Source organism: Lucilia sericata, unplaced genomic scaffold, assembly GCF_015586225.1.
Source record: "Lucilia sericata isolate MDLA Ls3-8-SP2 unplaced genomic scaffold, ASM1558622v1 Contig000176F_arrow, whole genome shotgun sequence".
NCBI lineage: Eukaryota > Metazoa > Arthropoda > Insecta > Diptera > Calliphoridae > Lucilia > Lucilia sericata.
Genome location: NW_023994204.1, coordinates 1 through 62,500, shown reverse-complemented (window position 1 = coordinate 62,500; position 62,500 = coordinate 1). Strand labels below are relative to the sequence as shown.

The 62,500-nt window shown below is 30.2% G+C and overlaps 3 protein-coding genes across 5 annotated transcripts in view; 2 read left to right on the top strand and 1 right to left on the bottom strand.

Annotated features, from left to right (window-relative positions):
• Positions 1–2,121, bottom strand: part of LOC119601600 (succinate--CoA ligase [ADP-forming] subunit beta, mitochondrial) — a 12,145-nt gene extending 10,024 nt beyond the window's left edge. For both annotated transcript variants that reach the window (XM_037952625.1, XM_037952626.1), the window contains exons 1-3: positions 1,998–2,121; positions 1,794–1,878; positions 624–730 (exon numbers count right to left, since the gene is read on the bottom strand). In XM_037952625.1, the coding sequence (XP_037808553.1) occupies positions 624–730; positions 1,794–1,859 (173 nt within the window). In that variant the 5' untranslated portion in view covers positions 1,860–1,878; positions 1,998–2,121. The remainder of the gene's footprint in view (positions 1–623; positions 731–1,793; positions 1,879–1,997) is intronic.
• Positions 2,122–2,603: 482 nt separating this feature from the next.
• Positions 2,604–6,770, top strand: LOC119601598 (maternal effect protein oskar). The gene is made up of 5 exons (XM_037952623.1): positions 2,604–3,483; positions 3,659–4,097; positions 4,159–4,634; positions 4,713–5,097; positions 6,564–6,770. Exons 1-5 carry the CDS (start codon positions 2,751–2,753, stop codon positions 6,664–6,666), a joined length of 2,136 nt encoding a protein of 711 aa, XP_037808551.1. The 5' UTR covers positions 2,604–2,750; the 3' UTR covers positions 6,667–6,770.
• Positions 6,771–19,118: 12,348 nt separating this feature from the next.
• Positions 19,119–61,496, top strand: LOC119601597. Of its 2 annotated transcripts, none has more exons than XM_037952620.1 (2): positions 19,119–19,923; positions 61,443–61,496. In XM_037952620.1, exons 1-2 carry the CDS (start codon positions 19,266–19,268, stop codon positions 61,463–61,465), a joined length of 681 nt encoding a protein of 226 aa, XP_037808548.1. In that variant the 5' UTR covers positions 19,119–19,265; the 3' UTR covers positions 61,466–61,496. The 2 variants fall into 2 exon arrangements, with proteins under 2 accessions (XP_037808548.1, XP_037808550.1); XM_037952622.1 differs by lacking the exon at positions 61,443–61,496 and adding an exon at positions 38,655–38,689.
• The last annotated feature ends 1,004 nt before the right edge of the window (positions 61,497–62,500 follow it).

Below are 62,500 nucleotides of genomic sequence, written 5' to 3'. Positions count from 1 at the left end.
TCTATCTATCTATCTATCTATCTATCTATCTATCTATCTATATATCTATCTATCTGTCTATCTATATATCTATCTATCTATCTATCTATCTATCTATCTATCTATCTATCTATCTATCTATCTATCTATCTATCTATCTATCTATCTATCTATCTACCTATCTATCTATCTATCTATCTACCTATCTATCTATCTATCTATCTATCTATCTATCTATCTATCTATCTATCTATCTATCTATCTATCTATCTATCTATCTATCTATCTATCTATCTATCTATCTATCTATCTATCTATCTATCTATCTATCTATCTATCTATCTATCCATCTATCTATCTATCTATCTATCTATCTATCTATCTATCTATCTATCTATCTATCTATCTATCTATCTATCTATCTATCTATCTATCTATCTATCTATCTATCTATCTATCTATCTATATCTACATATTGCGCACAGTAGTTTTATTAATATGTTTTTCATGGACGGACACAGCTTAAGTGGATTAGAAAATGATTCCAAACCGATACTTTAAGCTAACTGGAGGACCGACATCAAAACAAACAAATAATAAGTTATTATTTGTTATTATTAATAACAAATCGATGCGATACTCACTTTGGTGTTGCAATGCCGGCACCATTTAGAAGTGTGTAGGAGACATGTTCTTGAACGTTTAAGTTACGTTTCTGTTGACATTGAGCAGCAACAACTGAACCCAAAATCTGTGAAAAAGAAAACAAAAAGAAATTAAAGAAACTAATCTTAAAAATTCAAACAATTCAAAATTAAATTATAGCAATAAAAGAGAATTTATTAAAATTTCTAAAACCCCCCAAGAATTCTTCAACTAATCACGAAAAACAAAAAAAATATATACCTATATTGTTACTATAGCAAGAAGTTTCAAGGTTATTTTTGTTCTAAAAAATTTTGCGGCATAAATATGATAATCAAAAAATAAACAAAAACTAAAAAAAATGTCTGATTTCAAACGAAAAAAAAAAAAAATAACAAATACCACGATGGCAGAAACTAAATAACAAAACAAGTCACGCGATTAGAAGCATAAAATGAGTCATATGGTTAAAACTACCGATCGAAGCAAACGATCTTCAAAAATCCAGTAAAATTATTATACAGTGACGTCAAATATGGAGCAAGAAATTGCCGGTAAGAAAACAGATAAGAATATTTAAATGGTTTTGTTGTGTTAAATACAAATTAGAAATAAATGACGAAACTAGTTTAGAAATTTTGCAAATTAATCAGAAACTAGATTTATTTACATATGTTTGTTGTTGTCTTGAAGTACAAGGTTTTTTAATTGATTATTGACCATCACCTTGATCAATAAAAAAATCTGTAGAACGAACTTTTTTTGTAAATGTATACAAAAAAGTACCTTCACTTTTTTGGCTACACACAAAAAATCAACAACAAAAAGCTTACTGCACTTTTCCTCTCCCACCCCCTTCGAACAATTGCACGAAGAGAAAATAGAACGGAATGGCAACACATTTCTCTAAATAAATTCCATGAGAAAAAAATTTTCTTCTTTATGTTACGTCACAAATTAATTTGTTGAAATTAATTTTCATTTTTCCATTTTATTGCTTTATTTTTTTGTTTTTTATATCTTTTAACACTTTTTTCAACAACTTCCCCTTTTACTCTCTTCACCTGTTGTCTAAATTCAAGGCTTTTTTCAATGAAATTTCGCCAATTATGTAAAAGTGTTTAAAATTTATTTTTGCAATTTTATAATTTTTTTATCTATTTTTATACCTTTTGGCCAACTTTTTGATTAATAATTTCGGCTACAACACCGGTGCGTGCTATCAATGATGCCATTTCTCTTTTTGTTTGGATTCTATTTAAAAATATTATTAAAAATATATAAATTAATTATTATTATTTTATAACGCGTATTTATAATACAAAATAAATTTATTAACTAATGAAATGAAAAATTTGTCAAAGCTTTCGTACCGTAAAAAAAAACTAAACGTCAAGAAGAATGATTTTCGAATGAGACAAATTAATTTTTTATTTGTATAGGCAGTACTGTTTGTAAATTTGGCATCACTAAAATAAAGTAAAGAGCTTTTGACACAAATAACATTTAGCTATCTGGCAACGACAGCTTTGCTTAGGGTGGCTAAAATGGCAGCTCCCTATAATTTTGTGGTGTATTACTAAGAGGTGAAAAAATGCGCAAAGTTAGTTGAATTTGAAAGAAATTTAAATGAAGAATATAAAAAAAATAGATAGGTATATAGATTTTTAGCGAAGTTCAATGTACCCCAGCAAATAAAGTTCTTGCGACCAACTGTAAGTTAGTTATCCAGAAATATTAAGAAACATATACAAATTCTTGCTGGTCTTTTTGATTTTCGATTCTCCATTTTGAACGCTTTCATCGAAGACTATAAAGAAAAAATAATGATAATAAAGTATTTTATAAAATTAAATATGAAAAAGTCTTTTGCATTTCCCGCCAGATTACCCACAAAACTTCTCATATTCAAACGAAATCATCTGGCAACTTCATTTTGAAGTTGTCATTGAAAAATAAAAAACAACAAACACCAAATGAACCGTTATAATTATTTACTACAGAAGAGTAATTTGCCAAAAAAAAAGCAAGATAGAAAAAAATAAAAATTCCATTCAGTTGAGTGAGCATCAATTACATCGTTTATTACAATTACGAGTGATCAGCGATCGTAGTAAAAGAATGCAATGTCAACAACAACAACAACAACTGCGACAACGTTTAAAACGAAAATTAACAGCGTTTCGAACGGTTGCAGCCTAGCAGCACTCAAAGAACACATAACCACGTGTCTTCAGCGTTGGCGGCAAAAACACTCCACAAACACCAACGAAAGGCACAAACCAGCAGAAGGTGAATACCAGCAACACACCCACTCCCAGCACAAACAGCGGCCTCCCGAAGAAAAGTGTTATTGCCACTTTCAGCACAACTCGAGTCGATGTTGCTTTGGTAAGCACAAGGAATTTACCTTTATACAACGTACCACCTTCTACATCAATAGAAAATTCCAAAAACTAATCTCAACACATCAACGACACATAATCAACAGTCGCAACAGTGCGACCGTTAACGATTGTAAGGGCCCTCGTAAATACGGTCGTAAAGTTGAAATTGTTGCCAAGTTGTTGTCGACCACATTGATAGCAAAAGCTAAGACCACCTCTTCGCCCACGGCCACCGAAGATTTTGGCCAACAAACTGATGATCATCACATTTATAGGTGTTTTAAGGAGCAAATACAGGTAATACAAAGTTCCACAACTTCCTCGACATCGGATTACTACGGAGACAACGCCATGACTATAACGGATTTAACGTTTCTGGAGATACGTGAAGAATATCCAGATTTAAATTCGGAAATTCGTAGTATTTTAACGGCACGTGCTCAAGATGGTGCCAGCATATCAGAAATTCGGGGTAAGTTAAAGTTTTTGCAAGTTTTTTTTTCTTTATTGAAAGATAATGGCAACACGTGTCGTTAATTTAAATGATCACTTCATTCATAATGAAAGGGGACATGCTCGCCTGTCCATCTGTTCCTCTGATTAATTATCAGAAGGGTTTTTGTATTGAACATTTTTCTCTTTTCCAGATGACTATCGAAAATTAACTGGCTTACCCTTTCCCATTTACGAAGATGTCACCGAATTTCTCCTAACCATTCCCTACGTTATGGCCTATTGTAGTGAAAAAGGTACAAGAATATTTAATATCATGCCAATGGAGAAAACAAAACATATACACGATATGGTAATGCATCAGAAACCACAGCCAGAACCTCAACAAAGACCTTCAACGGGAAATCATTGCTATTATCGAGAACGTCAACGTAACAGCAATTATCAGCCTCAGAATTGGCGTCACAATACCAGTCGTAGATTACAACAAAATATGGTTAATCTTTATGCTGAACCCGTTAATGTAGAGCAGCAGGAACAATTAATACCTTCTACCGATAGTAATATGTCGCGAGATGGTTCGGAGGGATTCTTTGAGAACAATTGTTATTATCAAGATAATTGTAATTATTTGTAAGTCCTCAAAATCGAATGAATCCAAACGTTATCATTAAACATTATTTCTTTTTTAAAGATTTAATCGCATTTGTAATCAACAACAGCCCCCTCTAACCACTCAGCTTATAGAAAATCCTCCTATGGAGCAGGCTCCTCCAGTAGCATTAAAACCTGCACCTCTACCGCCCACTGCTAACCCGGGCACCTCCACAGCTTTAAATAATTTCAATACTGATATACCATGCTATAAAAATAATGTTAATCATTTGAATAATTTATTTCAAATCCAGCAGCAACAAGAACAGTATCAATATCATCAGAATGTTAACAATGTGGCCACCATAGATAATAGACGTTCTTCTCAAAATCCTTTTAAGACAGGCATGCCACGTTCAAGTAGATCATCATCTCCCACAACCAAAAGTTGGTATACAAATGATTCTGCATATACCGATAGTGATTATGAAGCACACCTTTTGGATTTTTTACTATTGGGAGATGATTTCTTCCTGTATATGGCCCGTATGGAATTGAGATGTAAATTCAAGAAAAGTAAATACCAAAAAAAAAAAACTAAATATTTAAATTAATAAAACAAAATTTCACAAATTTCTTTTTTTTATTTACCAGATCAACGAGTTTTACAATCCGGCCTTTGTGTATCGGGTCAAACGATTGGCGCTGCCATTAAACGTATACGAGCCTTAAGCGATAGTCGTCGTTCAGTTATTATAAATATTGGCTCAGTGGATTTAATGCAGGGAAGACAATTAATACAAATAGAACATGATTTTCGTGAACTATTATTGACAATGCTGAAAAAAGGCATTAAACCAATATTAACAACATTGGCTCCCTTGGCTAATTATAGTCATAATTGTGATTTGAAACGTTTGCTGGAACGATTTAATGAATTCATTAAAAGAGAAGGTCAACATAGAAATTTGGTGGTGATAGATATTTGGAAGTGTTTGGTGAATGAAAAAGGACATGTATTTTTCGATTGCTATCAGAAGTGAGTAGAAAATATAAATATTTTATAATTAGTTTTTTAAACTTAAATATAAAAGTTCAAGAGATTAAACGTTTTAAGATTAAGGTAGGAGGAAAGCAAAATTTTTTGTCCAAAATTCGTTAAGTTTCCAATACTAATTAGTAATTAACTCACATGATAGAAAATAAAGTTTTCCATAAAAGGAAAGTATGTAATAGATAATAAAGTTTTCTATAGAAAATTGATCGAATGATCGATGATAAAGTTTCCTATAGTGTTCGTTGATAAAATTGTCTATAGATAAATGATCGATGCTGAAGTTTTCTTTGGAAAAGTGATTGATGTTGAAGTTTTGTATAGAAAACAGGTCGATATTGAAGTTTTGTATAAAAAACTCATCGATGTTGAAGTTTTGTATAGAAAACTGATCGATGTTGAAGTTTTCTATAGAAACCTGATCGATGTTGAAGTTTTCTATAGAAAACTGATCGATGTTGAAGTTTTCTATAGAAACCTGATCGATGTTGAAGTTTTCTATAGAAAACTGATCGATGTTGAAGTTTTCTATAGAAAACTGATCGATGTTAAAGTTTTCTATAGAAAACTGATCGATGTTGAAGTTTTCTATAGAAAACTGATCGATGTTGAAGTTTTCTATAGAAAACTGATCGATGTTGAAGTTTTCTATAGAAAACTGATCGATGTTGAAGTTTTCTATAGAAATGTGATCGATGTTGAAGTTTTCTATAGAAAACTGATCGATTTTGAAGTTTTCTATAGAAAAGTGATCGATGTTGAAGTTTTCTATAGAACAGTGATCGATGCTGATATTTTCTATAGTAAACTGATCGATGTTGAAGTTTTCTATAGAAAAGTGATCGATGTTGAAGTTTACTATAGAAAAGTGATCGATGCTGATATTTTCTATAGTAAACTGATCGATGTTGAAGTTTTCTATAGAAAACTGAATGTTGTTGAAGTTCTCTATAGAAAAGTGATCGATGTTGAACTTTTCTATAGAAATGTGTTCGTTGTGTAAGTTTTCTATAGAAAAGTGATCACGATCACTATAAAAAACTGTCCGATGTTAAAGTTTTCTATAGAAGAGTGATCAATGTATCTCTTTTCTAGAGAAAAGAGATAGATGTTGAAGTTTTCTATAGAAAAGTGAACGATGTTGAAGTTTTCTATTGAAAAGTTATCTTCTGAAAGTGTTCGATGATAAAGTTTTCTATAAAAAAACTAATTGATAATGAAGTTTTCTTTAGAAAATTAATCAACTCAGATGTTTTCCATAGCAATTGTTCAGTAGAAAACTGTTCGCTAAAGAAGTTTTCAATTGAAAACTGATCTATGATGAGGTTTTCTGTAGGAATCTTAGCGTTGACAATATTTTCTATTCGACAATGATATTTACTATAAAAAAACACACACATATATAAATTAGATTTTAAAAATTTATCTTAATCTCTTCGTTGTAAATTTAGCGAACCTCGAAACGTCACCGGCGCTACCGAATCCTATCTATTTTGGAATAAAATTGGCCGTCAGCGAGTGCTACAATTAATCGAATCTAAGCTGGAATATTAAGGCCAACACACACTGCCTTTCATAATAAAACCCAAATGTGATAAAAAAAAAACAAATGAAATGGATCCAGATTTTAAGCTGCTTTTACAAATTTTTAAAAAAAACTAATTCAAAACGCTGTTTTTATTTTAAACACAAAGTAACTTGTATAATCAAATTTTTATGTTTTTTGTTGTTATTTTTCAATATGTGTGTGTGTTTTGTCCCTTTATGTTTTTTTCGTTAAAAAAATTATTTTCATATAAATGTAAGGAAAGTTTTTAGTTTTAAGGTTTTGAAAAAGTTGGATGTTATTTAAACTAATGTTTGATTTTATTAAGCAAAAGTTTAAATAATATTTTGTTTTTTCATAATAGTTGTAGTTTTGAAAAAATATTAGTATTAGAATAGTAGAGTAAGTTAGATAAACTAAAAAGCTGGCTTTTTTTTAGTTATGGTAAAGAGAATTTCTTAAAATTTCCATAAGATTTTTTGCCCCTGTGTCTGCTCCATAAAAAATCTAGCAAATTTTAGGAAATTTTTGTATATTTTTCTTGTTGTTCTTGACCCCATCCATACCTGTTGTTTCTACTCTGTTGTTGTTTAGGCCCTTGGTTCTTGTCCTGTTGCTTGTCCCCTTCCTTTGACCCTTGACAAAGTGAACTATATAGTCTTGTATATTGGTGCACAAATATACAATTTTCTATAAATTTGCTTTGAAATCTGTTTAGATTTAGGTTTTAGGTGATTAAATGTAGTTTATGCTTTTGGAAAATTTGGTTTCATTTTCAATTAAATCAATAAACCGCGGTTGATTTTTGATTAGAAGATTTTTAAACTGAATTTTCTTTAGCACAAGTATTAGTTTCTAAATGTTAAGTCTAGGGATTTACAAATCAAAACCTAACTGCACTGAAAAAATTGTTTTGTGTTTTTTTTTTTAAAGAAACAGTTTTTTACACTGTAGTTTTGTTTTAGTTTTTTCTCATTATATTTGTTAATTTATATTAATTTTTAGTTTTATAATAAATTTTCCTTACATTTATAATGTTAAAAGAAAATTGTATATAAATTGTTAAAAATATTGTGTATTTGTCCCTTAAATGTCTGTTTATGTTAGCGTACTATGTATGTGTGTGTGGCAAGTGTGTTATTTATGTTTGTGTGATCCATAACAAGCTTTAAAAGTAAAATCTCAAAAAAAAACTGAAATTGTGTTTTTATTTCTATGGAAATCTATGCCAAACCAACCCCAGTGATTACATTTTTTCTGCTAATATTGCCAACCCTTACAGTACTGGCCCCTCCTTTTAACAAGTTTGCTTCTTAACAATTGTTATAATGGGGGCTAAAACAGATTCTTAAATGGCAAATGTTATAGAAAATTATTTACATTTATTTAGCAAATATTGTTTAAGTCATTTGTCTCACTAAATGGTGTATTGAACCCGGCAGAGTAGTTTTTTTTTAATTTTTTCATTCGAAATAGAAATTAGAAAAAGCTTGTTGTCTCTATATGACAGACTATTGCATGTGTGGCAGATATTAAGGTGATATTCTAACATAGTTTTCTTTTAATGTGAACAAAGTCGTAATTAAATTCGTGATTTGAAAAGTTTTAGACAAAGTAATAGAATGAGGATTTTGAAAACACGTCAGACTTTTGTTATTTGTTCGATAGGAAGTTAATTTCGGATGACAATAGGTTGATAGTGTTAGGTTTTCATGGTTTCGATAATATATAACATGTTTTGATAACTTCTTTTAATATATAAAAGACTTCAGAATCAAATAATTCAAATTATGCATTACTAAAAAGTTTTCTACAGAAAATTTCAATAATGATCAATTTTTTATAAAAAAAAACATAACTATTCACCAGTTCTTTATAGATGAAATCATTTAGTTCTTTTATATAGTTCGTTTAGTTCTTTTTAGAGAAAACATTATCAGTGATCAGTTTTCTATAAAACACATTCTAAGTGATTGATTTTATTTAGACAGATTATTCAGCGTTCAGTTTTCAATAGACAGTTTATTCCGCAATCAGTTTATAATAGATAATTTTTTCTGCGATCAGTTTCTTAAAGAAAAATTCATCGGCGATCTGTTTTCTATAGAAAACTTCATAATCGATCAGTTTTCTAACGAAAACCCTATCATCGATCAGTTTGCTATAGTAAATATCACCAGCGATCAGAATTCCATAGAAAATTTCTTTGTCATCGATCAATTTTCTATAAAAAAACTTTATCTTCAATCGATTTTCTATAGAAAACTTTATCATCGATCAGTTTTCTATAGAAAACTTTATCATTGATCAGTTTTCTATAGAAAACTTTATCATCGATCAGTTTTCTATAGAAAACTTTATCATCGATCAGTTATCTATAGAAAACTTTACCATCGATCAATTTTCTGTAGAAAACTTTATCATTGATCAGTTTTCTATAGAAAACTTCACCATCGATCAGTTTTCTATAGAAAACTTCATTATCGATCAGTTTTCTATAGAAAACTATATCATCGATCGGTTTTCTATAGAAAACTTTATCATCGATCAGTTTTCTATAAAAAAAACTTTATCATCGATTAGTTTTCTATAAAAAAGAACTTTATCATCGACCAATTTTCAATAGAAAACGTTATTATCGATCAGTTTTCTATAGACAACTTTATCATCGATCAGTTTTCAATAGAAAACGTTATTATCGATCAGTTTTCTATAGAACACTTTTTCATCGATGTATTTTTTATAAAATGCTTCTTTAGCGATCAGTTTTCTATAGAAAACTTTATCATCGATCAGTATTCTATACACAACTTCATTATAGATCAGTATTCTGTAAACAACGATCAGTTTTCAATAAAAAAAAACTTCAACATCTATCAGTTTTCTATATAAAACATCATTCACTTTTTCTCTTAAAAAAATTTCAAACCTCATTTAAACACAATTAAAACCGAATCATGTAAGCTTATTCAAATCTCCCCAACCACCAACTAACTTACCTATTAAATATCAAGCTTACACCACTGACTTTATAAGACTTTACCAAGCTCCATTTCAAAAGAAAATGTTCTTGAATTCCTAACCGTTGCACACCAAAACGGAAATACCAATAAAATTGTACATTTATATTTTATTAAAATATTTTATGTTGCACAATGTAGGTGGCATATTACAATAAGACTTCTTTCTTTACACACAACTCTCTATTGTCTGTATGTAAGAATTTATACAAATTACGCACAAATTATTACAGCTTGAGTTGTAAGATCAAATGAAGATCTTTTTATTTTATCTTCATCATACACCATACAATAGTAAAAGAAATAAATTTCTTTAGTAGAATAGAGTCTGTGAAAGCTAGATTGAATAAGAAATTCTGTGTAAGATGAAGATGGTACCTTCATCGTCATCTTCATCACCATTATTGTAAAAGACTAATGATGACAATGACGATAATGAGAACAGAAAAATATGCGTAAGTTTGAAAATGTGATTGTAGCAGCAACAATTGCAACCTACAGAGTATATTCTTGTTTAAAAGAGTTTATTCCTTGAAGGACTTATCAATCAACTATTAATTTTCTGTAGAAGACTTTATCAACGATCAGTTTTCTTTAGAAACGATCGGTTTTCTATAGAAAAGTTTATCAACGATCATTATTCTTTAAAAAAACTTCAACATCGATCAGATATCTATAGAAATCATTATCAACGATCACTATTCTATACACAACTTCAACATCGATCAGTTTTCTAAAGAAGACTTAAACTTTGAAAGAGAAAGAGAAAACTTTAAAAAGTTTCAACATCGGACTGTTATCTACGAAAGACTTTAACATTGATCAAGTTTTTATCTACGATCACTTTTATATATATTTGATTATAGAAAACACCAACGATTAGTATTCTAAAAAAACTTAATGATCAGTTATTTATAAAAAAACTTTTTATGGAAAACTTTATCACCGATCATTATTCCATAGAAAACATATAAGATTGATCAGTTTTCCATAGGATCAGTTATCTATAGAAAACTTCAACGATCAGTTTTCTAAAGAAAACATCAACTTTTCTATAAAAAAATGTCTGTAGAAAAAACTTTATCATCCATTAGTTTTCTATAGAAAACTTTGATATAGATCGGTAATCTATGGAAGTCATTATCAACGATCAGTTTTCTATAGAAGATTGATTAGTTTATTTTTATCTACGATCTATCTATAGAAAACTTTATCAACGATCAGTTTTCTAAAGAAAACTCTATCAACGATCAGTATTCTAAAAAAAAACAATCTACAATCAGTTTTTGTTTAAACTTTCTGTAGAAAACTTTATCAGTAATCATTATCCTAAAGAAAACTGATCGAGGTCTAAGCATTCTATTGAAACTATTCTATATTTTCTCTGAAAACTGTTGGTTCTTTCATATCTCTGGCTTTAATGCAGAAACCTTTAAAAAAAAAGAACTACAACTTTTCCTGTTTGATTGTTGTTTGTTTAGTTTTATAGCTAAAGTTTACAACAATTGCAACAATTACTATAATGGGTGTTAATAATAACTGCTGATAGCGAAGCGTTTACACTAGCAACAAAGTCTTTTCTATATAAGATATACATTTAGTAGACTAATAACAGTTTTTCTTTAAGCTCTCAGTATTCAAAATGCAGTTTTCGAAATCGATATGAATTATCTAACTTATAAAAATACAACTTATTTTAGCTTCAAGTGTAAACTCTTTAATGTCAACATATCATTATGATGGATGTGGCGTTCTCAGTTGTTGTCTTCTCTAAATTTATATGGGTTTTTTCATATGGCAAAGGTTTCCTCTATTCCATCTACTTCTGCATCTTCTGTTAGAATTTGTAAATAGTTGCAAAAAAAAATTCTCTAGAATTTATGCTACAAATATGTATAGATGGATGTATGAGTAAATAAATACATTTTAACCGGGAATAACATGACAAATATATGCATTTCGTTTTTCTTTTTTTTTTCTACCATATTATGAGTGTAAACTTAAGTTAAACTATGTTTATATAGTGCAGAACGTTAAAAAAGGGAAATCAAGGGATAACACTATAGTTATTATAGCGATTATGCCTCGAGGTGAAGAGTAGTAAGAGGGAAGTATAGCTAATGAGAAGAAACAGTATTTTAGAATATAATATTTAAATAGAAAATTTCATCATCGATCTATTGAAAACTGATCGATGTTGAAGTTTTTTAGAGAAAAATGATCGATATTGGAGGTTTTCATAGAAAACTGATCGATGTTAAAGTTTTTTTTTATAAAACTGAAATTTTCTATAATAAATTGATCGATGTTGAAGTTTTCTATGCGAAAACTGATTGATGTTGAAGTTTTTTATAGAAATATTATCGACGTTGAAGTTTTTCATATAAAACTGATCGATGTTAAAGTTTTTTTCATAAAACTGAAATTTTCTATAATAAATTGATCGATGTTAAAGTCTTCTATGGGAAATCGATCGATGTTTTAAAAGTTATTCAGAAAAAAAAAATTTTATAAAAAACATATCGTTGTAAAAGTTTACTATAGAAAAAACATCGTTGTTGAAGTTTTCTATAGAAATCAGATCGTTGCAGATATTTTCTATGGAAAACAAGTCGGTGATGGCGTTCTTTATTAAAAACTGATCGATATTAAAGTTTTTCTTTAATAGAAAAATGATCGATGTAGGAGTTCTTTTATAGAAAACTGATCGTTGTGAAAATTCAATAGAATACTACAGATCAATGGAAAATCCAAAAGAAAACTAATCGACATTGAAGTTCTTTTAATTAGAAACTGATCGATGTTGAAGTTTGGTATGAAAAACTGATCGATGTTAAAGTTTTCTTTATAAAACTTAAATTTTCTATAATTAATCGATGTTGATGTTTTCTATGGGAAATTGATCGATGTTGAAGGTTTTTTCATAAAAAAGTGATCGATCTTGAAGTTCTGTGAAAACTGATCGTTGTAGAAGTTTACTGTGGAAAATAGATCGCTGATGAAGTTCACTATAGAAAATAGATCGCTGTAGGACGGAAGTTTTCTTTAGACAACTGATTAATGTTAAAATTTTCTATAGAAAACTGATCGGTGTTAAAGTTTTCTTTAGAAAACTGATCGATGTTGAAGCTTAAAATGGGAAACTGATAGAGGTTGAAGTTTTCTATATAAAACAGATCGGTGTTGAAGTATTGTATATGAAACTAATCGATGAAGAAGTTTTGTATATAAAACTGAAAAAGATTAACATTTTATATAGAATTGATGTTTAAGTTTTCTACAAAAAGTGATCGATGTTAAAATTCATCGTATAAAACTGTTTGATCGTGAATTTTTCTATAGAAAACTGATCGATGTCGATGTTTTATACATATAGGAAAACTGATCGATATTAAAGTTTTTTATAGAAAAATTGTTGATGCTAAAGTTTTCTGTATAAAACTGACCGATAAAACATATAAAAAACATTTTGGTATAAAAACACTGATCGCTATTGATGTTTTTTTTATAGAAATCCGATCTATCTATGCTTCAGTTTTCTATAGCTTTACGCTTGTATTTATAAAAAAATCTTATTTTGCTTTTAATGCACTCAATAGTTAAATCACACTTTAGCCTTAAAAACCATTAATAAAATTGTGATATTCATAAACAAATAATAAGCGTATATTAACTATTGTGCTGATTTATGTTTAAGTTGGCAGCACTGTACAATATGGCTGTCATTTTAAGTGTTAGTGTTGCGTACAATTAGGATAAAATATTCGTTGATTCGGTTTTCTTAATTTCATATTTTTGTTTATAATATATTTTTGACAATAAAAACAAACTTTTAAGAAAAATAAATATATATATGGCTTTAATAAATGTCTATTTAGTTCAGATGTATAAATATAACATATAATTTCTAATTATTATTAAAAGTATCCGAATAACGGATATTTTGCGACAAAATATACATCACTATGACACATTTTCTTATTTTTACTTATTTTCCTTGTAATTTTTGATAAATTTTTGCAAATATTGATAAATTTCTTTGATATTTGACTAATTTTAATGCCGGAATATATTTTGCATTAGTATAACACTAATCAATATAATTTACATGGTTAATTACTTTATGGCATTATATTTAACCAAACTTTGAAAAAGCCAAATCAAATGATTTTGTCCATCATTTGGTTGACAGACGGGCATTTCCAAATTTCCTAAAAATAGTGCTGGACAATTGGAATATTGTCAAATATTCATGCATTAATCCAATAATGCCTAGATTTGAGTTTTTTCCTCAAAATATAATCGTTTAAAAATTTTCTGGGATTTTATTTACAAATTTGTAAACGTTAAAATTAGAATTTTTAGATTTTATTTTAAAAGAAACCATAATAAGTTTTCGCAATCAACCTAAAATTACCGGAAAAATCTTTATCTGAGAAAAACATTTTTAAAAATCAACTTATTGTTGGCTTAAAGAAGGGTCGAGCCTACAATAAAATTCTTCTAATTATCAATGGTTTATTGAAGGTGTTTTAAGCTATTTCACGTTTATAAATACGATTTTCCTGAATTTTGCCTAAAATTGTTTAATAAACCTAAAATAAGTTTTTATAAATACAGCCGTTAGACTTTGATGTTGAATAACTTTTTAATCGAAAATTGCATTACCTACAGATCAATGGAAAATCAACAGAGAACTGATCGATGTTGAAGTTTTGTATGGAAAACTGATCGATGTTAAAGTTTTCTTTATAAAACTTAAATTTTCTATTATAAATTAATTGATGTTGATATTTTCTATGGGAAGTTGATCGATGTTGAAGGTTTTTTCATAAAAAAGTCATCGATCTTGAAGTTCTGTGAAAACTGATCGTTGTAGAAGTTTACTGTAGAAAATAGATCGCTGTAGGTGATCGATGAAGGAAGTTTTTTGTATAAAACTAATCGGTATTAAAGTTTTCTTTAGAAAACTGATCGATGTTGAAGTTTAAAATGGGAAACTGATAGATGTTGAAGTTTTCTATATAAAATCGGTGATCGGTGTATATAAAACTGATCGATGCAGAAGTTTTGTGTATAAAACTGATCAAGGTTAACATTTTATATAGAATTGATTTTCTATAAAAAGTAATCGCCAGTAAATTTTTCTATAAAAGGCATATAGTTATTGATGTTTTTTATAGAAAAGTGATCGATGTTAAAATTTTTCGTAGAAAACTGAGCGTGAATTATTCTATAGTAAACTGATTAATGCCGATACATATAGGAAAACTGATCGATATTAAAGTTTTTTTATAGAAAAATTGTTGATGTTAAAGTTTTCTGTATAAAACTGATCACTGAAACATATAGAAAACATTTCGATATAAAAACACTGATCGTTATTGATGCTTTCTATAGAAAACCGATCTATTTATGCTTTGTGTTTTCTATAGCTTTAGTCATCGATGTTGAATTTCTCTATCGATCGTTGCTGAAGTTTTCTATAGAAAAGTTTTTTCCCTCAATTCCTTTCGTTACCCTTCCCTCATCATGTGATTACGTTGAGCTGTAGCTAAACAACCTCTTTAAATATTTTTAATTGCAAATCACGTCTATATCTTTTATTTCCTTCTACGATGCTGCTACACTCTGAACAATGTAATTATTATTACAACTTTGGATAAAAAAACACATTCTCTGCATTTACTTCCAACTCCCTTCCTATTATATGGATGAACCATGTAAATCTAAACAAACTATTGGTAGGCTTTCAGATTGCATGCTTGACATGATGTGTTAAAGAAACTCATCAGAAGTAGCAAAAGTCATATGGAAAAAAAAAACGCCTTAACTGTTGCACATTATAAAGATTTAAAAAAAAATAAATATGTTGCAAGCAATTCAAGGTGTTTGTTCATGTAAACTGTTCATTTTTAAATAAATGAAAAAAGAAATTGAGTGATTCTTAGAGATTTTACTGCTGCTTGTTCCTATTTAGTTATCATGCATTCAGTTCATAAATGGAAATATAAAATTTTGCATTAAAATATCATACAACATACATATCTTTATATGGGTTGCTTGTTGTTGGGCTTAAGATTTTTCGCAAATTTGCGATAAAGGGTGGTTTTTGATGAACAAATGAGCCACCCTTATTTAATGATAACATATAGAGTTTTTGAATTGAACTTGAATGTTTCAACAAGATTTTCATTAACATCAGCCTTCTGTTCATTCATTTCTTTGAAGTGCAAATAAAAAAAGTACCAAGTTATTTGTTTAGCTCGAAAATCAATATATTAAAGATGTTGTAATGACTGAAATTGCTTTGGAAAAGTATTTAAATGGAAGTCTTATATGTACGAATGAAAGGGGAGGTTAACCAGCTTAAGTTAAGGCAAAAATCAATGGCCAAGAAAATGACATGTTGTTATGGAGTTAAAGATTAAAATTGGGAACAGTTTGAAGAAAATGTTAGACAAAATCTGTTTGGGCCGGAAACCTTGTTCTTCTTTCATAACAGTTTCAAAATGATGTACGCTAAAGGATCAGGAATTTCCATTTGACGGATCAGGTCTTTTGGTCTCTCTAAGATGCTCTTTTTTGCAGAATGAAATTTACGGCATTGAAAGTCGTATAAGCATTATTGGACAATATCAGAAGTTATGTTAACTACTACTGCCGAAGCAGTTCATATTAAGAGTTGGAGTATAGGAACAACATATTCAATTTGATTCAGATCTAATACTTTTTTGTGAATAATCAGCTGTTTTTTTAACGGACAGCACAAAATTCACAAAATTGTCACAAAACTCTATATTCTATTATGGACCTGGCTGTCGTTCTGTTCTTCGCAGTACCTCCTTATCCTGTCAGTCCAAATCTTCTAGACTTTTTTAATAGTTTCCGATTCTATTTTATGAATGGCTCGGACGATATTAACCCTTAGAATCATTTCTGTATTACGGAAAAGTCTAAAGGCTGCGAAAACAGAAGATTATACACCTACATATCTTCCATTTCAGTCCAGGAAACGGTCCGTAATTAAGTCTCTCTGTATTGACCTACCTATTCAGATTCTAGTCTCACAAACTTTTTGCACAACATTGCGAAAAAGGCTTTAAATCGGTGAGAACTCCTATTGACATTATCAAAGCTGTTATCACTTTTATCGAACATCACGGCTCTGTAGCACAATTCTGTTCGGTACGCACCGTTGACGACGAAGTCTCAAGAACTTTATGAAAACAAATCTTGCGTACTTGTGTGGGTGTTTCTATCCAGAAACAGTAGACAATTCGATAATAGGTTAGAGAGAAAGGAAGCTACATCAAATACACCCAGAACCTCCGATGGTCACTCTATTGTGAACTCCTTTACATGGGAAATATTGGTGTGAAAAACCTTAAATAGTGCTCTATGATGGTATTAACATCGCCTGATGTTTCCTGGACGTATTTTCTTAGAATTTTCCAATCAGTATTCCTGAATGATGTTATATATGGAATAACTTCAATGCCAATATAATGACAAAGAATGTTTAGAGTTTCACTGCCTTCTCCACATGCTCTATATTTGTCTGAATACGTTCGCCCATAATCACGCGTGTCCGCTCAGAATACGTACCATCATACTAACCTTGAACTTGCTCTTTCTAAGGAGGCTTTTCGTCCTGCTCTCTTTTGGGTCGCCCATAGAATCTTTGTGGTTCTACCCACCGTTTCATTATTCCAAGTAGCTGATAGATATTCTCTCTTCGTTGCTCCTGTTGCGTTAAACGGTTTGGAATTCGTTATTTTATAGCAAGTACATTCGCTTTTTCATTGCCGATTATTCCCGAGTGGCCTTGTACCCATATGATGGAAAGCTTACCTCTGGAAGAGTATTCTGTTAAGGATCTTTTACAGTCTAATGCAGTCTTAGACTTAATCTTATCATTATATTATTGCCTTCTTGCTGGTATACAATTCTGTAACTAACCACCTTTAGTCAATTAGCCTAAAGATAAGATCGGATCGGTTGTAAGTGTCCCCTGGGGAATTTCCAGTCATGTTTCCAGATTCTTGGTTGACGTAGTTCTCATGGCCCAACTTATATCCAAGGTTCAAGTATGCTGAATTAATCATGTAGATATTTCGTGACTTTGATTCTCCTATATAGTGCCCACAACCGATTACAATATCAATTGCATAGCAGACTAAATCTATGACGGTTAGGGTCCTCAGGACTATTAATCGTGGATACCCATAGTAAATGGGATGAAAGGAGATATCGTATATCTAGCAACGTAACCATCTATTCCATATAATTCAGTTGATCCAAAAGTTGATCAAACTTTTTTAAAGAGGCCTTCGATTTTAATGCATACCGCTACATAATAGACTAGTCCATGTACTAGTCAACAGATTACTCTATAATTAGTACAGTATTCGACCAGAAAAAGTACAGATTTCAGAATAAAATACTAATTTGAATAAAATTTGCAATTTTTTTATATAAAATATCCCACACAACCCAAACCATCACCCATTAACAGCTTACAACCTTATTCAAACTAGTTTGACAACAGTATACATCATTTCAAACACAACATGTTTGAAATGCATATTATAATAAAACCAACAACTAATTATGGCCACATCAAATACAACATCCAACTAAAAGTCTTATTTGAAAGACGCCTAAATAAATATGGCAACATCTGAAAAACAAAATAACGTTAAAACATGTATGTATGAACGAGTGTGTATACGTTTTAAATAGGGAAATAAACATTTGTTATTGTTTTGTTGTTTTCTTTTCTTGTACTTTTTTTGACGTTGTTTACATTTTGCTCTTTCTTCTCTTTATTAAACTAACACACACTGCATTAGCTCAATACTAGAAACTGACTGCTTGTTTGTCTATTGTTCATTATTATGTTTGAATGCTTCATTATTATGTTGTTGTATGACGAGTTCGTGTTACTACGTTCGCTGTTGTTTTGTTGTATAGACGTGGGGTTCGTGATAATGTTTTGCTTTAGAGCCGGTTTAGTCTTAACGTAGATTTTAAACGTCACAGATGTCTGCTATTATTGTGTTGAAAGTTTATAAAAGTGTAATTTTTTCTTTCTTCTTCTTCTTCTACTACTGCTAACTTGATTACTTACAATACGATTTGAATGTTTTGATTTGTTTTTGTTGTATTTTTATGTGGTGTTTTTGTAAAATGCGCGTCGGTTTGTAAAGTTAAAAAAAAAACAAACGCCATTATAAGAGTTTAATGGCAAAATCACTGTAAAAAATAAAGAAAAGTAAAAAAACAACAACAAAATACAAAGGTCTTGTCAATCAATTTATTTACATATAGATTTTGTTGTTAATTCTGCAAAAAAATATTATAAAAGTGTTTAAAATAAATATAATTGATTCCAATTTTATTTTTTCAGAAGCACAAAAAATGCTTAACAAATTTAAAAAATAAAACAAATTTATAAAAAAAATTACATTTCCTGTAAAAAAAAGGAAAAACAAGAAAATGAAAAAATTATGAAAAAAGTGCTAAAAGTGTAAATTACTAAAATAAATTTTTAACAAACAAATCAAGAAAAAAAATTTCTTAAAATGAGTGAAACTCCTACCAATTCCACAAACATGACGCGTGAGGAAGAAGAAGAGGAAGTGCGCACCTTGTTAGAACGTCATCAGGAACGTATAAGACTAGATTTGGCCAATACTGAACTACTGGCGGTTTTAGTAAAAAATTCCGTTTTAACACAATCCGAAGAAGATCTGCTACTCAAACCCCATAATGCTGCTGTACAAACCGCATCGGCTCCCTCTTCGGTAGGGGTAACCAAACGTAAACTAAGTGCTGTCATCAGTAATGCTAGCGGTACCAGCAGTAGTGCTGGCAGTACCACCAGTGCCTCACTGGCCCATAACAATGATAACAATAGTATTACCAATTCACGTAGTGCCAGTGTTGTGGGTGATAATGCTCAAAGTGATAATCGTTCGATTACACCTTCGGTGGTGGTCAATCTGTCGCAACAGCAACAACAGCAGCAGAATTCCGATAATTTAAGTGATTTATATAGTACGAAAGACGAACTGAATCATCACATTTTAAATGATGCCGATATTATACGTTTGCAATGCGCCAATTTAATTGAGATCATTGCCAAAAATGGTTTCGAGAAATTTAAACAATTTTGTTATGCCATCGAGAACGAGTGTCCCCAATTGATTGAGGATTTAATAAATGATCGTCTGAAATGTGGTAAGTAATTTAGCAGATTTTTTTTGTTCGTTTTTTTATATATAGTGTTTCATTTTGGTTGACAGTTGTCTTGTATTTTTTGCACTTTACAAGTTTCAAGAACTCATGTTTATTCTACAAACAAGTTTTTGCGTTCTTCTATGAATATTTTAAGCTATAAGAGAAAAATAGGTAGTTTAGATTATTAACTTCATTTGTAGCAACTAAATAGAAATGTTAACGAATGCCATAAAATCAGCCAAATACTTAGGGAATGCTCTGAAAGAGCCCTATTAATATGATTTGCTGAAATCTAGCTACTGATTCGTTTGAATCGAGCATTATTGTTGCCTTACCCGCCTTTCAGACCAGACAATTTGTTACAATCGCTGCAGAACACTCTCTCTTGGATAAACTTCACTTCATAGCAGGGTATCAGAAGATGGCTTGAATCGTTCTTGACCTCAAAATATAAGGAGTTCTAAAATGCTAAAATCTCGCTTAGTATACGGTATTACAAATCAAATCAGAGTTTCTTAGTTCAGTCTGTTTATATGCGAACGTTTCTTTGGAATCATGCAATTTTTCCCTGTTCTGAATACTTTCCATATTATTGTGTCTAATTTTTTGTTTTAATTTGACATAGTCCCCTGATTTGAACGGATCAAGTCCAAGTTTCGCTTGATTTTTAACTTCTAATATTTCACTTTTACTTAATCTTCATTTCTTTAGGAAATAATTTAGAAAACATATCAGAAATGTGTTATACCGTTTGTTGAAAGCCCTCGATGCCTGTTTTTACTTTCTATATATAAGTTACGATGCTTTTAGATCCTCTGTTTGCTCTGAATTGTTAAAATCTTTTACCATAATCTCTAGTTTTCATTCCTATATAGAAAGAATAATATATGTTACATCAAAGCCGAAGAAATCCGAGAGGTCTAGTCCTCTCTCAGGCCTGTTGTGCGCTCCTTTACCAGTGGCTATGGTAGGAATCGAACTACTAATAACTAACTACTAACCTAAAGTAGCCACATTACTTATACTTTATCGATTTCTATAAAGATTTTATCGTTATAAGATCACAACGATCTTTAGGAAACATCCAAGATCAGATAATAGATTATCAGATATGTGTAAATCTATTTGGGTTCACGTTCATATTTGACTCGATTTTTACATCTACTTTATATAGCTAAAGATTTTATCCCTATAAGATCGTAATTTTCTTATGGAAATATCTAAGATTACATCAGAGACTATTTTAAAGAAGTCTACAAAAGTTGAGTTTTTACTTGGCGATGGCCCCTTTTGACCGATTATCAGCATATATTTCCCTGGAGTTTGAAACAGTGCTAATATTTAAGCACAAGGTTGATATATTCCGGTCGTTTTTGAATAATTATTGTAAATTCATCTTATCAGAATAAAAAGTCAAGCCAAACTAGCTGATCTATCAGAATTTCAAATTCTCTATTATTTATCGTCAAAGACTTTGAGCGGAGACAATGCGATTAGGAATGCTAACCAATTCTTGAAGTGAATAAAGTGCTTAGATGTTGCTTTATTACTGAAAGAAGTTTGATCGAAGGACCATATCTGAGACTCAACTCCATATATTCCTCTCTAATTAATATTGTTTTTCCAGGTGTTTTCAATTCTCTGAAACTCAAAATCGTCCATGTTCGATCTATAATATTAGAGTACTCATCAACTTCTAATTTGCCGAATATGTCTTACTTACATGTTTTTGATTTGATCACAATTTTCAATTCCATTTGCAGTCGTCAATTTTCAAATGTGTCTTTTTTATTCTCGAGTTGTTACTCTGGTCTAGTGTTTTTAAACTAAACAATAATTTAAATTCTTTGTAGTGTTTAAGTGAGCGCGATTTTTTTTGCTATACACTGACTAATGGAGTCTTAATTTAATTGATCTTGTTTTTTAATTTAATGTTACTCTTTATGTATATTTTTTGCAAAATTGTTAAAACTTTAATACTAGTAGGAAATAATGCCGGTTAGTCTTAATGTTAAATTTTACAACCAGTTTTTGTTTATGTTGTATTTTTATAAGACTTATTTAAATTAAATTTCAATTTAAACAAAAAATATTTTATGGTGACTTTTTATAAGCGTACGCAACTTGTCAATAAGATTAATAGAGATTAAGGAAATGTGGTTTGAAAAATAAAACAGGTCATAATGTTAAATTTTTGCGGTGTTATTGAATGTTAAATAGCGTTATAAAGTTATCTGTAAGTTAATTTTTGAAAATGATAATAGTTTGTATTATGTAAGATCTTTGAGATCATTTATTTAAGTCCAATTCAATATTTATGAGTCTAAACTATAGTCCCCCTTATTCATAAACACAATTTTATTTTATAAAAGGTTTATAAAACAAAATTTCCATACGAAATTTGATTTATTAATCGTTTATAAAATAAAATTGTGTTTATGAATAAGTAGGATTATGTTTAGAAGAAGGATCATGAGATCTGAATAACTTTATAAGATGATATTTTCAAAAAAGATAATTCTAAAGGTCAACGAAATCATGACAAAAAGTTTTATAAACTCGATAGAGAGATGATCAATAGAACAATCAGAATCCAAAACTGATTGTCTACGATTGAGAGAGAGAGAGCTTAAAGGTTCTAGAAATGATCAATGAGAGTAGAGTTAAAGGCTTTAGAAATGACAAATCAGAGCTGAGTTAAAGGGAATTTAAGGGCATAGAAATTTAAGGATCTACTAAATCACGCTTGTAAGGGATCATAAGGTTTTACACCATGATTGAGAAGTGATAGAAAGGACCACAACTTGTATGATGTTAAGGTTTGATTGTGGACTAGTAATTAGGTACTATTTAACTGATGTTAATGTGTTCGTAACCCAAGATTAGTTAGTGATCTTGAGAAGTGATCTTAAAGATCTAATAAACCATATTAATGTGTTCGTAAACCAAGATTAGTTAGTGATCTTGAGGAGTGATCATAAAGATCTAAGAAACCACACTTATTAAAACATTTTGAGAAGTGACCATAAAATTCTATTCATTCACAATTGGGAGATGATCATAAGGTTTTTCCAACCACGATTTATACTCGTTTAAGAAATTATCTTGAGATGATAGCTTAGGATTGATAGACGAGTTTAAAGTTCTAGAAATGAGTAATAAGTTGAGATCTCCAGGATCAACAAAGGGATCTTAAAGTTTTATATCACGATTTAGAAGTAATATTAAGGATCTACCATATGCCTTTAAGAAGTGATCTTTTACCTCGCTATGATTGGAAACTGATCAATAGGTACTATTCAAGTGATATGATTGTGTTTGTAAACCATGTTTAGGAAGTGATCTTCAATATTACATACATAATTACTCTTGAGAAGATCTTAAGGATCCTACAAAACAGGATTGTTAAAGGATTTTATCAAATTTTAAGTGTTTTAAATTAAAAAGTGATCTTAGAATTACTATTCTATTAACCCATAATTGGGAGATGATCTTACGCTTTTTTAAAAAAATGATTGATAAGCAATCTTAAGGATCTTCCAAAACATGACTAAAAAGTGTTCTAACGAGCTTTTAAAACACGATTTGAGTAGTAATCCTTAATTACTATATCACGATGGATAAGTGATCTGAATATTTTTCGAAAACACGATTTGAGAAGTCATTGTAAGGATTTAAAATGGATATGTGATCTTAAGGATTTACCAAAACTACAATTAAAAAGAGATATTTTCATCATATGAAATTATGTTTGAAAAGTGATCATATGATTTTATTAAACCAGAATTATAAAATGATCTTAAGGTTTTTCTCAACTACTGATGATCGTTCTAGAAACGGTGAATGAAAAATGATTTGAATGTTCTGGGAATGATGAGGAATTCATCTCTTTTCCCGTTATTCCTAGAACATTTAAATCATCTTTCATTACCCGTTTCTAGAACGATCATTAGTAGTTGAGAAAAACCTAAAGATCACTTCATTCTAGAAATTAACCAGAGACGGAGAGCGGAACCTATGAATCAACAAAACTAGGATTGAAAAATCTACATTTGAAAAGAAAATCATAATTAATACTAAAACAATTTACATGCCTACGACTGAAACTTAATCATTAACGTTTTATTATTTCTCTGAATTTAGTCTTAATTTGCTAATCATCATTAAGTGTAAGCAATATTACAATTTCCCTATCCGCTAATTCTTGGCGGTATATATTGTAAAATGTCTGCAAAACAAGTCTATCGTTAATAGCATTTCCTGTATAGACTTCTAAATTGAATAACAATTCGCCATTAGTCTACTCAATGAATGAAAACGAAAAAACGTCTCTTAAGTGTTAAGAAAACAGACGACGTCTTAATATTATAAAAACAAAAAAGAAATCTTTGCATAATACTTTAAACTCTAAAAAAAGAGTCGCAAAAGATTAATCAAGGCGTCAGTTTACTTAAAACTCTATTACATACATTACGAATACGAACTTTTTGTATTGTAGTTTAATCCTAAAAACTAGTTAAGAAAAAAGTGCTGTAATAACTAAAAAACACAAACTCAAAAGTAGAGGACTTTAAACTTTGCAAAACAAGTTAAAACTTCTTTTTTTTTTCTTGCGTTTGCCAAGACACTATAAACTAGAGCAAACATTAAAGACTCCTTTTATGCGAGCACAAAACTAAACAACAACAACAATTATAGCAGTCAAGAAACTTAAGAGAAGCCCAGGAAGAATAGTTAATATGTAAAGGGAAATTGCTAAACTTAAACCTGACATGATCTTGAAGTGATTTGTTTTGTCTCTCGAAACCAGACATAAGCATTATATGTACGTAAGAACATTTGTATGTAAACGAACGATCGATCGATCGATCGTCAGACAAAAACACATTAAAATAACAATAACATCAATATAATCAAATCTGCCAGTAACCACAATTTCAATAGAGCACTTACTCACTATAGTTTCGTAATAAAATACTAGAAACCCCTATAAAATAAATGAACATTTATTACATGTATTATGATCACAACACTGTCTGACGCTTTCAATACTCCTGTAGTGATCGTCCAGTATAAATTGTGAAAGAAAATCAAAAGCAAAACAAAAGTACATACACACCCCGTTTTTTAAGTTTTTTTATTTGGGATTAAGAATATAAGTAGAGAGTAAAAAAAAACTTACAAAATTATATTTTTTTTCTCTTTACGTTCTGTATCCACTTCTGTTTGGTCCGTAACAATATCATTAAGAGTTGCCATTTGCGCTAACACTTTATGGGTCAAAGTTCAACATTAGGCCAGAAAGGTAATGGTATAAAGTTTTACGTGACTATTACAGAAAGCGATCTTAGGATTCTGGCAAATTTGAATTAGGAAGTAAATTTAAAGTTCTCCAAACAAAAGCTAAGAAGTGATCTTAAGATAAAAATCAAGCCGCTATTATTGTACCAAATTACGATTAAAAAGTAAGCTAAGGATCCTGTAGATCTATGATCCTGAACTAAAAGTTTTACCAAAACATCATTGGGAAGTTTTGTAAAGGCCCGAATAAGGATTATAAAGTGATCTATGGATCTTTATGATTTACATATCAGAAACGATTCTAATTTTCCGTTGAATATCGAGTTTCTCAACCATGATTGAGAAACAATAATTAAGAACCAGAATTATGGAATGATCTCAAAGATGACCACGATAGAGAAGTGATTTTGATTGAGAAGTGATCTTTTGAAACTACAAGAACCAGAATTAAGAAGTGATCTTAAGGATTTCTAAGATTTTAATGAACAATGAGTGATAAGAGATTTCAATTATCTACCAAACCATTTTTGTTAAGTGATCTTTAGGAACGATTGAGACGTGATCTTAAGGAAAAACATGATTGCGAGGTGATCTTATGATTTTACGAAGTTGCTATCATAGGGTTCTTTTAGAACACAATTTTTCTAAATCACGATTATTAAGAGATTTTCAGGATCTTCCAAACTACGATTACGAAGTGTTCTAATGATCTTCCAAATAACATTAAGAAGAACCTATTAAACCACGATATATAAGAAATCTTATAGTTTTACCAAACTATGTTTAACAAGTGATCAAATAAATGAATCCTCGATTGAGTAGTGGATCTTAAAATTCTGTCATACCACGAGGGAGAAGTAATCGTAAAGCTTTGCAAAGCTAAGACTGTAAAAGAAATTTAAGGATCTACCAAACCACGCTTTTGGGATAACTTGGTATCGTGAATGAGAAGTGATATTAAGTGATCTTAAGGTTTTACCACGCTTTAATTGACCACTGATCATTAGTTAATATCAAACCGATGTTAATGTCTTTGTTAATTAAGATTAGGAAGAGATCAGTGAAAAGTGATCTTAAGGATCTATCAAACCATGATTGATAAAAGACTTTAAAGGTTTACAATACCACGACTGAGAAGTGATCCTAACATTTCATTAATCCATAATTGGAAAATTATTTTAAGATTTTTAAATAACCTTAAAACCACTTCAAAACCACGATTAAATAATGTTCCAACGATCTTTGAAACTACTATTAAAGCGATCTTAAGGTTTTACCAAAACATGATTGCGAAGTGATCTTAAGGTTCTATCAAACGATGATTAAGAAGTAAACTACAACAACTTTACGAAAAAGGGTTGGGGGGATCTTTTAAACCACGTTTGTGAAAAGAGAGTTTTCACATGTCACGATTGAGCAATTGTAAACCATATTTATGAAGCGATCTTGAAGTTTTATAAAACCCACAAAGGAGAAGTAATCATGAGGATCTACCACATTATGAATGATGAAGTGATCTTAAGGTTTTAACTCAAAATGGAGAATGTAGATCTTACGATTTATAGGATAAGATCTTATTATCTTATGAAACAATAATGTCTTATGAAACTACGATTCATAAGTGATCTTAAGGTTCTAACCCAAAATAGGGAAGAGATCTTAAGAGTTCCCCGAACCACAAGTGAGAAGAGAACTTATTATCTTATAAAGCCACGATTTAGAAATGATCTTAAGATCGTATGTTAAGGTTTTTCTCCTCATCTTAAGGGCCTTCCTGACCTTAAGTATTACCTACATCACGATTAGTAAACAATTTGAAAGGCCTAACAAATCTCAATTAATAGATATTATCATAGTTTAATACCACAAATACCTAGCTAACCAACAATGGCAACTCTACCGCGCTTGTTCAGTTAAACAACTGTGCCGTTTACAGTAGATCTTCAACCAAATCATGTGCATAAACTTCCCCACATATATTTGGCCGTCTTCAGACATACAGAAACTACCTGTGGTTATTTACTAGGAAATAGGCAACAGTCAGAACCTGAAACGAAACAAAAAGTGGAGAAAAAAAGTATAATGAAAACAAGAAACAACCGCTTAAGAAAATTAGCAAAAAAGTAAAGCAAATGACAGACAAACCAGCAAACAGTCGATCTATATAAGAAAGAGAGTAAAAAATTGATAATGATCATAATGATTATGATGACGACAATAAAATTAGAGTTAACTTGTGTTCTTTTTTTTTTTAAACCCAATCCAAAAAGAGAAATGGTTTTGAGTTTGCTAGAGGTTTGTGTGTTTGTTTATATCCTCTTTAAGAACTTGTGTTTGGCGGACAGACAATTCTATTTGGTCTATGTAAGTTGTTCCTACTTGTTGCTATCATTAAGTCGGTCCGTCCCTGTACAAGTCTGTTGTATTGTTTGTCAAATGTTCTTCTTACTCATTTGCCGGTCGCGTTGATCGTGCCGGATTCTCATAAAACGTGATCAAGGGTTTGTTTTTTCTTGAGTTCTTTTTTCGGTTTGTTCTTTTTTCGGTTTGTTCTTTTTTTTTTATTTTCTTAACAAAATTCGTTCGTAGTTTAAACCACGTAATTTTGTAGTTGTTTTTTTTATTGAACTTACCTCTTTCTTGTGTTTATCTTTTGCCTTTTTCTTTGTTGTTTCAACACAAATTCGTTCCATGTTTAAAAAACCCTTTTTTTCACATTTTTAATCTTTTTCTGTTGTTATTTTTTCATTATTTCTCTTGTTTTTGATACGTAGTGTTTGTATGATGGTTCATGATCATCTTCTTTACTCTAATGTTAATGATCATTATCTGTAAGTCATTATTATCATGTTTAGTGTATTATAATGTTTTGTTTTCTTTTCATAATCTTTTATTATTTATAATTTTGCAGTTGTGTTTCTTGTTCTTTTTTGTTGTGTTTTCTTGTTCTTCATCGGTACAGAGACCTCAGATGTGTGTTAGTTTGTATGTAACATATGTCTATCTGTCCTATATATAGTGGTTTCCTCTTATTGTCCAGTATGTGTTGAATTATAATGTGCCAAATGTTCCAGCAAAGAAAAAAGAAGATTAAAAAGAGGGGAGCGGTTTAGTGTGTTTGAAAAATCACAGTTTTATTTGCAGCTGTTTTTATGTGCCTTCATTATTTTCTTTATTATATCAGATGACCGGGTTAATTAATGGTATTAAGGTGATCGCAAGATTTGTCAAATTGTTATTTGTGTTTCGAAGTTAAGAGTTTAGATGTTATAAGTCCTGAATATTGCATATATTTAAGGTAAATTAAGGAAGTTTTCTTGGTTTCATTAACTCTTCAGATTTTCTATGGCTGCGTAGTTTTCAAATGATCGAACAAGATCACTTCTAAAACTTTTTGAAAAAGATATTAATGTTTTCTATTGAGGGAAAGTAAAATGTTCCATCTTTCTGGCAGATCTTTAGGAGTAATGGAAAGGGATCTGCAAGATCATAGAAATGACAGCTGTAACACGATAATGAGTTGATTAATACTCCCATTCTAAGGGATATGATTAATATATTGTCGATAGGACGATGGGAAGCTAAACACCTCAAATTTTTAACCCCAAAACCCCCACAGTGATTAAGAAGGCATATTTCATATATTCCATATTTCCTCTCTTCTTCTAATTATTGAAACGCCTTTAATCCTAAGGACAAACTTCCGTTAGATGTAGATGTGAGATCACCAAATTCTTGATTTTCACATTCTAATTCTAGAGACATGACTAAGAGGGATCTACAAGTTCACAAAAATGGCAGCAGTAAAACGGTAAAAGATTAAAAATAATCCGAATTACATCTATCCTCTTTATTATGGAAACGACTGTGATCCCAAAGGCAAATTTCTGGAAGATGTAGATATTTTTTAAGAGAAAAGATATGACATCGCAAAAATGGCGATCTTCACATTCGTATTGGAAAGACATAACTAATGTCTTGTCGATAGGATGTTGGGAGTCTTCATTTTGGGCTACTAGAAACCGTAATAAGGAAGACCTTCTCAAGTTTTCTTTTCCACTTCATTATTGAAATTCTATAGAAGCATATGAAATAGGGTCTTTTTCAGTTGTCGCGCCTAATCAGTGTCGAAGCTTTTAGAAAGTTTGGACTACATGACTTCTATCTTCCAAAGAAGCTTACAATTGTCATAAAGTTCTTGTCAAATAGATCTAACACTAGAATCCCAGTCTTATTGTAATCGGTAGTAAGTACGTTGTAAGTTTCAGGACCTATCAGTTAAGTACAATAAGTTTAATGTCTCCACAGTTTCTATGAGGATCTGGATCCTCGGAATACTACGGACAGTCTACTGTCTCAAGATCATAGCAAAGCCAAGACATAATACTTTATATGAATTATTTGGACCGTTAAGTTTAAACTGATTCATCTTTGAAGCAGTACAATCTATGATAGAAGTCTCCTTCTCCAATCTTGAGGTACTAAAGTACAGTTTTACAAAGAAAGTACTTATTGACGCTTTGCTAAAAGCGGATCTCTTGGTTCAGTAGCAAAGAAATGCCTCAAGATCACAGGAAATCTAAGAGATTCCTGGCTGCTTATATTTAAGCTAATAGAACTTAACAAATTAACCTCTTCTTCTTTTCGATCGCATTTCAGTCCGATTTTAGGTTCAATAGTTGTTTTTGGTTTAGACCCGTTTCAAGCTCAATCGTTTAATCATACGGCTTCATATGATCCATTTATAGCACCAATCGTAGGTCTTTATTTGGAATAATTGGTTGTCCATTTGTAGGTCTGTAGTTCGTCCTACAGCTACCGTTGGTAACATCAATCCTACGATGTCCCCAAATTATTTGGATTTTCAATCGTTGATCTCTCTTTGGAGTATTCGTAGCTTCAATTGTAGACGATCATTTGGACTCTCTGTTGCTTCAATCCTAGATTTGCTCTTAATTTCTTTTCAGCTTCAATCATACGTCTTTTTTAGACCTATTTTAGCTTAAATACTAGGTTTTGTTTAGACTAATTACAAACTCCATTGTAAGTCCTTTTGGAATCTAAGTAATATGATGTAATTTAGTCTCACTGGAGCTTTAATCTTAGGTCTTTATTTGGAGTATGTGTTGCATCAATAGCTGGTCTGAACATAGAGTCTTTGAGGCTTCTAACATAGTTATTTTTTAGACCTTTAGTAGCTTGATTCATAGGTCTAAATTTAGATCTTTTGCGTCTTCCATGTTATTAACTAATATCAAAATATAACCTACCCATTAACTTACCCACACCCAAATATACCCTAAAGCAGGGTACCTTTAAACAGCGATTACCAAACAATAAAAACCACTTCCTAATTTTCGAAAAGTACACAAACACAATACATCACACAACAATTACAACATAAAAGCGCAATTCAAGTAACATTTTCTTAAATTTAAAATTCATATCAATTTTACTACTTCTTCCTCTCTCAATCAATTTAATATTCCTCTTGCGCAGAAAAAAAAATCCGATCCAAAAAGGTACAAAGTCCACATAAATCTTACAGAGAAAAGTATAAACAAAAAACCAAGCAAAACAACAAACAAATCAAAACATTTTACAACAAGTACTATATACTTTCCAACTCATAACAAGTTTAATGCATGACTACACAAACCGATCGTATAAGTTTTTGAGAAAAAAAAAAAAACGTTTAAACAACTGCTGCATGCAACATACACAAGTTGCATGTAAGCCTAACTACAAAATATTATGAACTGAAAAACGGGAAAAAATAAAAACCAAGACTTGTGTCTTTTCAACAAAAAAACTGGGCTTTTGTGATGATTCATCCTTTAAGTGAGTTTTTTTTTGTGATGCAGTTCCAGAGTTAGTTGTACGAATAGAAATTGATCTGGCGCAAAACTAAATGTAAACAAAAAGCAGCCAAAGATCTTTTTAAAGAAACTGGTTTTCCACTCGCTTTAAGTGGGTTAAGTTTATTAGTATTATGGATACCACACATAGAGGAAAAACCATTTAGCTAAAGCAGCAGGAGGGAATCCAGGGTAAATGGAAAAGTGATCGTATATTTTGAGAAAAGACTATAGTGTAGTCCGAATGGTAATTGAGTAATAAATAATGCGTAAGTTGAGAAATAAATACAAGTTTTATTTCTAAATGTCTTCAAGTGTTATACATCAATTGTTTTTATGAATTATATTAAAATTTCCGTTAAAGGAAGTAATATTGTAGTAAATGTTTTAAATTTAAAGATCATTTTAGAAAGTTAGAAGAAAAGTAAGTAATTAGCGGTTTTTGAGGAATGGTGATGAGAAGAAAATTGAAAATTCAATAGATTGATTGCTTTGTTTATATACAAATAGAGGATCAGTTCTTTTACAATAATCTCAGTCTCCTAGTAATGGAGAGTACTATGAAAGTTTGTTTCAGGACTCCCATTTTTGCAGCATTAATCTTAGGTCTCTTTTTGAATCATGTTAAGCTTTAATCTGAAGTTTCTCTTTGGCGCAGTCTTAGCTTCAATCATATGTCTCTCTCTTTGGAAAGCAGCTTCAATCGAAATTCTTTTAAACACATCATTTGCAGCTTCTATTGTAGGTTTGTACTTCCCCCCGTTACATGTTACCTTGATGAAAGATACCATCTTGGTGTGATTGCAATACCGGGGAAAGAGGTTCTACCAGTACCGCTAGTCTGCCGGGACTTTATACTGGTGATGATCAAATGTATCCTCGGCCTTTCCTTGGAATGATTTGACATGGGGTCGAGCTAGAGAACCACATAATTTGGTACCACGGGAACCGGTAGCCCGCTGGGCAAATTTCGGACTTTGTCTTGTCCCGGTTATTGGAGAGGTCCCTTCGGGGTGCGGTGTTTGTTTCGGGACTCGCAGTGTCTTAGCTTCAATCACATGTCTCTCTTTGGACAACAGCTTCAATCGTAATTCTTTTCATCAGATCATTTGCAGCTTCAATTGTAGGTTTGTACTACCCCCGGGGGCATGTTAGCTTGATGAAAGACCCCATTTTGGTGTGATTGCAATCCCGGGGAAAAGAGGTGCTATAAGTACCACTTGTCGGCCGGGTCTTTAAACTGGTGCTGATCAAATGTATCATCGGCCTTTCCTTGGAATGATTTGACATGGGGTCGAAGTGGATAACTACATAATCTGGTACCACGGGAACCGGTAGCGCACAGGGCAGAGTTTCGGGTTTTGCCTTGTGCCGGTTTTTGGAGAAGTCCCTTCGGGGTGGACTTGTGGTTTAAACCCAAATTCGCGGAAAAGTGTCGGCTAAAAGTGTAATGCACGGTGAAATCTATAATTCTGGATAAGTTCTGCGCTGTTGCCGAAGTCAACAGATACCCCACAGAGGTGTGACTGTGGGAGTAAGCGTTGGAAATGAGTTGGTGTTTAAGTATATATGATACAGGATGAATGTAGGGGTGGGTATACGGATCTTACTCGCCGTATACCTAGCGTGAATGTGTCGGATGAATGAGAAGTGTGCTGGGTTGAATGATGATAGATGAAAGTTATCTTAAACAAGTGATACCATTAAATGGTCCTTCCTTGTCCAGGTGTGTTCGGGGAAAACCTGATTATACCAGATTTACCACAGTGTTTTCTCTGTCAGCAAATACAAAGTCCTCCGCTTATTTGGTGGATTCGTGTTACGGTCTACCGAATAAGTCTCTAGATGATGCTGCCGACTCAACAAAGGCCATCCCATCTGCGTGGTTGGAAACAGAAGTGATGTTTTTGCATGTCTGTACTTAAGCAACGGGGCAGCAATGGTGAGAGATTAGATAGCTCGAGTTGTTGAGAAAAGTGCTTGTACATGGACCGACACAACCATGTAGAAAAATTACCACCTATGTGTAAGAACCAGCTCTAGTCAGATTACCCAGTGGTTGCAAAAGTACCAACGTGAAATAAGGCCGACACTGCAGGTGTTCACGTAAAACTCTTCGGCATCTTGTAGGTTTGTACTTAGTCCTTTGAATCTTTCATGTTAGATCTCTCTTTGGACCATTTGTAGCTTTAATTGTAGGTCTATACTTAAGTCGTCTTATATCTTTAATGGTAGATCTTTCTTTGTTTCTTTTGCATCATTAATCAAAGGTCTCTTTTTGGGCCACTTTTGCCCTCAATCATAGATCTCTCTTGTAGGTTTGTACTTAGTTCGTTTGGATCTTTAATGTTAGGTCTCTCTTTGGGCCGTTTGTAGCTTTAATCGTTGTTCCTTTTATAGCTTAATTGGTACGTCATTCTTCGCCAATTTGTAAAATTTTTGGTCATGGTCTCTTTTGCCCCCAATCATTATCAATAGATCTCTCTCTTTGGGACAGTTAAGGTGTAATCATTGGACAGTTTTAGTTTCAATCACAAGTCTTTCTTTGGGAAGTTTATAGCATAAGTCATGGGTCTACCTTTTCTACCTCAATCATATGTGTTTCTTTAAATCGAATGTAGTCTGTTCTTAATCCCTTCACATCTTTAATTTTAGGTCACTTTTTGACTATGTTTAGCGTTAATTGTAGGTCTATATTTAGTCCCTCCATCGTAGGTCGTTATTTGTTTTTTTTTCTATATTCAATCGTAGGTCGTTCTTCTTTGGTCTTTCATTGTATTAGTTTTAGCTTTAATCATAGGTCTCTCTTTGGACCATTTGTAGCTTTAATCTTAGCTCTATAGTTAATCCCCTAATATCCTTAATCGTAGATCCTTAATTAGACTATTTTGTACTTCAATCGTAGGTATTTTTTTTGACCAATTTGAGCTTTAATCGTAGTTCCCTTTCTAGACCAATTTAAGCTTCAATAGTAGACTTTTCATTGGTTTCGCAGTTGCTCTAATCTGAGGTTTTAGTCTCTTTGCAACATCAACCGAAGGCCTCTCTTTGTACCATTTGATCCTTCAGTCATAGCTTCAACTTTGCATCGTTTTTAGCTTCAATCAAGTGGTTATTTCTTTATACCTCATCCATATTTGTAGCTTTTCATACGATCGGTAATCTATTATGTAATAAGTTGTAATTTATATACATTCTACTCTTTCTATTATTTTTAATAAAACCTTTAACAAACTTCTTGTTATTCAATGATCAAAATAATTAACATCTTCTGATCATTCAACCTTTAAGAAACCTCTTTTTGTAAAACGTTTTCGTTTTTAAACGCTCTGATCTTCTTCTGGTTTTATTTTCTTTTGTTGAACGAGTTATAGATTTAAATGTGTAATTTGAGATGAAATCAAAATTTATTCAATTGTATTGTTTTGTTAAACGGATTTTATTTTTATTATTATTAAGATTTAAAATTTTGTTGGTTTTTTTTTAATAATAATAATGATTGATTAGTTAAAGTTTATAAGATGACTCTGCTACAATTGATTGATTTTAATTGGTTTAAAGAAATGGGTAAAGATCTGGAATTAAAATAATTATGATGAGAAAATGTTTTTTTAAAGAGATAACAGATTTAGGGTTATGAGTTAATAAGACAAAGGTCAAATTTCAAGGATTTTCTTTGAAAGAAAAATTAAAAGTAAATTTTAGGTTTTTTTTTTAGAATTTATTTAATAACTTTAGTTGTTTAATAAAAAAGTTTAATTTATTTTTCTAATTTGATAGTTAACAACATTAACTTTTATAAGGAGTACATTTTTATTAAAATAATTCATATAATTTTTTTATAAATTTTTATAAAGTTTCAATAACATTTTTAGGAATTATTTACTTCTCAACTCCTTAGCGAAGTGCTAAATCCCATTTTCTTTTCAGTCATAACTCAGTTTAAGATTTATTTAAGTTTATAACATATTTATAAATTCAAAACAATTGAATTGTTAAATTTTTTTATTTATTATTCACACAATTCATATTTGTTTTGCATTGTTTTTGACAAAATTCATAATTCATTATTGTCTGTCTGTCTGCCATTAAAACAAACAATATTTAATATTTTTATTATAAAACGTGACTTTTAAATCAAAATATTTAACGTTTTTTCTGTATAAATATAAAACAGATTTCAATCATAAAATATCATTCAATCAGACACTTTACTTATTCCAATGAATGAGTAATTTATGTTTATTTGATGTTAATGATAATAATGTTTTTGATTTACTAAAAACTTCTTATTAATAAATTTTATAAAGAAATTTTATAAATTTGCAAATTAATTCATTTTAAATTTTAATTCTTTTTTTTTTCACTAGAAATAAATTTTTCTGTTATTACATCATTTAAGTAAAATTTTTCTCATTTTTAATAATAATTAAAATTTTTTTTTATTTGTGTTGACATGTTGATTTTGTTTTTGTGAAATTTTCTGTCGTATGACAGACTCTAGTTATTATCTTGTTAAACATATAGAATTAAAACAAAATAATTGATATAAAAATCTTAGTTTGTATAAACTAGGTTTATAATTTATGAGGTCCGACTGTCTGTCTTTCTGTCTGCCTTTATTTAGTATTTCTTTCTTTAGAAAGTCTTATCTTGTATAGAAAATGTTTTTTTGTTTTTCTTTGACAAAATTACAATTAAATCGTTTTAATGTTTAAATAATGATAGTAAATGTTTTCCTTTCTTTTTAGTAATTTCTTTAAATAATTGTTAATTTCTCTCGAAAAGCAGGAAATACACACAAAAATATAATTTTAAACAAGAGAATTTGCTCGCAAGATGAATAACGAATCATCAAGTGAATTTTATTTGTAATGAAAGGTCTCGTTTTAGTACCTTTCTATCATAAGCTTAAAAGTATGGTACCATTTTGTATACAAACGTTCATTTATATTTGGTGCCATTTTGTTCTCATTTTTGGCATATTTTCACTTTTTTAGATTTAATTATACACTTTAATTAGGCACCTTTTAGCTACAATCATAGGCCTTTATTTGGTACCCATTCCTTCCCAAACGCAGCGCATTATTACTTCAATAGGTACCTCTTAACTACATCTACAATTAGTACCATTTTATTCTCAATATTGGCACATTTTTTAGTTTCAATCATGGGACATTTTTGGGAACTTTTTTGGTCCTAAATTGTACTTTTTTAATGGATACATTTTCGTTCTATACTATCCTATAAAGCGCAATAACTAGAACTATTGAGGTACTATTTTTGTTTCAATTGGTCTTAAATTGTACATTTTTATTGGGTACATTTTCGTCCTATATTATCCTCCAACGCAGCACAATATCTAAAACCATTGAGATACCATTTTTAATTCAATCGTAGCTTTTAATCTCATCTATAATTGGTACCATTTTATTCTCAATATTGTTTTTGGGAGATTTTTACTTTCAATCAGGGATTTTTTGGAATTTTTTAGATTCAATTGTACATGTTTATTGGGTTTATTTTCGTCCTATATTATCCCCAAAGGCAGCGCATTAACTAGAACCATTGTTATACTATAACGCAGCCTAATATCTAGAACCATTGATATACTATTTTTCTTATATACACTTTGGGTACCATTAAGATATAATCGCAGGGCTTTATTAGGTACCAATTTCGTACTATATTTTCTACTCAAACGCAGCGCTTTATCTGGAACTAATGTGGTACCATTTTTACATCAATCGTAGCTCTTAATTTCATCTATAATTGGCACCATTTTATTTTCAACATTTTTGGAAAATTTTTAATTTCAATCACGGAACAATTTTGGTCTTAAATTGTACATTTTTATTGGGTACATTTTCGTCCTATATTATCCTCTAATGCAGCGTGTTACCTAAAACCGTTGAGTTACTATTTTGGCTTCAATCGTATCTCTTAGTTGCTACCATTTTCGCATTAATCATAAGCGTTAGTTTTTAGTACTATTTTAGACTCTTTTAGGCTTTTACTTGATACTTTTTTTTAGCATCAGCAGTTATTTGGTACTATTTTAGCTTTAATTCAAGTACTTTATTTGGTACCATTTAACTTTAATCGCAGTACCTTAATTTGATACCATGTTAGCTGAAATTGTACGACTGTATTTGGTACCATATTATGTTCAGTTGAAGCTGTCTATTTGGTACCATTTTGGCTTCAATTTTAGTAATTTATATGGTACTAATTTAGTATCAATTGTAGGTCCTGATTGGTACCACTTCTGTTGCAATTATAAGATTTTATTTGGTACAATTCAAACTTCAAACGTGGAGCTTTATTTGGTACTATTTTAGTTTCAATCATAGTACTTTATATGTTACAATCTTAGCTCAAATTGCATATCATTATTTGGTACTATTTTATTTTCTATTGCAGGTCTTTATTTGGCACTTTTTAGCAGTATTTTTAGTACTACTTTAGACTCTTTTAGGCTTTTATTTGGTACTTTTTTAGCATCAAATAATGTCTGTTGTATGATACTAATTTATCTTCAATTGTGAGCCTTAATTTGGTACCATATTAGCTTTAATTTTAGTTCTTTATTTGGTACCATAGGTACCACTTCAGCTGCAATTATAAGACTTTATTTGGTACAATTTTAGCTTCAAACATGGAGCTTTATTTAGTACTATTTTAGCTTCAATCATAGTACTTTATATGTTACAATCTTAGCTCAAATTGCATATCATTATTTAGTACTATGTTATCTTCAATTGCAGGCCTTTACAGGTCTTTATTTGGTACTTTTTAGAACTACTTTAGACTCTTTTAGGCTTTTCTTAGTATCAAATATTGGCTGTTATTTGGTATTATTTTATCTTCAATTGTAGGTTTTTATATTTGTATAATTTTAACATTATTCATAGGCCTTTATTTGGTACTATTTCAGCTTTAATTGTAGTACTTTATTTGGTATCATTTTTTATCTTAATCTTAACTTTGGTACCATTTTAGCTTAAACTTTAGCTTTTTATTTGGTACTATTTTACTTTCAATCGTAGGTTTATATTTGGTAGCATTTTAGCTTCAATCGTAGGTCTTTAATTGGTAAAATTGTATCTGATATCGTAGGTCTTTAGTGGGTACCATATTAGCTTCAATCGTAAGTCTTAAGTTGTTCCTATTTTAGCTCTAATGTTAAGTTTTTATTTAGTACAATTTTCTGCTTTAATCATTGGTCTTCTTTTGGTACCATTTTACCTTTGTTTGGCTTCATTTGATGCCATTTTAGCATCAGTCGTTGTTCTCAATTTGGTACTAATTTCGCTTCAATCCCACATTTTTGTAGGTCTTTATATTACACACTCTTATAATCAAACTAAAGCCTTTGTTTGTTAATATTTTACCTTCATTTAGTACTTATTTGGTACTAATGATAATACTTTATTTCGTACCTTTTTAGCTTAAATATCAGGTTTTCATATTGTACCAATTTAGCTCCAATCGTAGGACTTTATTTAGTACCTTTTTGATCATTAATTAATTACTATTTTAATTAAAAACTATTTTTTTCTCTTTTTTCAGGTACGTACTTTTTGACATAATTTTTTAAAACTTGAGCAGTTTATATATAACTGATAAGTATAAATATCGTAAGTAATAACTCAATTAAATTATTTTAAATTAAACTTTTTTCTATTCCCCTTTCTATAACCAATTCCCTTGGCTATTTGCTGAAAAACAAATTACTTTTTCAAATTAATTCATTTTTAGAAATTTATTCAACAACTAATTAAAAATTAAAAGCAATTTCCATTTTAAATTAAAATAAACAAATGTAAATATACATAAATATTTACATTGAATATAGTTTTCTATATTTTAAAGCATTATACATTATTTTAATACCCCTAACCACTCCTTTGTTTAATTAAATATATCAAAATTAATTAAATTTTTTGTTGTTCTAAATAGTTTTTTGTTTGTAATTTATATAAAAATGTGTGGTCTTAACTGATAAAATATGAACTATATAAATTTTATGTTTTTGTTGTTGTCGAGTACCTGGTCTCAGTTGTTTATTTTATATCTTAAACACGGTCTCGTTTTTTACTGGATTTGTTGTGGTTTCTGTTTTTCTTTATGAGGGCAACATGCTCTCTATATATGAGTCTTTTATAAAGTGTTTATAAAGTGAGTTTTATGGTGTTAGTATTTTATTTTAAATTAAAGAAAGTGTTAAGTTTTTTATGATTTTAACATTTTTTATAATTACTACGACAAACAATTTATAATTGGTTTTTGTGTTGTTGTTGTTTGTTTAGTGTAAATTTTTATTAGGTTATCTTAAGCAGATTACATGATATATTTGTGTGATAAGGGGGTAATTATAAGGGTAGAATATAGAAATATGTAGTATCAAAGAAAATTAACTAATTTAGTTTGAAAACCAACCTGTTGGGAACTACTACTGAGAGCCCCTCTTAAATCTTCATATTGTACTATTTTAGTTTTACTTTAATTAAGGCCTTTAATTGGTACCATTTAAGCTTCAATCGTAGACCTTTGTTTGGTATCATTATACCCTACACCACTTTAGTGGGGAGGGTATATTGGATTTGTGCTGATGTTTGTAACATATAAAAATATTCGTCCTAGACCCACTTTAAAGTATACCAATCGGCTTAGAATCGTTTTCTGAGTCGATTAAGCTATGTCCGTCCGTCCGTCCGTCTGGCTGGCTGGCTGGCTGTCCATGTAAACCTTGTGCGCAAGCTACAGGTCGCAATTTTCAAGATAATTGGATGAAATTTGGCACGCACGTTTTATTTGACCCAAGGACGAAGCCTATTGAAAATGGTTAAAATCGGTCCATTATTTCACCTAGCCCCCATAGAACAGAACCGCCCGAAAAGGGCTTCTGAGCTCATAATTATGTTAAATATACAGATATATCGACAAAATACGGCACAACTAAGTTTTATAGAAGTCTTGATAACTCTGCCAAATTTCATAAAGATCGGGCCCCATTTGACCCTAGCTCCCATACAAAGTCCCCTTTAGAAAATTACTTGAATGTCCCAAATTAACTTATAAACACAAATATCGCGATGAAATTCAGCGATATTTGTGTTCACAAAATTTTATCGGGCTTGGTCCATATTTGCCCCTAGCCCCCATATAAAGCCTCTTTCAGAAAATTAGCTTTTCATCCATAAATTGCTTAAAGGTATCGGAACAAGGGAATATTGAAGATAAATGAGATATTATGAAAAATAAATCACATTTAATATTCATAACTGGTGTAGGGCATCATATGGTCGGCCACGCCCGACTATACTTTCTTACTTGTTTTAGTTTAAATCGTTGGCATTCATTTGGTACTATTTTACTTACTTACTGGTACCATTTAAGCTTCCATTGTAGGCCTTTAGTTCATTATATTTTAGTTTTAATTGAAGGCCCTTAGTTGGTACTATTCAGTTTTCATATATTGGAAAGTACTTTTTTCTAGCATATTTTAAAAAGTACTTTTTCGTTAGAGTAATCTACCATTCTTCAGTTCATTTAAATATTTTTTTACAAATTTGTATTTTCATTTCATGATATTCTATAGATGCTTTTGGAAATGGTGTTTTTTTATATCGACAGACAGGCCTTCCCTGTAAAATACTTAAACAAATATCTCATTGTCACGTTTATCATATTTACATATGTACATGAAGTATGATAATAAGCAGGTTTTAAATATTTGCACATTTATCAAATTGAAATGGTTCTAACTACACAACACTGTGTGATTTTAAACAGACTATTAATAGAATTAAATCTTCAATTTTTCTATTATTTAGAGCATAAACTAAACTGCTATTTTAGCGGCAGTGTCAAGTCTTAATTTGGCGTCATATCCAATTAAAATCTAGGTCTTCATTTGGTACTTTTTTTGGCTTAAATTTAGTGTCGCTCTTAAGTTTTAATTTAGTACTATTTAGCTTTAATTACAGGACATTATTTGGTATCATTGCAGCTTCAATTGTAGACTTTTAATTGGCTTTATTGAAGCTTTAATTATGGACCTTTTTTAGGTATCATTGTAGATTCAATTTGGTTCTATTCTAGTATAAATTGTAGGCATTTATTTAGTACCAATTTAGCTTCCATTACAGGACTCTATTTAGTACCATTTCTGTAGTAGGCCCTTATCATTTTAGTTTCCATAGTAGGCCTTTTTTTGGTACCATTTTAGCTTCATTCATAGACATTTATTTGGTACAATTGTAGATCCCATTGCGGGCCTTTTGTTGATATCATTTAAGTTTAATTTGTAGGCCTGTTTTTCGAACTATTCAGCTTCCATAGCAGGCCTTTATTTGGTACCATTATAGCCTCAATCGTTTATATTTATTTGGTACTATTTAAGACTTAATGGTTTGGTACTGTTATAGCTTCACTTGTAGGTCTTTATTTGGTACTAGTTTAGATTCAATCGTAGTACTCTATTCGGTGCAATCTTAGCTAAAATCGTAAGCATTTGTTTAGTATTATTTTTGTTACAATTGCAGCCCTTTATTTGGTACCTTGTTGACTTCGATTGCGGGCCTACAGTTTATAGGATTTGAGTTTTAACTGAAGCCTTTTAGTTGGTACCATTTTAGCTTTAGTCATAACCTTAGTATGGTACTATTTGAGTATTAATTACGGCCATTCATTTGGTACCATTTTAACTTCCATTGCAGGACTGTACTTGATAGGATTTTAGCTTTAATTGAATGCTTTTAGTTGGTACCATTTCAGCTTCAGTCGTAACCTTAGTTTGGTAATATTTTAGTTTCAATTGAAGCCCTTTATTTGGTACCATTTTAGCTTCCATTGCGGTACTATAGTTGACAGCATTTTAGTCTTAATTGAAGGTTTTTAGTTGATACTATTTTAGCTTTAATTGTAGGTCTTTATTTGATACTATTTTAGTTTCAATTGCAGGCCTTTCTTATCGGTACTATTTTAGGTCTTTAGTTGGTACCATTTCTGATTGAATCTAATGTTTGTTTTGGTACAATTCTAGCTTCAATTCTAGAATTATATTTTTACCATTTTCCATTCAATCGTTGGTACCTTTTAGGCTTCAGTCTATCACCTGTATTTAGTACTGTTTAGTACAATTTTAGCTTCATTTGTAACTTCACCTCCATTCTATACCCTTTATTTAGTACCATTTAGCACAATTTTAGCATCATTTGTAGCTCTACCTTCAATATTTCCATAAAACATGGCAACACTTTTTAATTTTTATTATAACGAAACAACACTTTTTTATTATATCAACTAATTAGCATATTCTGGCAAAAAAAAAATAAGTTTAAAAATCAGTCTCTATTTGTTGTTAATATTAAAATCTCTGTTTGAACTGATACTTTTTTCCAAAAAATTTTTTGCACTTGGTTTTTCTTAATATTTAAAAAAAAATTATATTATTTAAGCAACTGCTATCATGATGGTGTTAATTTTCATACAGTTTTATAGGCAAACAAATGCTTTTTGTAATGGTTGAATAAAATCACTGGAAAAAAGGCTTAACTGGCAATTTTTGCAAACTTAATGAATATACATAAAAAAATTAAATATTTTTTTTTATTAAAGTCCCTTTTTCACTTAAACTCTTAATGGCATTTATAGTGTGTGTAAATAAAAAAAGAAATAAAATGAAATCATATTTGTAAAAGAGAATGTGCAAATATAAACAGATTTTTTTTTGTGTAAATATATACAATGTTTATTGTTTGTTTTTATTTTATTTGTTTAAATATGTATGACTGTTGTCTTTTTTTGTTGTTTGTTAAAATATTATGCCTTACTGTACTTTGTTTTTTTGGGTTGCAGTTTGCCGGCAGTCTTGTGGTCGCTGCTGGTTTTAATTCCAGATAAATAAACGAAAAAAAAATATATATATATATTTTATAGGCTGGACATGTAAAATAAACAGATGCATATATTGCAAAAGGAAATGCTTTAAACAAAAAAAAAATTGCTTAAAATTTTAAAAGTTTTAAAAAAATTAAGTTACAGAAAATTAAAGAAAATAATGTATATATATATTTAAAAATCGAATTTTGATTTATGTACATTTCTATATTGAAACATATTTTGGATTTAATAGTAGGTCTTACTTATACACATGTATGTTCTGATTGCGACCTAAATCGTAGATACAATTTTGGATCCAATAATGGTTTATTATCTAGGGGTTTAATTAGAAGGGGTTTGCTTTAATCATAGGTCTTACATGGTATCCATCGAGACTTTGAGAATCTTTATCTGGTGTAATTTCTCTAGAATCGATTTCCTATATATGGTACAATTTTCATCGTTGTATTATGGAATAATTTTATATAGACTAGACTATAGAGTATACTATAGAGTAGACTATAGAGTAGACTATAGAGTAGACTATAGACTAGACTATATAGACTAGACTATAGACTAGACTATAGACTAGACTATAGACTAGACTATAGACTAGACTATAGACTAGACTATAGACTACACTATAGACTAGACTATAGACTAAACTATAGACTAGACTATAGACTAGACTATAGACTAGACTATAGACTAGACTATAGACTAGACTATAGACTAGACTATAGACTAGACTATAGACTAGACTATAGACTAGACTATAGACTAGACTAAGACTAGACTAAAGACTAGACTAAGACTAGAATAAAGACTAGACTATAGACTAGACTATAGACTAGACTAAGACTAGACTAAGACTAGACTATAGACTAGACTATAGACTAGACTATAGACTAGACTATAGACTAGACTATAGACTAGACTATAGACTAGACTATAGACTAGACTATAGACTAGACTATAGACTAGACTATAGACTAGACTATAGACTAGACTATAGACTAGACTATAGACTAGACTATAGACTAGACTATAGACTAGACTATAGACTAGACTAGACTAGACTAGACTATAGACTAGACTATAGACTAGACTATAGACTAGACTATAGACTAGACTATAGACTAGACTATAGACTAGACTAGACTAGACTATAGACTAGACTATAGACTAGACTATAGACTAGACTATAGACTAGACTATAGACTAGACTATAGACTAGACTATAGACTAGACTATAGACTAGACTATAGACTAGACTATAGACTAGACTATAGACTAGACTATAGACTAGACTATAGACTAGACTATAGACTAGACTATAAACTAGACTAAGACTAGACTATAGACTAGACTTACGATATTGGTTTCGATCATTGGTCTTTATTTAATCGTAACTTGGCTTAATTGAAGCTGTTTATTTGGTCTGCTTTTAGCTGAATTCTTCGCTTTTTATATAGACCTATACGAGTTGTCATGGCAGGCCCTAGATTGGGCTGACTGTAGCTTTATATTAGCTTCAAACGTTGAACATTATTTAGTTGTAATTTAATTTTGATATTAAGGCTTCATATGCTTGAATATGGAGTGATTTTAGCACCAATCGTTGGATTCTATATAGTCGGATATTGACTTCATTCGTATGTATGTTCATCGTTTGATATTCGGCTTTAATCATTGGCCTGTATGCAGTTTTATGTTAGCTCTGATATTGTCTTAAATCATAGGTTTTTATGCTTCCATTTTGGCTATAATTGGTGGTCTTTAGTAGTATATTGTCCTAAATCACATGTCTCTATTAAGTATTATTTGGTTTTTCAATCATACAACAGTTCTCAATCGGATGTAAACTCTTAATTTTTTTCACTTTTTAAACAATTTATTATTAAAGAAATGAAAATGAAATTTAGCAAAATGAATATAAAATTTTAAACGGAAATTAAAAAACAAAATAATCGATAACATTTCCTTAGATGGACAAACCCCATTAATCATACAAACAATTCACACAATAACTTTTAAAATTTATAAGAAAATTTTTAGGAATAATGAAAATTTTTTCTCAGAAAAAATACGAGGAAAACTTATCCAAGTGGAAACAAACTAATATTTCAATTTCAGTCCCCAGTAAATGAAGCGTTTAATATAAACAATCATGTATAAATATTCATACCACCTAATCACTAGTAAAACTTAAAGTAATTAAAACTTAAATTATATTAATTTATACAAATTGTTTAAAATTTTTCTTTATGCAATTGGTTTTTTCATGCCACATTAACTTTTTTTTGTAAAATTTAAATTTTCATTTAAAATTTAATTTTTATTTCAAATTAAATTTACATTTATTACAAACATAAAATAGCAATCAATATAAAAATAATGAAAAAAAAACAAAGATTACAATCAAAAACTATTTGCTGGCAAAATTACTTAAAAAAATTTAAATGAAATTATTCTGGCACTAAAATACTGACTACGTTACACAGCAGTGGCTATCTATAGCTATTCATACGTTTCAAAGCTATTACGGCGCTACGTATGCTTTTAGCACCATTAGCACTTGCAACAAATATACATATACATACGGGTGCAACACTCTCTTGCACTGTGGCTCTTTATATACATATATTTCTATGCACATAAGTTCAATTGTAATTTATGGCATGCAGTAGAATTCTAAGAATGCCTTTGGCACAAAGCATTTGATTTTATTTCTAATATGTTTTATTTTTTTTTTTTCTTTTTTTTTTATTTTATTTCATTCATTTATTAGTTTTAGTTGTTTTTGGGTTTTTAGTATTCTGTTTTTTTTCTCATATCGCAGCTCTTCTCTATAACCATTCAGTTATAGACCATAAATTGAATATATTGTATGTAGTAAGAAAAAACGTATCAAGTCGTTTGTTATAAATTATGAATTGGGGAATTGTTTGATTTTAGTATGATGATAAATTTGTAAAACAAATTGCAATTGCATAAGGTGCCAAAGTATAATGTAAATGTGTCATAAAATATTAAATACACATATAGAGAGACAGAGATATTGATCGGAAATATTAGATATACTTTAAAATATAGAAATATAGGGAAATAGTTATATAAAAGGGAATATCTAAAAGAATCTCAACTGATTTCTTGAAGAGAAATTAATTTCGAAGGCTGGTAATACGATTTTAATATCCCATAAGAGATGAGATTGTGTATATAGGACTTTGATGTATTCCAGACATGAACTTAATCATTGTATTAATGCACAATGATTCATTAATTTTATGAATATGTTTTTGTAATCCTATTTCATTGATTGAATGAAATTGCTTCTTGATTCAATGATAATATTTCATCAACGGCATGAAGCAATATTGTTGCAAAAACTATTAAAGTGCAGACTATAGACTAGACTATAGACTAGACTATAGACTAGACTATAGACTAGACTATAGACTAGACTATAGACTAGACTATAGACTAGACTATAGACTAGACTATAGACTAGACTATAGACTACTAGACTATAGACTAGACTATAGACTAGACCATAGACTAGACTATAGACTAGACTATAGACTAGACTATAGACTAGACTATAGACTAGACTATAGACTAGACTATAGACTAGACTATAGACTAGACTATAGACTAGACTATAGACTAGACTATAGACTAGACTATAGACTAGACTATAGACTAGACTATAGACTAGACTATAGACTAGACTATAGACTAGACTATAGACTAGACTATAGACTAGACTAGACTATAGACTAGACTATAGACTAGACTATAGACTAGACTATAGACTAGACTATAGGCTAGACTATAGACTAGACTATAGACTAGACTATAGACTAGACTATAGACTAGACTATAGACTAGACTATAGACTAGACTATAGACTAGACTATAGACTAGACTATAGACTAGACTATAGACTAGACTATAGACTAGACTATAGACTAGACTATAGACTAGACTATAGACTAGACTATAGACTATAGACTAGACTATAGACTATAGACTAGACTATAGACTATAGACTAGACTATAGACTATAGACTAGACTATAGACTATAGACTAGACTATAGACTATAGACTAGACTATAGACTATAGACTAGACTATAGACTAGATTATAGACTAGATTATAGACTAGATTATAGACTAGACTATAGACTAGATTATAGACTAGATTATAGACTAGACTATAGACTAGACTATAGACTAGACTATAGACTAGACTATAGACTAGACTATAGACTAGACTATAGACTAGACTATAGACTAGACTATAGACTAGACTATAGACTAGACTATACTGACTAGACTAGACTATAGACTAGACTATAGACTAGACTATAGACTAGACTATAGACTAGACTATAGACTAGACTATAGACTAGACTATAGACTAGACTATAGACTAGACTATAGACTAGACTATAGACTAGACTATAGACTAGACTATAGACTATAGACTAGACTATAGACTAGACTATAGACTATAGACTAGACTATAGACTAGAATATAGACTAGTAGACTAGACTAGACTAGACTATAGACTAGACTATAGACTAGACTTATAGACTAGACTATAGACTAGACTATAGACTAGACTATAGACTAGACTATAGACTAGACTATAGACTAGACTTAGACTATACTATAGACTAGACTATAGACTAGACTATAGACTAGACTATAGACTAGATATAGACTAGACTATAGACTAGACTATAGACTAGACTATAGGACTAGATTATAGACTAGATATAGACTAGACTATAGACTAGACTATAGACTAGATTATAGACTAGACTATAGACTAGACTATAGCTAGACTATAGACTAGACTATAGACTAGACTATAGGACTAGATTATAGACTAGACTATAGACTAGATTATAGACTAGACTATAGACTAGACTATAGACTAGACTATAGACTAGACTATAGACTAGACTATAGACTAGACTATAGACTAGACTATAGACTAGACTATAGACTAGACTATAGACTAGACTATAGACTAGACTATAGACTAGACTATAGACTAGACTATAGACTAGACTATAGACTAGACTATAGACTAGACTATAGACTAGACTATAGACTAGACTATAGACTAGACTATAGACTAGACTATAGACTAGACTATAGACTAGACTATAGACTAGACTATAGACTTGACTATAGACTAGACTATAGACTAGACTATAGACTAGACTATAGACTAGACTATAGACTAGACTATAGACTAGACTATAGACTAGACTATAGACTAGACTATAGACTAGACTATAGACTAGACTATAGACTAGACTATAGACTAGACTATAGACTATACTATAGACTAGACTATAGACTATACTATAGACTAGACTATAGACTATATAGACTAGACTATAGACTAACTATAGACTAGACTATAGACTATACTATAGACTATACTATTGACTAGACTATAGACTAGACTATAGACTAGACTATAGACTATACTATAGACTATACTATAGACTATACTATAGACTATACTATAGACTAGACTTTAGACTAGACTATAGACTAGACTATAGACTATACTATAGACTAGACTATAGACTATACTATAGACTATACTATAGACTAGACTAAAGATTAGACTAGTACTGATTTGACCATGCCTGATAGAGATATAATTTAAGTCAATCAGAGAGAGAGAACACAATATTTGAAATTATAAACTAGTAGTAAATTGACACTTCTTGACATTTCCATTGAATATTTCATATAACAATTGAACTAATGATTGACTTGTTTGTAAAAATATAGTTTTTTTTATTTTTCCACAAACTTGTTTTCATGATGCTTGTTTTCAATGATAAATTGAATTATCAATAAAATAAAATTTTCTATTTCCCCAAGAAATTTATCTAAAGTGGTCGTCGGTTGGCAGAACAGAGAAAAAGTATTGAATGGTCGGCAAACAAACACACACACATAGGCGGTAAACACAAAGACCGACTAATGATAAATTGTATTTTGAAAAAATACATAGAAATTTTTACAAATACTCACACTTTAGGCCGGAAGTACATGACAAACACTATTTACTTCCTGCCCCCTTTGGAAGAACAGGGATTGAAAGAGAGTAAAAATTATGAAGAATAGTAAAAGAAATTTTATGCAGCAGCTCAACTAACAATACCAGACAATCAGTAAGCGTAGATTGTATGTGTAATTTGAAAGATTTTTCCAGAAACAAACTAACGAAGATGGTCAAACTTAACAAAAAATCGTTATCATGTACCGAATATTTCACACATATGCAGGCAGGGATACAGTGGAAGGCGAAATTGAACGTACATTATGAAAGACAGTTTTAAAAGAAACCCCATAAGAAATGTACCATGTAATGGACGGATTTTGAATATTAATTGTTAAGGTTTAGCATCATAATTTCCCTAAAGTGTGTTTTCAATTTTATTGAGCACTGTAGCTCAAATTTATATGCAATACATGCCAAAAAATGTCATTATAATACAATCATTTATCACTTGATTATTTATTGTTAAATTTCACATATTCCAAGTATCCCACAAGGAGGAGGAGAAGAGAGAGTTAAACATTTATAGACTAAAATTCAATTCATTACAACTTGTAAAGTATTTACGTGTGTGTCTGGTTATGAAGTTTACTTCCCTTCTATCAATATAACATACATATTACATTACTATAGAACGAGATAGCATTACAATGTGGTTATTGTCTCATGTCCTTTTTCCTCCCTTTAGCTTCATTCATACAGTAACTATGAACATTGAAATTTCATTATTGTTATTACCAAAACACGAATGCATATTTTGTTTTTGTTCTAGGGATGTCCTGTGGGAATCCAAAAAGTGATTACACCACATATGTACATAGTATATATCTATCTCCAGCTGTATAACAAAAATCACACAAACATAGAGAGGATATTTTGTCAGAGGCTACTTAATTGCCAATTGAAGTTGCATGTATGGTATTAAAGGGGATTTTTTCATGTAAAATTTATGCGTTTAATGTTGCATGTAAAACACGAGCAGCACACAATATTTCTATGTGAATTTGCCGACAAAGTGCAAAAACATTTTTCTCACTAGCTTTTGGTAGAAGGGTGGGGGTGGTATTGTTAGCGGCCAGTTTTTGCAATAATTTATTTCTATTTAGTTTATTAAAGTATTATATTTTTTTTGAAGGGATTTATTAGATTTTTATTTTGTACCTAGATAAACAATAAATATTATTTTAGTAATTATTAAAATCACTAGAGGTTTGTGTGAAACATTTATTTAAAGTGAATTATAAGGGGAATTGCAATGGGAATATAAAATGGATTTAATTAAAGTCATTATCAAAATTTCTTTTTTATTGAAAATTTTGAATACATTTTTTACACCCTATAGAGTGGTACATAGGCAAGACTGGTCTATATTCAGAAACAGCAATATATCCAAGGCTTAAACTATAGTTAAGGCTATAAACTGATCTATTGTCAAGACTATAGACCGCACTGCTCTATCATAGTCAAGACTATAAACTGGTCTATAGTCAGTACTATAGAGTGGTCTATAGTTAATACCATAGACTGGTCTATTATAGTCAATACTATAAACTGGTCTATTATAGTCAATACTATAAACTGGTCTATATTCAAGACTATAGACTGATCTATATTCAAGCCTATCGGCTGGTCTATAGTCAAGACTCTAGACTGGTCTATAGTCAAGACTATAGATTGGTCTATAGTCAAGACTATAGATTGGTCTTTAGTCAAGACTATCGACCGGTCTGTAGTCAACACTATCGACTGGCCTGTAGTCAAGGTTATCGACTGGTCTATAATCAAGACCACCGCCTGGTCTATATTCAAGACAATAGACTGGTGTATTGTCAAGACTATAGACTGCTCTATAGTCAAGACTATAGACTGCTTTATAGTCAAGACTATAGACTGCTTTATAGTCAAAACTAAACTGCTATATAGTCAAGACTAGCTATATAGTCAAGACTATAGACTGCTCTTTAGTCAAGAATATAGACTGCTCTATAGTCAAGACTATACACTACTCTAAAGTCAAGACTAAAGACTGCTCTATAGTCAAGACTAAAGACTGCTCTATAGTCAAGACTAAAGACTGCTCTATAGTCAAGACTAAAGACTGCTCTATAGTCAAGACTATAGACTGATCTATAGTCAAGACTATAGACTGATCTATAGTCAAGACTATACACTGATCTATAGTCAAGACTATACGCTGATCTATAGTCAAGACTATAGGCTGATCTATAGTCAAGACTATACACTGATCTTTAGTCAAGACTATAGACTGATCTGTAGTCAAGACTATACTCTGATCTATAGTCAAGACTCTATAGTCATGACTGCTCTATAGTTAAGACTATAGACTGATCTATAGTCAAGACTATAGACTGATCTATAGTCAAGACTATAGACTGATCTATAGTCAAGACTATAGACTGATCTATAGTCAAGGCTATAGACTGATCTATAGTCAAGACTATAGACTGATCTATAATCAAAACTATAAACTGATCTATAGTCAAAACTATAGACTGATCTATAGTCAAAACTATATACTGATCTATAGTCAAGACTATAGACTGATCTATAGTCAAAACTATAGACTGATCTATAGTCAAGACTATAGACTGATCTATAGTCAAGACTATAGACTGATCTATAGTCAAGACTATAGACTGATCTATAGTCAAGACTATAGATTTATCTATAGTCAAGACTATAGATTTATCTATAGTCAAGACTATAGACTAATCTATAGTCAAGACTATAGACTAATCTATAGTCAAGACTATAGATTTATCTATAGTCAAGACTATAGACTAATCTATAGTCAAGACTAAAGATTTATCTATAGTCAAGACTATAGACTGATCCATAGACAAGACTATAGACTGATCTATAGTCAAAACTATAGACTGATCTATGGTCAAGACTATAGACTGATCTATAGTCAAGACTATAGACTGATCTATAGTCAAGACTATAGACTGATCTATAGTCAAAACTATAGACTGATCTATAGTCAAGACTATAGACTGATCTATAGTCAAGACTATAGACTGATCTATAGTCAAGACTATAGACTGATCTATAGTCAAGACTATAGATTTATCTATAGTCAAGACTATAGACTGATCTATAGTCAAGACTATAGACTGATCTATAGTCAAGACTATAGACTGATCTATAGTCAAGACTATAGATTTATCTATAGTCAAGACTATAGATTTATCTATAGTCAAGACTATAGACTAATCTATAGTCAAGACTATAGACTAATCTATAGTCAAGACTATAGATTTATCTATAGTCAAGACTATAGACTAATCTATAGTCAAGACTAAAGATTTATCTATAGTCAAGACTATAGATTTATCTATAGTCAAGACTATAGACTTATCTATAGTCAAGACTATATACTGCTCTATATTTAAGACTATAGACTGCTCTATAGTCAAGACTATAGACTGATCTATACTCAAGACTATAGACTGATCAATAGTCAAGATTGTAGACTGGTGTATAGTCAAGACTATAGACTGATTTATAGTCAAGACTATAGACTGATCTATAGTCAAGACTATGGACTGATCTATAGTCAAGACTATAGACTGGTCTATAGTCAAGACCATAGAATGGTCTATAGTCAAGATTATAGAATGGTCTATAGTCAAGACTATAGACTGATCTATAGTCAAGACTATAGACTGATCTATAGTCATGACTGTAGACATAGACCAGTCAAGTCTATAGTTTATAGTCAAGAGTATAGACTAATCTATAGCCAAAACTATAGACTGATCTATAGCCAAGCCTATAGACTTATCTATAGTCAAGACTATAGACTGATCTATAGTCAAGACTATAGACTGATCTATAGTCAAGACTATAGACTGATCTATAGTCAAGACTATAGACTGATCTATAGTCAAGACTATAGACTGATCTACAGTCAAGACTATAGACTAATCTATAGTCAAGACTAAGGACTGATCTATAGTCAAGACTAAAGACTGATCTATAGTCAAGACTATAGACTGATCTATAGTCAAAACTATAGACTGATCTACAGTCAAGACTATAGACTAATCTATAGTCAAGACTAAAGACAGATCTATAGTCAATACTATAGACTGATCTATAGTCAAGACTATAGATTGATTTGTGGTCAAGACTATAGATTGGGTTATAGTCAAGTCTATTGACCAGACTATAGACTGGTCTAAAGTCAATACTATAGAATATACTGGTCTATATTGGAAATTATATACCGGTCTATAGTCAACAGGCCAATAGTTATCACATTTCATATTACTGTTATAATATTTGCAAATTTTTTCTTAAATAAAATGTGTGTATCAAATTCAAATCCAATTAATTTTAATAACTCTACACCTCCACCTATAGTAAATTAGCTCGTTATATTATTAAATGCATTGCTGAATGTAATAAAATCTAAATTAATTGCTTAAAAATAATAGTTAACAAATTGTTATTAAAAAAATGTGAATAAGCTTAACAAATATTAATTGTTAATTTAAAATTGTTTCCGTTGCGCCTTCAAAAAAACATAGTATTTGAGGCACTAAGTTAAAAATAAGACTACGCAAATTTTATTTGAAATTGAATTAAACTTTTTACATCGACAATTTGTTGAATACTTACAAGTAGCAGGGATGGAAATGTAAAGTTCGAAATAGTACTAACTTTTATCAAAAGCGTACTTTTTAAGGGTTAAAAATACTAAATAATTTTTTAGCAATTTTTTATCGATTGACTAGTCTAGAAACTAGTCTATTGAATACCTTATTGACTAGTCTATTGATTTATCCAAGGACTAGTTTATTAACTAATCTAGTCTACGGAATAGTCCATGAAATATTCTATGGACTAGTCTATAGACTATTTTATGGAATCTTTAAAATAGTCTATGGACTAGTCTGTGGACTTCTCTATGAAATAGGTTATGGATTTATCGATTGATTAGTCTATTTGGTAGTCCATAAACTAGTCTAGTGACTAGTCTGTGGACTAGTATATATACTGGTATATTGTCTAGACTATATAATAGTCCATAGACCACTTCATCAACCGACCAGTCTATGTAGTAGTCCATGAACTAGTTTATGAACTAGAGTCAGTGGACTAGTCTATGTCTATGTAATAGTCTATATACTAATCTAGGGACTAGTCTATATACGGCTCTATCCACAAATCTAAGGACTAGTCTGTGTATGGGCAAGCTTATGGCTTGTCTGTGGACTGTGGACTACTCTTTGGGGTACTGCGCCATTTTTTGATGTCAAATAGTATTGAATTTTCCATACCTGCTGATATTATTAGCTCCACAGGCAGTCAATCAAAACAGCCTCTGGTCATAAATGTGGAGGCAAAAGGTTAACAAATGTGCGAATATTAAAAGTGATTTTTTCTAGACAAAATTTACAGATATACTCAGTTCGTAATATGATTTGTAACTTGAGAAAATTGAAATTCTTTACAAAATACTTGCGAACCTTTTAACGACCCTTATAAGCTACCTCACCAGAACTAGTGCAGTGATCGGTTTTTTGGAGGTAGAAATCGGCTTGTAATGACCCCTGTCAGTTTCCTATCCTATAATGAGTGCTGTGGCTGGTTCCTTGAGAGTCTAATCGGTTCTATTTGTAATTTATAAGTAGTATCTCTACAACCAACTCCCGAATTAAGAAATTGATCAATTTAAAATACCTCTTAAGCTCAAGTAGTCTAACTAGCAACACCACACCTTCTATAACTTATCTAATGTTTGCCGCAATAGTCGAACATTTTGTCTACAACTCTCTTAAAAAACTGGCGACCCTTTTAACGACCCTTATAAGTTTCCTCACCAGAACTAGCGCAGTAATTGGGTTTTTGGAGTTAGAAATCGGTTTGTAACGACCCCGATCAGTTTCCTCCCCTATAATCACTGCTGTGACTGGTTCGTTTGGACTAGAAATCGGTTCCATTTGTAATTTATAAGTAGTATTTCTAAAACCAACTCTCGAATGAAGAAAGCGAACAATTTAAAATGCCTCTTAAAGTCAAGTAGTCTAACCATACCTTCCATAACCCAGCCAATGTCTACCGTAATAGTCAAACATTTTGTCTACAACTCTCTTAAAAAACACCAACTAAAACAAATAACTATAGCAAAACAAAATTCACATTTTACGCAGCTGGATAGAGAGTGGGTGCAAAATTTGTTTGGATTTTTTTTGTTCTTACTATTTTGGAGTGGTGTTGTTTTTTGCGCGTTTCGACTAAGAACGAAACACAAGTGATTTAAAACACATTGTAAAAACGTAGAGGACGACTACCCACCTACATCGCCATTATTAAGTTCATAAAAATTTGTCTATGGAGTGAGTGGCTGGTTGGTAGCAGTTTGGTAGTCGTAGTCATAGTCATAGTCATAGTAGTTGTTTAATATCATTTCATGGGTACTTTCTGTTTATAGAATTTGTTTTTTTTTTATTGTAGTATGAAGAATTATATTGTACTTGTTTGACTATTTTGGTAACATATCAAAAACACAATATCGTTTTTTTTTTATTTATTTGTACTTCAAAAGATCTTAAACCAAAGCAAAACCAATACTACAGCAGCAGCTTCATGTGCTGAAAAGAAACAGCAGCCAGTTTAAATCAAACAAAATTTAAATAAATGAATTACTTTGACTGATGGATGGATGGCTAAATGGACGGTTGGCTGGTTGGTTGGTTGATTCGTTGGCTGGCTGTTTGGCTAGATGAATGAATGCTTGGTTGATTGTTTCTAGTAGGCTTGGCTGCCGGCTGAGTGTTATTTTTCTGAGGGCTAAATGGCCATTTCATTTGCTGTAGTTTTTTTGAATGTCAGACATGACTATTTATTTCATTTTATTTGTTTATATTTTTTGGGAGTTTTTTTTTGTGTTTTTTATAAAACCAAGTATAAAAATAAACTTTAACATCTGTTGCGACGAGAGCTTATTTTTATACCGACAGTAGATAAACTAGATTAAGTCCATTTAAGCTGGCTACAACAAGATATATGTAAGTGTTTCGTGTATGTACTCAGGATTTATTTATATAAATAAAAACGGACTTTATATTTAAAATCAGCTGGATAGCAATAAAAAGGATTAAGAGTTAAACGAATGGGGGTTTTAACAAAAAGTGAAGAAGTTATAGTCATAAAGTAGAGACATTTTGGTTCATAAAAATCCTGTTTAAGCACGTTATGAACTTTAAATTCAGTTACTGAAGTGCATCTTATTTTGAGGCTAAAGTCAAATGTGGACCGATTTTGCATATTTTCAAACAAACAGCATCAAATCCTTCCCTTTAGGCTCCATAGTGTTTTCCTCACACAGTTGGACGGTTATGGGTATCGGGCGGACTAGGTTTTATGGAAAATTTTCTATAAAAAGAAAATTTAGAGAAAATTTTCTATAAAAAGAAAATTAAGGGAAAATTTTCTATAAAAAGAAAATTAAGGGAAATTTTTCTATAAAAAGAAAATTTAGAGAAAATTCGTTATAAAAAGAAAATTTTGAGAAAATTTTCTATAAAAAGAAAATGTTGAGAAAATTTTCTATAAAAAGAAAATTTAGGGAAAATTTTCTATAAAAAGAAAATTTGTTATAAAAAAGAAAATTTAGGGAAAATTTTCTATAAACAGAAAATTTAGAGAAAATTTTCTATAAAAAGAAAATTTAGAAAAAATTTTCTATAAAAAGAAAATTTAGAGAAAATTTTCTATAAAAAGAAAAATTTAGAGAAAATTTTCTATAAAAAGAAAATTTAGAGAAAATTTTCTATAAAAAGAAAATTTAGAGAAAATTTTCTATAAAAAGAAAATTTAGAGAAAATTTTCTATAAAAAGAAAATTTAGAGAAAATTTTCTATAAAAAGAAAATTTAGGGAAAATTTTCTATAAAAATAAAAATTCAAAAATTTTCCTGAAGAAAATTTTATAAAAAATTTATAATAAAAAAAAATTATCAAAAATTTTCTAAAAAAAACTGTAATAAGAAAATTTATCGCGGTTGACTTCTGTTCTCCGCTACAATCAAGTACGTTCCTTTCAAATTAAATTTTACATATTATTTTCAATAAATCCCCTTTAAAATTAACAAGATTATTAATTAAACTACAATTTATTAGCATAAATCTCTTTATCTATTAGTCTGTGCTCTTTTCATTTCGATTAAAAGGACTATTCCATTCCCTTTGAAAAAGAGTATTATAAATGTTTTCCATATAAAATATTGTCGAGTAAGAGTATTATATAATTTTAACTGCCTTTAGGCCTCAATTCAGCTATTTTTTATTGCTGCACAAGTAATTTGTAATATTTGGTATGGTTGCAAGCGCACAACCAGCAGTCAAGACCAGAGAAAACAGTGGGAGACGAAAAAGAGGAAACTTTTCGAAAATATAGATTTAAATTTTTTTAATTTTGAGTTGTTTGTTGGAGTTAAGGTTATCTCAAAGACTTCTTAGAGTTATTACTCTAATTGTGGGAGCTCAAAAACTATTAGTATTTGTGAGATTACTATGCATTTTTTCAAGTTACTTTGCTTTTACTCCACACTGTACTCTACTCTACTCCACATCTATGTACATTTGATGTCTAGCTTATGGCCAGTTTCTCTCGCCTCCAAGCAAGCCTGCCATGAACATAAACGTGTGGTATGATTGGATAGCCATAGCTCGCTGGCATGTCATCATTTCAAAGGTGGTGTAAGTCAAGTAGCTTGATTGAATGTCGTTCATTCAATGGGTGCCTGTCGGGACGGACTGAATTAATGAATAAATGGATGTATGAATAACGCTGGAATAGTATATGTCGACGATAGCAACACTTTAATTTCATCAGCAACAACATCGTCATCATTTCATTGATGATTAAATGGTAGAATGTGCAGTTTTTTCTGATATAGAAAAAAAGGTTAGACAAGTTCAATGGGCACGTTTTTAGCAAACTATTGTTCAGTTTTAAGGCTATAAATCCCTATTAATCATTTCACCTTCAACGCCCTCATTACTTCATGCCTTACTTTGTAAGGTGTTGTTTAATATCTGGCCATCATAAAATTACTTTGTTGTAACCACGGTAATTGGGTCTTAGCTTTGGCATAATCCAGGTTATACTCTATTAAAGATTGTCAACTTAGCTACAGCAGTCTCAACTGAAAGTTATTTTCCTTCAGTAAAGATCAATCGGCTCCAGACGAAGTATTACAACAACAACAACATTATTTTCCCGCTGATTTTTTTTAAAGTTTCGCATGTAATTTTATTCCTTTTCTTTTCTCTTCCCCAATTTTAAGTTTCCTTTCTTTACTGCACCTTTAACTATTTCCCTAACTGTTTGCAAAACTTGTATTTTAATTTCTCACTAGTTTTATTCTATTTCTCAGTTTATTAAAACTTTGTTCTTTCCCTATGTTCAATTTCAAAACTAAAAAGTACAAAACAAAACAGATAAAATTATTTTAATAGGTTTAAATAACTTTACAATATACAATGAACTATTGTAATGGAGCTTTTATGAAGAGCTACAGTTGCTACTATAGGAGTCTACAGGTCATGGGTAACATGTCAAAATTAAAATTTTAAAAAATTCAAAATATTGAAAAACTAATAAAATAGAAAGAACTTTTGCTCAGACTATTTTCTATAGAAAATGTTTCTAGAGAAAACTGCTAAAAATGTTTTGTCTTGGCTCTTTCCTTCTGTAGAAAATTGTCTTTTCCATCAAAAAGTGTCTTAGTTAGACTCTTTTCTATACAAAAGTGTCTTAGTTACACTCTTTTCTATAGAAACAAGTCTTCTTTAGAGTATTTTCTATTGAAAAGTACTTATATAACTTTTCTATAGAAATGTGTCTTGTTTAGTTTAGAGTCTTCTCTATACAGGAGTCTTGTTAAAACTTTTGTATAAAATGGAATCTGCTCAGACTATTTTCTATAGAAAAGTGTATTGTTTAAACCCTCCTCTATAGATAAGTGTATTTTTTAGAGTCTTCTCTATTCTTTAGAAAAAAGTTTATAGAGAAAACTTTTTTTATAGAAAACTGTCTTGTTTAGACTCTGTTCTATCGAAAAGTGCCTTGTTATGTATGTAGACTTCTCTATAGAAGAGACTTATTCAAAATTTTGTATAAAATTGGATCTGCTTAGACTATTATCTATAGAAAATTGTTTTAACTCTTCTATAGAAGAGTGTTTTATTTAGAAGAAAGTGCCTTGTTTAAACTATTCTCTATAGAAAAGTGTGTTTGTTAAGACTTGTATAGAAAAATTTCTTGTTTAGACTCTCTTCTATAGAAAAGTGTCTTGTTTAGACTCTTTTCTATATAAAAGTGCCTTGTTTAGACTCTGTTCTATAGAAAGGTGTCTTGTTTAGATTCTATTCTATAGAAAATTTTCTTGTTTAGACTATTTTCTATAGAAAAGTGTCATGTTTAGACTCTTTTCTATAGAAAAGTGTCTTGTTTAGACTCTTCTATAGAAAAGAGTTGTTTAGACTCTTTTCTATAGAAAAGTGTCTTGTTTAAACTTTTTTCTATATAAAAGTGTCTTTTTTAGACTCTTTTCTATAGAAAAGAGTCTTTCTATAGAAAAGTGTCTTGTTTAGACTGTTTTCTATAGAAAAGTGTTTTGTTTAGATACTTCTCTATAGAAAAGTGTGTTGTTTAGACTGTTTTCTATATAAAAGTTTTTTGTTTAGACCGTTTTCTTTAGAAAAGTGTCTTGCTTACACTCTTTTCTAAAGAAAACTTTCTTGTTTAGGCTCTTTTCTATGGAAGTGTCTTATTTAGACTATTTTCTATAGAAAAATGTCTTGTTTAGACTCTTTACTATACAAAAGTGTTCTGTTTAGACTGTTTTCTATAGAAAAGTGTCTCATTTAAACTATTTTCTATAGAAAACTTTCTTGTTAAGACTCTTTTCTATAGAAAAGTGTTTTGTTAAGACTCTTTTCTATAGAAAAGTGTTTTGTTTAGACTCTTTTCTATACAAAAGTGTTTCTTTAGACTCTTTCCTATACAAAAGTGTCTTGTTTAGACTCTTTTCTATAGAATAGTATCTTGTTTAGACTCTTTTTCTATAAAAAAATGTCTTGTTTAGAATCTTTTCTATAGAAAAGTGTCTTGTTTCGACACACTGTTATAGAAAAGTATCTCGTTTAAACTGTTTTCTATTGAAAAGTGTCCTGTTTGGAGTCTTTTCTATTGAAAAGTGTCTTGTTTGGACTCTTTTCTATAGAAAAGTATTTTGTTTAGACTCATTTCTATTAAAAAGTGTTTTGTTTCGACTCTTTTCTATAGAAATGTGTCTTTTTTCGACTCTTTTCTATAGAAAATAGTCTTGTTTTCTATAGAAAGGTGTCTTGTTTGGACAGTTTTCTATAGAAAAGTGTCTTGTTTAGACTCTTTTCTATTGAAAAGTGGTATGTTTAGACTCATTTCTACTAAAAAGTGGTTTGTTTAGACTCTTTTCTATAGAAAAGTGTTTTGTTTAGACTCTTTTCTATAGAAAAGTGTTGTTTCAACTCTTTTCTATAGAACAGTGTCTTATTTCTATTCTTTTCTATAGAAAAGTGTCTTTGAACTCTTTTCTATAGAAAAGTGTCTTGTTTAGACTCATTTCTGTGGAAAAGTTTCTTGTTTAGACTCTTTTCTATAGAAAAGTGTCTTTTTTCTATAGAATTGTATCTTGTTTACACTCTTTCAGAGAAAAGTGTCTTCTTTGAACTCCTCTATAGACAAGTGCCTTTTAAGGTAGTGTTTTTATTCTGTTTCAAATTTTTGCAAATTCCCAATAAAATGACACCGATTTTTTTTTCGGTAGCGTCCCTTATTTCGTACATTTCTCCAATGTTTATTTGTTGTTTTTTAACTTTTCACTTCTAGAATTAATTCATTTGTTTTCTCTGCATTTGTACATTATAAAAATTCCTAGTTTTTTTTTTTACATTTCTAAAGCAATTCTTTTTTTTTGTAATTTATTTTCTTGGCAACAACCACCATGTATTTTAAATACAACATTGTTTTTGTTTTTATTTTATTTTAACACAACTTGTCCAGGGTTTTACCCTTAATGCAGTTGAATGGTTTATATTACAAATGAACTGAAAAAAGGGGATGTACATATAGGTACGTTTATTTTGGAGCACTTGTTCTTTCGAGTATTATTTACACCTTTTAACAGGGTTTTTTCTTATTTTTTTTTCGTTATAAACATGAAACAACATTTTAATGTTTTGAGTTTTGAACTTTTTATACTTAAGTTTTCTTGTTTTTTTTTTTTTGGAATCATGTGCATTATTTTCTATAATGAACTAATGGATTTTTTCTTTCTTTTTCGTTACAGGTATGTATAAGAAGTATGTTTAAAACATGGTTTATTGAAAATGTATTGGTTGGATAAGTATAAATATTGAAAATAAAATTTTGAAAGTTTATTTAAAAATTATTCTTTTGGAAATTTTTCAATAGAAAAATTCTTTATTAAAACTTTTTTCATACTGCTTTCTATAAACAGGTGTTTCTTCTTTATAGAAATAAGTTTTATTTAGACAATTTTCTATAGAAAAGTGTCTTCTTTAGACTATTTTTATAGAAAAGTGTATTCTTTATACTCTTTTCTAGTTTAAAATTATTCTATAGACTATTTTCTATAGGAAAGATTCTTAGTTAAACTCTTTTTTATATTCTTTTCTATAGAAAAGTGTATTTTGTTGTTGTTTTCTGTTGAAAGGTGTGTGTCTGGAAGCTTTTCTATAAAAAGTTTCATCTTTAAACTTTTTTCTATAGAAAAGTATATTCTTTACACTCTTTTCTATAGAAAAGTGTCTTTTTTAAACACTACGATAGAAAAGTGCCTTCGTTAGAGACTTTTCTATAAAAAAAGTGTCTTCTTATACATTTTCAATAGAAACGTATCTTTTTTAAAGTCTTTTTTCTATAGAGTGTTTCTTTTTTAGACGTTCCAATAGAAATAAACTTCTTTACACTATTTTCCATTGAAAAGTGTTTACACCTTCTGCCATAAAAAAAAAGTGTCTTTTAGACTCTTTTATATAGAAAAGTATCTTCATTATATTCTTTTCTATAGAAAAGTTTCTTTTATATTCTGTTTTCTTTAGAAATTTGTGTTGTCTGGAATCTTTTCTATAAAAAAGTTTCTTCTTTCACTCTTTTCGGTAGAAAAGCTTCTTCTATAGATTATATTCTATAGAAAAGCGTCTCTTTCAACTCTTTACTATAGAAAAGTGACTTTTTTTACACTCTTCGATAGAAAAGTGGTTCGTTAGTCTATTTTTCTACGGAAAAGTGTGTTTTTTTTCGATTTTTTCGATAAACAATGTCTTCTTTAGACAATTTTCTATAGAAAAGTGTGTTCTTTAGGCTCTTTTCAATAGAAAATTG

Excerpts from the sequence above, each read along its gene's own strand:
- LOC119601598 (XM_037952623.1), top strand. The coding sequence starts at position 2,751 with ATGTCAACAACAACAACAACAACTGCGACAACGTTTAAAACGAAAATT. Across the intron at positions 3,484-3,658 it reads CAGCATATCAGAAATTCGGG|ATGACTATCGAAAATTAACT; the intron begins GTAAGTTAAAGT and ends TCTCTTTTCCAG. Across the intron at positions 4,098-4,158 it reads CAAGATAATTGTAATTATTT|ATTTAATCGCATTTGTAATC; the intron begins GTAAGTCCTCAA and ends TCTTTTTTAAAG.
- LOC119601597 (XM_037952620.1), top strand. The coding sequence starts at position 19,266 with ATGAGTGAAACTCCTACCAATTCCACAAACATGACGCGTGAGGAAGAA. Across the intron at positions 19,924-61,442 it reads AAATGATCGTCTGAAATGTG|GTATGTATAAGAAGTATGTT; the intron begins GTAAGTAATTTA and ends TTTTCGTTACAG.